Consider the following 71,006-nt stretch of genomic DNA (forward strand, 5'->3'; position numbering starts at 1 on the left):
CTTCACTTACAAAAGCACACGATAATACACTAAAGCTTCTCTTCCCAACTATTCAGTGTGCAATATCCTTCCCTCCAAATCATTACACAGTACAGCCATTACACACTCTGGGGACAGACTGACTTGCCCTTTGGTTAGCTTATGGAATTTAATAGGAAGAGCTCATAAGCATGTAAGATTCCCATTCAGGTATACACATAAGGATAAGACACTGCTTCTTTCGTGTGACCACACAATTACAGGAAGTCCCAAGCTAGCTTCAAAACTAGAACAAAAAACCAACCATTTTCTCGTCACTTGCAGAGGGTGAATTAAAAGCCATGACAGATTTTGTATTTTTCGTGTTCTCACTTTTCACAAAATCCTGGGAAAATAAGACAAGTTTCAGCCATGATTCTTTTGGAAAGAACAACTGATGTCACAAAAGTGAACACTTTAAACACTTTTGCTAATAGTAGGGAAGTATCTGCTAGTGGTAACTATTCCACTGTAAATCAAATAATAAATAAGCATTCAATTATAAAAACAGGACATTAAGATATCAGTATTAGACATCTCATGATGTCTAAAAAGCTGATTTATGTCTACAGGTTTCAAAGAAAATACACAATGGAGTTAAGAGAAATTCCCTTCTCTTAAACCATTATAACTGAGCTTGGCTATTAGTTTTGTTCATTAAAGCAGTTCATTGATTAAATTCTTCAACTACTTTACTGAGGTAGAAATAGCATTTTTTTAATGCTTAAATGAGAATGGTAAAAAGGCATCAGATATTTTGTTTTCTGTTGGGTCTAGGTCATACCTCATCCATGTCATCACTTCTTTTCTTTTTTGCCTTAGGCATTTTCACTCCTAAAGGTATCATGCTGCCGTGCTGCTTTATCTCCATCTTATCAGGTTGCAGAGGTGTCAGTGGGATTTCCAGCTCCGGTTTTGGGAACCGACTAGTTTTGCCATTTTCTGTGGACACTCCAGAAGAGTTGAGGACAGTTTCCAAATGCTCCTGATAGCACAGAAGAATTTTAAGTGCAAGTGTTAAGGTAGCCATGAGATTAAAAAGCTATAAAGCATCTGGAAAAGGATATGTAAGCATTCGATTTTCCTGCTGTAAGAACACTTGTAACAGAAGGAGTCTATTTCAGTTACAGCAGAGTTTTACCCTTCTTTCCTAGAACTTGTTACATTTAAAATTATTTCCAATCTATGATCACAAAAAAAGTTCTCCATGTTAAACTGAGCCTGATACTTTACACGTCATTTTTTCTCAAGGGCACAGACAACTACACTTTTTTTTAATAGAGAATGGTGGTAGAACTGACACGATTTTCTTCATCTCAACTCTGCTGCGTCAGAACTGGGCAGGAACAGGAGCATTTGATTCAAGTGTTCGATTAACTTCCAGCTTAATCTTAGGGAATTTGCCCTTCCTCTTCTACACTAGAGATGTTATTTACATAAGTAAGGTCCAGCTGGCAAGGTGCAAGCCCAGTACAAGTCATTAAAGAACTCCATTGCTATCTTTTCCCTGGAGAGAATACAGACATTCAAGCAATGACACCGTACTTAAGCTGAAGGCTATCATGTACCTGCTCATGGTCAAATGGCAGCAAATGCACAGCTAAGTGACAGGGAAATGTCAGTATGCATTTCCCCAGCAGCACTTACTGTCCACAATCCACCCAATCCTGTTTTTCTCAACAGGAACAACAAAGTCAGAACTGAGATCACCTGGACTCCTCCTTCTCTATGGCAGGAATTCAGCTAGCATATCAAAAATGAGTTCAGATGCTGGTTGAACACATGGAAGACAGGCTGCTGGGGACATCAGAAAATGGTAGATGGCTGCTTCTACTGCTGCTAGTAACTAGCAAACTCCAGTGTCCCAAACACAGACTAGCAGCTTTTACTACTTACACTGTTCCGACCCCCTGAGGGGAGTCTTCTTCCTCTCAAAAAGTTACCAAAGATTGTAGAAAGACAAAAAGTAGTCAGAGCCACTTTATCAGGCTCTGCTAAGAATCTGAATGGAGTATCACCACCCACTGTATTTCCAAGAATTAAGTTGGTTAATAAATACTTTGTTTTTAAAATATATGTAACTGCTATTTTATGAAAGTTAGCAATTAAAAACTTATATAGGAATGATTAACATCATCTGCTAACAAAACAATGTCCAGAAATCCTGCAGAGGAAGAAAATAAGTTCAATTTGCTGTGCCCGTTTCAGTGGCTCCATGAATTTTTTCCAAGTAACTTATCTAATCATGAGCCACTTCATAAGCATTAACATGAGGAGAGTTTTCAGCAGCACCTAACAAAAATTCATCACACAATTGTTTCAACAGCTTTTATTCCTATCAAAGGCTATAAAAACAGGTGATCTGATCACCTTGAAAGGGATAAATAAATTAAAACTTGGGAATTGTTTAGAGAACATGAGATCTTTTCCTACTCATTCCTTATCAAAAGCAATACAATCACAACATTTTCAGATCTGAAGTTTCATACTAACCTCAGATTCATTTAATGAAGTGAGGCTCCTAGTACATCGACGTGACAAATAATTGTCTTCAGCCTTGCATCTTAATGGAATACTTTCTCCAGTTTTAGTTTTGCTTTGTTGTTTCCTAGGCTGTAAATATTTAAAAGGAGTAAAGATTAGGCTATGCATTAGACCTCCAAAATATCTCGAGTTTTCTAAAGCTACAGTGTAAAACCTCAAGCTCAGACGCCACATGAACACGTAAGCTGAAACACAGCACAAGCGTGGGAAGGTAGTAACATCTATTCATTGTGTGATCTTCAGATACACCCTACTGGGTCTCACTAACAGTCTCAGGCAGTATTCTGCCTCCAAAAGAGAGAAAGCGAGACATTATTTAGGGACAAAATCTGTAACGCTGGTCGTTTTGTCATCCATTCCCCCCATACTCTGCGCGCTCACAGCTGCTATGTTAGAACACCAAAGGCTAAACCTCTGCCTAATCTTCAGCATCCACATACGAATACAAGGAAAACTGCATGGAAAAGTTCCATAATGTACACAGAGAGATGGTGTTCTAGTAAATAAAATATTTTTGAGAAGATGAGAGCTCATGCTTGAGTGGAAGACAAAAAGAACCAACAAGTACTCGTCACTGAATATGTAGTTAAAGGACTATATGCTAAGAAAAATGATTCCAGCTCCATTATCTCCTAGGAAAACAGAAGAACAAAAAGGGGTTAACAAGATGTTAAGTACTGACTTTCTATAAATATAATCATACCTTTTCATTTACAGAGTCATTCCTTCTACTTTGTCTTTCTTCAAGTAAAGGTATTTCTGGCAAACACTGAGGGCTACTGTGGTTAATGCGTTGTTTTAATTCCTTTATAAACTCATCTTTGTCAGCCAGTTCTTTTCTTAACTCTTCTATCACAGTTGCATTATCCTAATAAACAGTAAAAACTGCTGAGTTGTGGGATTGGCAAAAGGAATTAACACACACAAGCAGTATTGCAATTACTTAGTAGCATCAGTTTTAGAATTGCAGGCTAGAACACATAACTATTCAAGAACAGTAACATTTCACGGATTTGTACGGTCACTGTTACAAGTGCAGTAGTCACAGAATTGCCTGGGAAGTTGTAATACAATATATTTTGATTCTTCTATTTTACTTACGTGCTTCAGCCTTCATCTCTCTTAAGATATAATAACCCGAGCTTTTATTTGTTCCCAAATCCTCGGTACTGTGAGAAAGTCGGCAGTTGTAGGGGAAGTTTTGCTATGAGAACATCTTTCTTCTCAGAGAAAGTGAATCCAAACATTCTCAAAAGAGCACAACTCATTTAGTCTTCTGTTTAGCTTCTGAAATTCTATGCTACGGCTTAGATTGGCTATCCTGATTTAAAGCTGGATGTTGAAATAAGAAATGCAACTTCCAGAGATCATCCCCCCTCTGCTTTTTGATGCTTCCCTTAATCTCTCTCCACGTCCCCTTCTGTCTTTTCATGCCATTGTAGATACTACCTCAGAGAAAGCAAAGAAAGTAAGAAACCTGAGACAGAACTACTGTCTGAGTATTGAGCCTAGCTTGGGTTCCGGAAATGCTGTGAATTATCAGAAAAAGCTACAGATGTCCAGTCTGATTGTAGGATCATAAGCATCAAACTGACATCTGCTTATCTGAACTACTGAAAAAATTGAAATTTTAGTAATTAACAGAAATTCTGTTTCTGAAGAACAAAAATAAAAGCTGGTGCTTTTTTTGGTTAGTTGCACATGATGTCAATACGACAGTGTTCAAGAACAGAACCACACCCAGAATACAAAGATCAGGTACAGGAGTCTTACAGAATTTATGGGTAGCTAATCAGGAAGGAGGAAAGGAGAGCTGACCTTGCTTGAATTCTTTAAGGCAGATTGTCTCAGTTCTGCTATTTCTGTCTCTTTTTGTATGACATTAGAAGCCAAAGTTTTGAGCTGTTTTTCCAAAGCTTCTACTAACTGATCTCTCTCCTCACGCCACTTTTGAAGATTACGGTCCTTTTCCTCCAGCTGGGCAACAAGTCTTTCCTAAAAGAAGAACAGATGAACAGTGAACATCACCTACTACACACTGAACTGTTCTAACACTTCGGTAGTTAGCACCGTTTTACAGTCTTAGTAAATGTATGATCTATGATATATGTTGTCGGTCCTCAGCAAATTGTTTCATTTCTTTGTTGCGAAGATTCTCAGCTTCTTTTATCTGATTTAGGAGCTCTTCTTTCTCCTCCAGCCACTTTTTTCTATCAGTTTGATACTTAGTCTCACTTTCCTATTTCAAAGAAACCAAAAATGAAATAGTGAGTCATTAAGGAATAAAAGTCTTAAAAGCCAGGTCATCATTAAATAGACTTGTTTCTGCAAGATAACAGAAACATTAGCAGTTTTTACTACAGAATATTCCCAAAGGCAGGTATTGGATAATCATTAGTTCTTTTCCATTAAAAAATAATCATTTCCAGTATTTCTTATTCAGACTGCAGAGCCTCCATAAAACATCTCTTTTTCTTTATAAATGTTCACACAAGCTTTACAGAACTTACACCAAAAGTCAGTATAAGAAAAACTCTTTTAACTTAAAAACTTCTAACACTTTACGCTGCCTTGCAGCAGTTGTAGAAAAACTTGCAGCTCCATTAGGGTTGAAAGACAAAGAAAAGCAACACAGTTTACACTGTAGGAGTAGTCTCCTTTCCTATCAAACCTACTGGCAGACATTCTCATATATAGGACAGAGCACCTGAGAAACTGCTTGGAAAAAATAAAAGTCTTTTAACCAAGGAAAATTAGTAGACCCGCAGCCCAACAAAAAAGGCTTCCTGGTGATAAAGTTAGATGATGATTTCGATAGCTTATATTAGTTGCCCAAGCAACTAACAGAAAACAGTTTTGACAAATACACCGTAAGTTACAATTTGCTTTGAGTTAGTATTCCTTTCTTGCAAACAACAATTGTATAAGTATACTCTGCTTATAGGACATTGACGTGGTATAGAATGAATCAATGAATGTTTAACTTTCCCCTCTTCTTGAAAAAGGGAATTGGCTCTGCGCATTAAAAAAAAATATCATGAATAAGCTTACTCAAGGTGAAGGAGGAAAGAAGCTCAGAACCATTCCACTAACAGAGTGGATGTAACCTATTGTATACTCACTTAGAAAACTCCCACTGCCAGCCCATTACTTTTATTTAAAAAAACAAACAAACATCAACAACAAAAAATAACATCAGATGGGATAAGACAACTAACTGTTCAGAGGCCAGCAAAAGAAGCACTGCTCATGGCAGCATAATGTAGGGAAGGCTACACTTCCTATACTATGGGGGCATCAGTGATGCCATTCTTAACGTACCACAAAAAAGCTGCACCTGGTCCCTATTGCATGTTGCACTGCAGCTTTTACAGGAAGTTTCTGTAATCAATATAACAGTTTACTTTATCAAGTTACAACTTTGAAGTTAAGTTACCTCCAGCTCTTTTTGCAGCTTTATTAATTCTGTACTGTTTTCATTCAAATTTGCCTCATCACTTTCGTTGTTCTTTTGCTGCCAGTCACCATTGCTCTGGTATTCCAGTTCACTGTATTTGTGTTTCCATGCAATCAGTTCTACTCAATACACAAAATGAGGTTAGATAGCATATCATTTCAAATATATATTTGAAATACCACACCAATGACTTTTTACTAAAGCAGCTTCGGTTTTATCTGCTACAGACATAAAGAAATAACAGAAGCCTTTAACTACAAGAGATTTGTTGTTTACTATGGAACGTTAATGCCTAAGTAACAGTCACATGAAAATGGAAGTGGCTATCACAGTACGTCTAAACCCCTTTTGCATCCCTGCTCCCTATCCCTGGAAAGATTACCTGAAGCTAATTTTTGGTTCTCTTCTAACTGAGCTTGAAGCATTTCATCTTGTTCAAGCTGCATTTCCTCTTGTTCTTCTAATGCCATCTGCATAACTTCAATTGTTCTATCCCTTTCACACAGATCTGAAGGTTTGAAAATTTACAGATGAACTCCCTACTAGCTCCCATTATTCTCAAATCAAGATTCTCCCATGACCAAAAGCTCTTTTAAAAGAAATAGAGCATCTCCATTGAAATATTAACATACAAATACATGCAGACATGTTTTAAAATCGAAACACAGAAGACTCAAAGTCATTAGCAATGTGACAACATTTACACGGATATTCCACACACACACACACACACACAAATAATGGCTGACCGTCACATAATTGGTCATAGTCTTTGGAGATATCTTCCATCCTCTCAGTTTCCACCAGCTCCTATATTTCATGTTGAAAGAAAAGCATACACAGTAAAAACAAGCAGAATCTTTAAGACAGCCTAGAATTAATAAGCTTTTCATAAAGCATAAATAAGGACTCAAGCTGATAAAAAGAATTTATGGTAAGACATTTCAATTAACATATCATGATGTCACTCAACAAGATCAGGTTATATGCATGTATTACATATGTATTTACTATGCAGATTATTGTATTTAAAGCAATCTGCCAGTGCTCTGTAGTGACTAATTATTTGAATATCTTTCATGGTCTACCACTAATTTCAGTTGGCCACTTTCATTTTGCTCCAATTTTTTTTTTTTTTTGACCTTTTTCCTGTTGCTTGGAAAACCTGCATCATTCATTTAATAAAAATTAAGAGCAAGAAAAATACCTGTTTAAGTTGTTGGATAGTATAGTCTTTATAATCCAGCTCATCCTTAAACTGGTTATTAATCCTTTCAAGTTCATCCATCCTGTTCCTGAGGGATTCCTCCACAGAACGCATCGTGGACACCTGTAATGTAAGCACAGCTCACGGTTAATTAAAAGACTTCTGTAATCCAACCTGGCCAAATACTTCTTTGTTAAATAAAGAGGAATTCACAAACAAGTGCTGAGTAGGAAAACGACAGCAAGTGCAAGGTTACCAAGGAAGACATGAATTCATTTTTAAGCTTCAATTTTCCACCCCAAGCACACCCAATAAACTTTCACACTAAGTACCTGCAAAATGGGTTTTAAAATATCTACTTGTTTAATAATTAAATTTTAACTATTAGCATCACTGAAGCTGAAATTGAAGAAAAAAAATATACATGCTTATATTAAAGAGCCTCTGGAAATTAGTCTATTTCTCTTCAAGTAAATAGCATTCTTCTTCCCAGTTATCAGCGTTTTTTCACAAGACTTAGGTTTTAGGCTTTGGAGTTACCACGGATACCAATGGCAAGTCACCAGTAACGTAGAGATAATAACAAGTCCCCTCCAGAGGCAGATTAGCTATTCTCTTCACAAACCTTATTCCAGACTACCAACCAACTTTACTTTCCTCTGTTCATTATCTATGTGAAACCATGTTTTAACTTCTGGTCCCCTCTAGAGCTTCAATGGCAACTTTACCTAAGATTTGCTGCTAGCCACACTAGTGTGAAATTTCCAGCTTCATAGTTAAAGTTTGAGAAGTTTTAACAGCAGAAAGCCAAGCATAATCTTACAGAAAAAAATAGTTCAGTTGACTACAAACCTCACTTTGTACTTGCTGAATTTGTTTCTCGGCATCAGAATGTTTGTCCTTTAGATCTGCATACTCTTCTTCTTTCCTCTGCAAATCTTTTTTCAAATTCAGTACAAGGGCAGAACTCTCAGAAAGAATATTTTCTAGCCTTATGTTAAAAATAAAGACACAAAGAACATTACTGTTACACATCTCATGGAAACAGCAATTACAGCTTAATCCATGCCCTGCCTGTTGGTTTCTATTTGTAAATAGACTCTTAAATCTATCTAGAACAGTGACAAGATTTAAACAATTACTTTTGAATTTCAGCTTGCTTCTCATAATCAGATGCTGAAGCAATAAATTATTCAGATGCTATTCTGAGGGATGGACAACAAAACCACCAGAAATCCCCATATTATTCTTTATTTCCTTGCACACTCCTGTTTTCCCTTGGAACTCAAGTAGCATACCAAAGCATCCTAAAGTAGTAGTTTGGCCATTGATAAGCATGCAGATGCATTAAGTCGAAGGGATGTTCCCATTAACTATTTTTAACTCTAGTTCATTCTCAAAGGGCTCTAAGTTAACTCAGTGGTTACTTACGATTCTATACGTTGCACTTTCTCCATTTCACTCTTTTCCTTTTCCCGAAGAGAATGTTTCATCTGCTCCAAGCTGTTTTTCAGCTGCATAACTTCTTGAATCAGATTTGCTTCATTGCTACTTAACTCTTCAACCTTTTTGTCTGCATTTGCAGACTTCTCCTGCAGAGTTGCTGTAACTGTCTCTAGATTAACAATAATAGATTCTTCTTCTTTAAGTAATTCATTGAGTTTTGACACATTGTCTTCCATTGTCTTGTAAGCCTCCAGGAGATATTCAAGCTCTCTTATTTTTACCTCACAGTTGGCAACTTCCTCCTGAAATTGTGCAATCACTCTCTGATCTTCTGCAGTCTTTTCTTCAAACTCCAGAGTTTTCTTTTCTATTTGCTCATGTAACTGATTCACAAGATCATCTTCCTGACTAGTGTGAGTTGTAATCTCACATAGCTTCATTACAAGTTGATGATTATGATATTCAGCATTATTCAGTCCCGCCTTTAGGTTTTCATTGTCTTGAAGCAGTGCTTTGATGTGCTGACTTTTTTGTGAGGAAACATCAACAATACTTCTGCATACTTCCCAAATCCTTTCAAGACTATAGTTAAAGGAGAGGTCATGCACAAGATCTGAGATGGAAGAAGTCTGTGACTGAATGCATGCAGAACTAATTTGAGATGTCCCTGTCTCATCTTTTTCAGAGTCTGAGGAATCCTTTACACTGACAAAGTCAGTACCGATGGCGTGAAACTCTAAGTGACATTTGTATAATTCATCTAATTTGGTCCGCATTTCTTTTACTTGTGACACTTTATCAATTATATATTCTTTGGCAACTTCTATGTTGTTAGTTAGTTGGGCATTTTTGTTTTCAAGTGTCATATTTATAGATTTCTGTTCATCCAGTTCAGAAGCAATTTCCCGATAGTCAGCTTGACCCTGCAGAATTTGTTCATGGAGGACATCAGCTGTTTCTTCAGAAAAAGAAAGCTGAATACGCAGGCTTGTTACCTGCTTACTGAAATCTTCTTTTTTATTTTGTTCTCTTCTGCATTGTTCTTCAAGCAGAGCTAAATGACGTTCCAAGATTTCAGTTCTTTCCCTCAGTGCTAGTACTTCCTTTCGGTACGTGGAGCACTTTTGTTTCATGTGTTCAATTTTCTTTTGCTCTACAGTGTTCTTTTTCTTTCTCTCATTTACAACTACTGTAAAACAAACAAACAAAAAAAAAAAAAAAAAAGGGAAAAGGAATGTAGCTCAGATTGATTAAAATAATTATTACATAGCAGTTCACAACACCAAGTAGCAACTTCTAAGTGAAAAACTGTCGTAATATGCAAGCCATGCCCTCACATCACATAGTATTTGATACTAGTGAAGGAATTAAAGTCCTCTGAACACGTAATCAGGTGCCTCAGATTTCTATACAGAATTAACAGCAAAAGGTTTTCAGTCTGGAAGAACACTTTTACCATGGCACTACTCAAACCTTCCACTCCACACCAGTAGAAAATCTAATTAGATTTAAGAAACATGGGAACGAGATAGATAATTCACAGCTATATTCTTTCTATCTTCGCTGCTTCAGCAATCCCTATAAGGCAGCCAGGAATCACTCCATCTACATCTAAATGGTAGATAAACAGTTCTCTAAGAAATTTCATTCCAACTCACAGTCCTCTTACTTTCAAAAGAAAGATAAAACCCTGGACAAGTTGATCACTTAAGTGTTGATATCTGTCTCTCTTATTCAGTTGATCTCTAAACAAAATATGAGGATTCCTACTTCTGTCCACACTTACTCTTTTGCATATAAAGTTCACTGATAAAGTTGTACAAATTTGCAGATTCAAATTTCCATAAATATTCCATTAGCTTGGGGCTGTTTTTTTCTTTAACTGGTGAGCAATTAGCTAAAATCACATGCATTTTCTTTCTATCAAAAGCGACTTCTGCTGTATTTCATCACTGCTTTAGAATCCAGTTATGTCCATTCCATAATATGCATACTTTAAATATTAAAAAAAATAAATATAAGTCAAGACTTACTAGGGATTGGGTCACCACAACAATATATTCCATGGTGATTCTTGTACAGTGCTTTTATTACTACAACTACAGAAATGCAGAATTTTATAGCGCCCACGTGCAGCCTGCATTACATACAGATTCACATGTACTGCATGGAAACAGCCTCTTAACTCATCTAAGGAGTTTTATATACAGCCCTCAACTCATTTAAAAGTCATACTGAAGAAACAGCAGTGGCATATTCCACCCCAAACCAGGTTTTGGGTTTTGACTGCTGCTCCCAGCAACACTAGTGAGGGGAATATGATTTATAAGTAATCTAAACACTTTATGCTGAAAACAACAAGCAAGCACTAAAGCAAGATAAATAAGACTAGGGAGAAGATGTGTAATGTTCAGTCTAGAAGCTCCTTACACAGGAAGTAGGGAAAAAGCATTATTATAGAGCATAGGAAACAAGACCTAAAAGCTCAGAGAATGGTGTAAATACCCTGAACTTGAAGCTGAGATAACCTAGCATCTCCTAAAACACTTTTGCTCGTGCTACTTATATAACTAATTCTACAAAAGAACCAGCACAACATACCTGTGCTCATTGTTCTACTGTGTATATTTAACATAGCTAAAGAATATATATTAAGCAGTTTTTGAAATTGGATGCTATTAATACTCACAAATAGAAGAAAATTTTAACATGATTGAATACTCAGTACATCTTAACAGAAAACTTCATGCTGACATTGTGACTATCAGCTACCCATTTTAATTCCTATGTGGAGCATTGCTGTCATTAATTTTTAAATGAGAGCTTTGGTCATATGATTAGAACAAACCCACTACTATTTGGAGTATGGAGGAGTCCACATCCCTCCCTCAGTCTCTGGTAAGATGCATATATGTGATGCCATTCAGTGGTCACATTAGGATTCAATATTTATGCCAAATAAAGGCAGCAGGGACAAATCATCCAAGAACAGCATCTCATCTAAAGAAGGCCTTGACTTTCTCCCTTGCACATATTTTGCAAGAGGAATACAAGAAAGGAAGGGACTACAGCTAAGTTTTAGATTTTCCCTTCTACATTGTATATGCCTTCTGTAATTGTAGGAACACTGATGCTCAGCTGTGCCCAGAAGTGAAGTTAAATGCATCAGAGCTTATCCAAACCATTTTGCTCAAATATTGCCCATGAGCGAGCAATTAGCAGGTCGTCAACAATTTTGATAGTTGCTTCAGGAAAAACAAAACAAACAAACAAAAAAAAGCACTTGAGCAGCTGATGCTACTCAGAAGATCAGCAACAGCAGTTGAAACAATCCTAAAGAAACTGCTTTAAAACTATTACCAAATCTGCAAGTGCATCAACAGATGAGGAAAAAGCAGCAAAAAGGAAAAAAATAGTGCAAAAAACTTTTATTCTTAAGCATTCTAAAATGAACAGCATAGGACCTTCTGAAAAAGGGATATTTACATAACAGTTACTTCTATTTACAGTTTAACACAGTGGCTTTTCTCCTTATACCATAAGGTACGCGATTCACTGCCTTTTGCTTCCTATCCGGAATAGGAAGCAATTTATTGTTTTGGAAGACACCCTGTTCAAGGATGGAAGAAACTGTACCTTTCTTTGGAGGTGGCTCTTCCACAGTAGGCTTATCTTCATCAGTACTGCGCTTTCTTCCCACTTCCAACTCACTTTTATCTTGTTTCAGTGCTTTAACTGAAAGCACTGAAAATTGGCTGCTTTCAGTTCCTTTATTAGTGTTCTCTTCTGCCGGTTCTGCTTTAATGGTAGTTAAATGGTAGGTAGTCTTTTCCTGTATTGATATAAGATCAGTTACATTGAAGCTTAACAAAAGGAGCACTTAAGTCTCAGTAATCTTCTGTAGGCAAATATTTACACAAAACCATACAGCTAAAATATTTACCCGGTGACTCTATAGACATCAGTTACAAATCTCAATAGCAGACAGAACAAGTACACCTTCAGATAATGACAAGTGCAATACTCGGTAGAGTATACAAGGGAAAGCAAGAGCCTAGCAGGTCACAGAGTAAAAGACTTGCACACAATCAAGAGTTTACCAGTTTATCAAAGAATTTCCTGTTTCCAAGAAGTCAACAAAATTACAAACATGGTCAAAGAGCAAATGGTCAGCTCTCATACAGGTTCATCACATCACACTTCTGCTAAGCTGCTAAAATCACTTTCATTGTGACAGATATAATCCAACCTTAAAGCTTAGTCAGCTCTGTCACGCATATTTTAGATTGTGTCCTTGACCACAAGTGAAGCTTCCTTACTTACAAGATGACGATTGTTAAGCCATGCTGGCACTGCCAAGGACTGATTATTCATCTTTAGTAGCTTATGAAAAGAAAAGCTTCAGAAGTGTTCAGGCCACACAATCTCACAGATAGAGTTGGACCCTTGTTCTTGGAAGAAGTAATAGGTGAGGACATGACTACTCATCACAGTCAGCTTTAATACCATGGAAATACTAAGTTTCAGTGATGCAGACAGTCAAAGACTAAGAAGGGTCAAGTTGCTAAGCTTACAAGGTTAGAGATCTGAGTGACAGAATTAACTATAAATGTTTTCAGAGCAACTTCAGGCTACCAAACATCAAAAAATGAACAAAACCCACCAGAAGTGGTATGCACACATACTTAACCAAGCTAGTCTTCACATATTCAGTAGCTCGCAGTACATTAGTCAGGATAAAGTTTTATGGACTGCATAGAACGTGGAGATATCCTGAGCATTCATAGCATTTTAAGCTACCACAAGTTGGTATTAAAACAATTTTACACAACATCTTCTTGATAAAGTTACCTCAGTTGCTTCTTTAAGTTGCTCAACAGACTCATCCAATTTAATCACCTGCATTTCAAAGTCTGTAACACAAAGAAAAGGTTGTATTACATAAGTAGCCAATAGATAGTTTATTATAAGTAATCAATTTTTCCAGATATTCTAACGTTTAGGTAGCTTTTGAACAGATTAATTAATTTGCATGTGGTCTTCACTTATTGGGAGTGATTCAAAAGTTTTCTATATTTCTTGGAACGAAAACATTGCATCAACAAGACATAAAGAAGAGTAGAGATTACAATATAAAAGTAAAAATCAAGATATAGACATTTAACCCCATACTTACGAAAGCGTAAAGCTGCTAGTTGCAGTTTAAAGGAGAGGGGGAAAAAAAGAAAAGAAATAACCAAAAACCGTGGAATTGCTGAACCTGAATATACACAAGGAACAAACTATCACTTATCTACAGGCTATGGTTCCAAAGGTAGAACATCTCCTCTAATTCCTACTCAAACTGGTTATTTCTCTTTTAGATTAATGAACTATTTCTGTCTTCTACCTTTCACATCGCATAACTCACCTTTGTTCTTCTGCATCAGCTCTTCTTCAGTTTTAAGTAGTTTGGTGTTTTCCTCTGTTAGCTCTTCTTTGGTCTCCATCAGTTCAAAGTTAGTTTTCTCCAGCTGCTTTTCAAACCAGCCAATATCTTCCTTCGGGTCCTCCAGGGATACAATGGAACTATGTGCTGCCTCAGCTTGTTCTTTAATATCCATGACATCATAATGCACAGAATCAAGAATGCCCTCAGGATCAACACAGGTGTCAGGCACTATGCTATGTTCTCCACCCTGAAACGTAATTTATAATCAGTTAAAACTGGTGAATAGCTGACTACATAATAGCTGTTATTTCTACAGATAGTCTGGATAGCCACTATGAAGACAGCCATACAAGAAGTTTTTAATTTCAGCTTCAAAACCCACCTCACAAATTCACATACAACATGACAGTGATTCGTATGGGGGGAAGATAAGTGGCATTCTAGTAACAGCTAATATATTTTATAGTATTTGATGACCACACTCCCTTTTTTTTTTTTTTTTTTTTTTTAAATATTACCCCAGATTGATCTCCTTCAAATTTAACGTACATGTTCGGACTCCCCTTTTCTTTGTATACAGCGTAAATTTTCATTTTGTGTTGCAGAAACAAGGAAAATGCCCAAATTCCCAAAGCTTTCTGAAACTGTTCTTAAGGCTCAGCAACTATTCCTGCTAGATGAAGAGTAGATGTATCTTGCTCATCATACAGCAACACAGCATGCACTTCTTTGTAAACAGCCTTGTGTTTCTATAAGATGTGCCCATAACATTTAAATAGTAAAAAGGAAAATATTTAAGAAAAAAAAAAGGAAAATATTTAAGAAAAAAAAAAAAGAAAAATACCAGGGTGTCATGGTTTAATAATTTTGTAATTTTGCTATCAGTATTCCACATCATAACATCATAAAAAGCATGAATAATTTTACTGCTCCCGAACACTTGCAGTATATTGATGATATTGTCGTGTGGGGCCATACAGCAGCAGAGATTTTCAAGAAAAGAAAACAGATAATCCAAATTCTTTTGCAAGCTGGTTTTGCCATTAAGCGCAGCAAGGTGAAGGGGTCTGCCCAGGAAATCCAGTTCTTAGGTGTAAAATGGCAAGATGGGCATCGACACATCCCAGCAGATGTGATTGACAAAATCACTGCTATGTCTCCTCCCACCAACAAGACAGAGACCCAATCTTTTCTGGGAGTAGTGGGCTTTTGGAGAATGCATGTCCCAAACTACAGCCACATAGTGAGCCCCCTCTATCAGGTAACACGGAAGAAGAATAATTTCTCATGTGGTCCTGAGCAGCAGCAGGCTTTTGAGCAGAGAAAACAAGAGATAGCCCGTGCCGTGGCCTTGGGGCCAGTACGGACGGGACAGGATGTAAAGAACATCCTCTACACTGCTGCTGGAGAGAAAGGTCCCACTTGGAGTTTGTGGCAAAGAGCTTCAGGAGAAACCCAAGGCCAACCCCCGGGACTTTGGAGTCGAGCATATAAAGGGTCTGAGGAGTGCTACACTCCAACTGAGAAGGAGATCTTAGCCGTGTATGAGGGGGTTTGGGCTGCTTCTGAAGTAGTTGGGACAGAGGTTCAGCTCCTTCTAGCACCTCGCCTGCCTGTGGCCCCCCTGTCACGGACACAGGTAGATTTTTGTTTAAACCGTGACAACTACCCGGAATGCAGCATAAGGGAATTTTTGCCTAGAACTCTGGAGGACTATTTTTAACTCAGAAAGGTCAGAGATAGAAAGTTCACACTGATTTCTGGGTCACCAGCCTCACCGTACATCAGCATTTTTGGTTTTTAAATGATACATAAAGTTCTCAATGGCACTGCTCTAGTCGGTAGTTCTTTCCCTTTCCGTGCAGCTTGCTCTGTGCATGGCTTGTGAACCGCTATTCAGGCCAGACAGCTGCAGCCCCAAAGACCTGCCATAAATGTACAAATTCTACCAGGATAATGTCTTGGTAGTGGAGAAACAGGATGCGCAGTCATATGGCTCTCACACATACCTTGTACAACCAGCTTGGCTCTGGACTGGGCATCACCAATGTCACAGGTGTACACGTCACTGTCACTTTTCTCCAGATTTTTTATGCTCAGCTGCAGGTCTCGTCCTTTCTGTGCCCTCTTGTATTTCCTGCCAGGCCTGAGCTCAGCAATGCCTTTCCTCCATATGACGAAGGATGCGGCTTTCTCGCTCTGACATGTAAAAAGTGCACTTCCACTTTCTTCAATTTTCACATCTGAAAGTTCCTTGATAAAGTAATTAGGTTTTTCTGGAAGGAAAAAAAAAAAAGGATGAGGGTGTAGGACAAAGGGATTTGTTACCCCAACAAGTCCCAAGCATACAGAGGTGTCCTGAATCTCCTTTGCCCTCATTTCAGAATATCACATAGAGATGCAAAGAGTCTAAGAAGACCACAGAGTCCACCCATTTACATAGGTTTGATAATTCCAGTAGATATCTGGAAAGTTCAATACCATTATACATGCGCTGGTAGGATCTCATCTGATAAACTGCATATAGTTTTGATTACACATATTCAATAGAGACTAATTCAGATTGCCATCTTTTCTTGGCTCACTAACACCCAAGATCATAGAATCATAGAATGATCACAGAATCATAGAGTGGCCTGAGTAGAAAAGGACCTCAAAGATCATCTAGTTTCAAACCCCCTGCCAAGGGGTCACCAACCACCAGACCAGGCTGCCCAGATCCACATCACACTGGAGAATCATTCAGTTTCCAGATTATTTTAAGGAAAAGATTTTAATCCATCATATTTTCTGAAAACTAAGAATTGATCCTGCTCAAGGAAACAGAAGAGAAAAACATCACCCACAGGCTGCAGATATTTACCTCGACTTCTCTACATGCCATCCCCAGTGTGCTTTTCAACTCACCTTGCAGTAACCCTGGCTTTTGTTATGGAGTCCTCTGTCTCACAGGGGTACTCCCCACTGTCCTTGGCAGTAGAGTCATGGATGATCAGAATGGCCCCAGTTCCCTCCTGCTGCAAGTCGTACTTCTGGCTTTTTCTGATTGCTTTGCCATCCTTGTACCACCTGATGTTCAAATCCGGTTTTGACAGCTCACAGCTCAGGCTGATGTCCTGCCCTGCTGCTGCTGTCTTATCCTCCAGCTGTTTTGAAACCTCAGTAGGTTTTCCTGGAAGAAAACATTGCTTTTTGAGTAACATACACTTAGGGTAGGATGCCTCTCTCAAAATACACGCATCTACATGCTGGAGATAAGTTAGAGAGGCACTTGCAACAGACGCCATCCTACAGCCAGCAGTAATCTGCAAAGTACAGACAATAGAATTCCAGGCAGCATTTATTCTCTCTTAAATCTACCCAATTGAAAATGATGAACCATGTCTGAAAACTGCCTCTTTCTTCTCTCCACTCATCACACTGGGAGCCTCGGATGATGCTCTCAGATGCACATGCTCTAGATAGGAATTTGTTGTACAGCTAGATGATGTGAAGGCCATCCCTTCAGCTTATACTTAGAGGATATTTGCTCCCACAGTTCCCTCAACAGATCATTCCTGATTTACTGTTAATGGAACAAGCTGTAGTGAGATGCCCATTTCCAACACTACCCCAGTGCTTTGGGTAGTTCTCACATTTGTGTAAAATGTTTCCTCCTTTTACTTATTTTTAAGAGAAATTCTCAGTGCTTTGAGTTTCAAGTAGAAGGTTGCTATTCACTTTAACCATATTATGAGTTAGCTCTCACGACAATCTTATCATAAGACAGTTGAAGGAATCAGACCCCAGAATCTCTCCCATCTCATTACCTTTCACAGACAGAGAGGCTTTGGAGGTTAGACCACGGGCAGTAAAAAACGACTTCCCCAGCGTCAGTAGGAGTCACACTTTTGATAATGGGAGTATATTTCCGACTCACGTTAGAAGCTTTAAATCACCCACCACTTTCCACTCTGCTTCCAGTCAGTGTCCAGTTGAACTCATCAATGCTTTCATGGGAAAGAATGCATTCAAAAGTACAATCTTCTCCCTCCTGGATTTCAGTGTTTTTCAGCCGTTTGGTAATGCCACTATTCAGCTCTGGAAGGTAAGAGATAGGTTAGTATGAGGTTTATATGGAGAAAAGGCATTTGTGACTGACATGAGTAGCAGTACTGGTGTTTTAACTCAGGATTTGCAGAACATGGCTGCGTTCCTCACTGATGTATTCTCTAAGACATTCTCCACTCAGAATTACCAGAAAGCTATAAAAAAAAAGAGACATGAATCTCTTGGCTTTGCTCTGGAAGAACTACAATTAGAGCAGCTCAGTCCATGGAGCAGAATGAAGATTCAATGAGCTACAGAGGGAAAAACCTAACAGAGAGGACAACTCTAGGATGCTGCGTGAGAAAAAGGGTTTTGCCTATGACAAGAAATTAAATGTTTCTATTAGCTCATTTGTTACCATCCTACCCTACTGGTGTTCAAACCATTTCTCCATTTTAGGGATGTTTAGAAAGGAAATATTTCCAGGACATTCTTGACATGTTTGGTGATTTTCATGGCAAAATGAGATACATTTACATCAAAAGCAATGGGAATTTTCCAGACATCACTGCGCTAAATTGCAGTAATACACTTCTATTGTAGAAACTATTAAGGCTCATGGGGGAATAGGTGTAAGACATAGTGACCACACTGAATGTGCTTTCAGCACTCCTTTACTTTCCACAGTACTTACCCTGAACGCCGACATTTGACTTGGCAACATCAGTGCCAATATCACAGGTATAGAAACCTGCATCTGACTTCTCGAGGTCATGGATAAGGGGACATAGGGTCTTCCCAGACTGTACCAGCTCATACTTGTTGCCAGAAGGGAGCACATCACCGTCCTTTTTCCACACTGGTTTGACCTTCTCTTTAGAGACTTCGCATTCCAATTTAATCACACCCCGCTCCTCAACAAAAACATCATCCAAGGACTTCATGAAGACAGCAGGGTTCTCTGCAATTAAAAGGGCAAAACAGAACAATGTGATACAGAAGATCAGACATTTCCAGTTGCTTTCAGATTTTTAAAGAGGGATAAATAAATCTTTACCAGCACTGACAACACCAATATAGAACCTAAAGCGGTTTCATGTCTGTTGACTGAATGCACTTTATGGAATTCTGAACTAATCAGTAGGAGAATACAGGGAACAGGAGGGACAGCCTGCATTGCCGTGGGTGGGACTGATATCATATGAAGTAATTGGGATGCAGCTCTTCTAAAGCTGGAGAGCTGGCATTGCCCTCACATGGAGCAGAGCTCATACAGCAGGCCACAGGATTAAGAGGATAAGCTGCTGAACACTTTTGATTTTCCTGTTTTATTGACTCCTTTTATCTATCTTCTATTTCACACATCAGATGTTTATACTGGGGAAAAAACTTCCACCAAATGCAAAAGAAAGGAGAAAGGAAATCCTTCAAACTCTGAGCGCATAGAGTAAAAGAGCTTAATTGCTGGGGAGAGCAGATTAGAATCACAGTACCCTTAGAATTGGAAGAGACCCTTAAAGGCCATCTAGCCCAGCTCCCCTGCAATAAAAAGGGACATTCACAGCTAGATCAGGTTGCTCACAGCCTGGTCATTAGTCATCCCAGAGGCAAAACACACACTGAATGATCTCTCCCTGCAGTCATAAATCCTTGGAGACAACAGCATTGACACTGCATGTTACTGAAGCAGTAAAAGAAACTGCTCTTGTAACTCTCCTTGTGCTAAATAAAATGATGATAAAAAGCAATGGAATGCTTTGGCATGACACCAAAACCATCCTCCTTCGTTGATATCTGCTGCAATGGAACCTTCCACTGGAAGAAAGCCTCTGATGACTTGTCACCCCAGAGAGGTGAGCTTTAGAAGCAGGACTGCTGCACAATAGAATGAACTGGAGCTCCTTAGCATCTCTTACATCCAGGAGGGGTGTGATCAGACCCACCTATCACCTTCAGGTGCGCTTTCTGACACCTTGTCTGACTTCACTGTCACTGTGCCAGCATCCTCAGGCTTAACCTGCTTCATTGTCAGTGTGCAGCAATTGCCAGCGTTCTTGATGTCATTGTAATTGTTGGTGTAAAGGAGGTTGCCATTCAGGAACCATTCCATGTCCTCATCATTATGGGACAGCTTGCAGGAGAAGACAGCAGAGCTCTCTTCTTCAATTTCTACATCCTGCAGGTGCTTCGTTACTTCTACATTGCGGGCTGTGGGGAAACAAGGTGAACTGTTACCACTGTTACTATAAATCATACTGGGATGTGGTAGAATGGTTGGACTAGATGATCTTTGTGTAATCATCTATGTGAAGATAATACATGTATAAAGTTAGCAGGAGAGAACGGCAGAAATCAACCCCAAGAAGAGAAATCTGAGGTGAAATAGGACATGGAAGAGGCCACCCTCCCTGCTCATACCTTCAGCTGTCAGCGTGGCCTCAGTCTCTGCAATTCCTGCCTTGCACTTGTACACACCAGCATCATCGGGCTTCAGCTTCAGAATCTTGAGCTCTGCTGAATGCTTATCCCTCTTGATCTTGTACTTCTCAGAGGGCTTGATGAGTGTGTGGCCTTTGAACCATTTCACAACCTTTGGAGAAGGCCTGAAGTCACAGGACAGGATGACAGAATGATGTTCCAAAGCTGTCTTGTCCTCCAACTTCCTGGTGATTTCTATATGGTAATCTGCAAAGCAGGGGTGGAAGAGAAGAAAGGATGAGGACAATTGGAAGAAGAGGAAAGTCTCTTGCGTGTATTCCATTCCAATTAATGTCATGTTCACAATGGTTTTTTGAACCACTCTAAAGATAAAACAAACGATTGTCTATAGGTAATGCCATTGACTACATTTCTATAAAGTAATACTGTATATTATCTACCAAATGCAAGGTCCAGCTCTTGTTCTGTGCTTATTAAATTGCTCCCAAATGTTGAGGCTTTTATTCAAATAAGAGTGAGTTAAAAATATAACAAGTACTTTAGGATGTGAATGGAGACTCTTACGCTGGGGACAACAGCGGACAAAAAGCCTGGAAGTTTCTTTCAGATGAAATCAAGGACAAATGGCATCAAACTTATGTGCTACCAAACTTCAACTTGTCTAGTTCTGAAATACAATTAATTTCACCTGATTTGACCTCTTTGCTATAGCCAATGACAAAATGTCAGCTCTGTAGATCTGAATAGTAAGCACACCACAACTATTCAAACAGATCTTTTACTGAGATGCAGCTGTCTCATTTAGTGTCCAACGACTTTGAACTGGAAATGGAGCAGACCCTCCAGACACACACACAATATTTCAAAGACCCCAGTGAAGGAAGGCTGTACGTTAATTAATTCTTCATCTTCATGATGTAAACCAAGCCAGGATATGTTACCTCTGACGAGCAGAGTTGCTGTGGATTTTGATTTGCCAATTGAGAACTGAATGGTGCCTGTCATATCAATGGTGGTTTTCAGTATGGTCAGCCGGTGGATGGTGCCTTCTTGCTGCATAATAAAGGTTATGCCAGCCTGTAAGACTTCCCCACGTAGATACCACTTGGGAGGTTTCACAGAAGGAATGGATATCTCGCATTCAAATTTGGCTTCTTCAGGCTCAGTCACATCCTCATCACACAGCTCCTTTACTAGATTAATGGATTGCTCTTTAAGAAGGATGGAACAAGAGAAAGCAGAGATTTAGAAGGAATGTAAAATACCCTTACATTATCACCCTACTTACTCACATCAGCATTACTGCACATGAACACTACACCTATCAGCACAAAATGCCTTAAAACGTCATTAAAAATAATAGAAAGAAAGGAATGTTGTTAAGAAGTCAGACAATAAGACTGACAACCTGAAGAGAGCCCAGATCTTCTGATTCCCAGTCCAACATCCAAATCAAACCATGACCTTCCCATACCGCTATCAAAATCCTCGCATTACGAAATGGAATACAGGTTCAATGAAACACGGACGTTGATAATTATTTTGGATAAATACAGCAACTTAGCTCTGAACAACAAGTTTTCTCCTAGTAAAGGTCTCTGTAGGTCCAATGTAATGACTCTACTTAGGAGAAATTCATTTTCCAGGATTTTCTTGCCCTTATAATTGTAACAGTGGCAAAGGTGGGGACTGAACTCTTGAGTAGTGTGCTAACTCAAATGTCTCCCTTTTCTTTATCACACTTAACATCATATATATACCTAACATTGTATATATTAAAAAAAAAAACAAACCCTGTGCTCTTTTCAAACATACAGAGAAAATGAAGAAAAAGTCAAGCTATGTTTTTATCCCTCAACGTTCAAACACAAATCTGAAGTCTAAACGTAGAAAATCAACCTCCTAAGAAAATAAGCTGTTTTACTTAGCAAAAGTAAATTCCAAAAGAGAAGCTGGATATTTTGTGGGCAGAAAGGCAGGTAGGTAGGAGTTTTTATTTCTGTGAAAGGTCCTGGTGGTGTTTAACTTCCTTGACATTAAAGCAAAGGATGTTAGCTCGTTTATAACATAAGATAATTTAATCAAAATCGTCATCAGAAGCATAATTACCTTTAACTGTAAGATGGGCACAAGATTCACGAGATTCTGCCTTTTCTGCTACAGATTTTATTTCTGCTGCATCCTTGACTTGGACACGTGTGTAAGTCAGAGAGCAGGTCTTTCCTGAAGCAGAGAACCACAGAGTCACTAAAGCTGGAAAAGACCACTAAGGTCATCTAGTCCAACCGCCAGCTCATCCCTACCAAACTGTGCTCTTGAGAGCAAACCCACAACTACACTTTGCTTCCTTGAGCAAAGAGTTCTGAGGCACATGGCCAGGCTGAGCATCACCCATCTGGTTTCACAGCATCACTGCCTGTTCTCTCATGTCAATGAAACCACCCATTCCCCCACGTCCACATCCCCACCAAAGCGTAATCTAAACATGGCTTCTACAAGGACTGACCAAATGTGGCTGCTGTCACCTTCAAAGTACCTGATACAGAAGGATCACACTCACTGTCAGACAAAACCTCTTTGGAGAGGTGAACTGACTGCCCTGTTGACCCCCAATTTGGAAATAACTGCACTCATTTCCTACCTGCTCCCGGCAGTGTGGGATGGTGGGATAGCATCACACTTCCCACACTAAGCTTCCCACCTGTCACTTGTTCCACCCTAACCTCAGTCCCAAAACAAAAGGGGAACTCGCTTCTGAACAATCTTCATTTCAGAAGTCCTTTCTGCTTGATCTCCAACCCACCCCCCACTCAGGAGAAAGATCCCCCTCTTACACCCTACCATCTTGCTGCATTCTGATGTTGTCATCAGCCTTCAGCTTGTTGTCATCTTTGTACCACTGGCTCTGAACCTCATCGTGTGAAATCTCAGACAAAAGATGCACTCCCATATTCATTCACTTCCACATCTTCCAGTGGTTTAACAATCTTGATATCTCGAGCTGTGAAACAGTAGAGACATATTTGTCAGGGTATTTCTTTAACTGAGTGCAGCATCTTTTCTTTACACATATCTGCATAGAAAATAAGTAGGATTATGTTTTATTCTAAACCATCATCCATTCATGAGTCATTTCTCTCTTCAACACAGTCAATGCATTATTGCCCTTGAACTTAAAGACAGACTTACTAGCTACAATGGAGCTCCCTGCAAACAGTCTTCATGGAAACCAGAATCTCATTAATTCTAAAACCTTTCAAGCAAAATTAAGGGTAGAAAAACAATAGGATGGAATGAATCTTTAAGGTCATTTAGTTCCAATCCCCCTGCTATAGGCAGGGACACCTCCCTCCACACCAACTCTTCTCCTCAGGGTCAAGGCTTCTCTCAAATCATTCTCCTCTAAGCCTGTGCCTGTGCTTGGGATTGCCCTGACCTAGGTGCAGGGCCTTGTACTTGGCCACACTCAAGTTCATGAGGCTGCCAAGGGCCCACCTCTCCAGCCTGTCCAGGTCCCTCTGGGTAGCATCCCTTCCCTCTAGCACATCAACAGCACCGCTCAGCTTGGGGTCATCTGCAAACTTGCTGAGGCTGCATTTGATTCCACTGGCCATGTTGCCTACAAAAATGTTAAATAACACTGGTCCCAACACCACCCTCCACCTGGACACTCAGCTACTCACTGCAACTCTCTGAGTGTGACCATCCAGACAGTTCCCTATCCTGCAACTGGTCCATCCATCAAAACCATTTTTCTCCAGTTTGGTGACCAGGATGTCATGCAGGACAGGATCAAATGCTCTGCACAAGTCCAAGTAGATGATGTCAGTTGCTCTCCCATTATCCACTGATGCTGTTACTCCATCATGAAAGGCCACCAAGTTTGTCAGGCATGGCTTGAATTTGAGGAAGCCATATTGGTTACCACCAATCACCTCATCTTTATTTTCCAAACTATGCCAAGGAGAACTAGACAGAACTCTACAGTGTTGTGTCACTACAAACCTGTCTGAACCATTGGCTTCTCTGCATGCTCATCACTAGTCTCTCCTTAGCTTGTGTGCCCACAATGTATGGGGAATGTCAACCACAAATCTTACCTAGGGGACATCTTTGCTTCAAAATCCCTTGAACATCACACAATCCCTTTTAACTCTCCAGGTCTGCACTTATTTATGTCAGAATCAGAAATTATTTCTGTTCTACTATTTCCCTTTCCTTCTGAAGGGCCTGGATACAACTTGGATTAACCTCAGGAGCAGAGTTCCTGCATAAAACAGCCAGTACTGAAACAGCAACCCAACCTGGTTGCAGACTGAGAGAGAAAATGAGAGTTCACCGCCTGTGAATAATGATACTTCTCTTATTTCCCTGGGAAGTAATGCCCACTTTTTTACTTTGACGGAGCTCCTTCCCATCCTAGAAGGGAAAATATCAAGTCAAATCTACATTAGTCCTTCCATCTCTGCACTGGGCAAAGGCAGCCTTCAGATCTATGCTTAATTCACCCAATTCCCTAGAATTAATGGGACTGTACTTACTGGAACATATGCTGAAGCTTAAGCACAGTGCAGTGTTTTCAACATGTAGGAATGGCTATAGAACATGCATAAATTCTGGCTGACATATGACAGCTTAAAGCACTGCAGAGGACTGTTAACAAGCCCGTTTGGACATCACCTTGAATAAATGACATTATCCCCAAGTAAGGAAAGGAACAGCTGAGCACCGGGGAGGTACACAAAGGGCCAGAGCAAATTCTCACACAGTCAGGTGCAAAGAAAACTGAGATTTCACCCTAAAACCCAGTTCACAACAAGGCTACAAAATCCTGGCTGAGAATTTCTGAATGCTCACCAGTTGTTTCCAGCTCGAAGGTCATCTTCTGGCCAGCAGCCTCGCAGATGTATTCTCCAGCATCTTTCTTCTCCAGCTGCTCCACAACCAGACGCCGTGTTTTGCCCACAGATTCCATTCTGAACTTTCTGGAGGAGGCAAGCAGTCTTCCATCCTTGTACCATTTTACTCCAGTTGGATCCTGTGCTACTTCACAGCTGAGGGAGGCACTTGCTGCCAGGGCAGCACTCACCTCTTTCTGCACCTTCTCCTGGTTTATAAACACAGGTTTTGGCTCTGAGGGAAGAAAAGAAAAAGTATTGACTGATGGACTGAAATGAGACCAACTTGCAGGTTTGTATGTACAGGTTGGAACAGGTTTAGGTTACCACTTGTGCCCAAACTAATAGCCTTCACTAGAGAATATCAGCTCTTCTGTTGAAACAAAGTGTCAAATCTAGGCAAGAAAGAACCTAGGAACTGAAGGAACCAAGAGGGTCCTTGAACACCAGTCCCATGGTTGCAAGTCACTATGCAAACATATTGAACCCAAAAGAACATCTGTCCTGCAGGCAACCAAAACCTGAGTTCCTTTTACTTAAGACCCACTGTGAAACATCAAAACACATAAACATGTGATAGTCAAACCACTGGCTGCCTTTTCATGACCCAGAACAGTACTCCTGGCTTCCTGAACAGACTCCTCATGGCCTCTACCATTGCCACAACTGTGACTGTCAAAGGCACAAAGGAAATATGCTCACCAACGCAGTCCTTTGTTCTTTGTGTGTGATTTGCAGATATCTATCTTACTTTGAGCTCTGGCAATAGTCAGCTCTACCAGGTCTCTTACTGTGAGTAGCAGACTCACCTATCCAGATGCAGCCTCCAACATAAAGGCATAGTAAAAAGGCAGTGTACTACTAGGAGAAGTTCCTGCTTCTCCTGCCATGAAAGGCTGCACGTACAACATGCACTCCAGCCTCAATGCACATACTTAGCTTAGTCAAATGTTTAGGGGAACAGGAATTACAGTTTGGGATCTCAGGCACTGGAGAGATTTGAATAATATCTTGAATATTGCTTCCACTGTACATATATCAGTAATTATTATTCTACAGACAGACTGAAACAGGTCTTTGTGCCATACTAAAACCAAATACTTTCTACAAACCCAGGCAATCAAGTCTAGGGAAAAAACCTCAGCACAGACTACTGCACCTGGATCACTGTATAATAGAAACTAGATTTTACTTTACTGTTCTCTGCTGTATTTCAGACAACACCTGTCTTACCTGTGACATGAATCTTGAAGGTGAGTTTCTGGCCAGCAGCCTCGCAGCTGTACTCCCCTGCATCTTTCTTCTCCACCTGGCTCACCACCAGCCGACGCTGTTTGCCCTCTGACTCCACCTTGAACATCTTGCACCAGGTGATCAGTTTCCCCTCCTTGTACCCCTTCACCTCCGTCTTCTCCTGGGCCACCTCGCAGCTCAGCGTGGCATTTTCTGTTGGTGCAGCCTTCATCTCCTTCTGCACCTTCTCCTTGTTGATAAAAACATCTTCTGCTTCTGGAATTGAAGGCAAATGGGCACATTTAAGACATGAATCTTTTCTACACAGCATTCCCCAAATGCCCAAATTAGTCTTTGGACTGTACCGTTGAGGACAGCTTTCCCACTCACATTTCCTGACAGTGCTATGAACTGAATGCCAACATCTGAACTATATCAATTGCCAGTGAAGAACTTCCTCCCTGCCAGACCAAAACAGCTTAGATAGCCCTAAACTTGTTTTCATTTCCACCAGTATCATGTTCCAAAATCTTCAAAAATTAAAAAACACCCCTTTCCCCACTGTCCAGCAGCACACCAGCATACGCAGTCATTGAAAAGTCTGTTTCATACACGGGGACAGGCATTACATTGTCCAAACAAGCTGACAGCTGTAAGTTGCTTTGCCAGCAAAAGCCAGGTGAGGGTCAAGGTTAAATTCTGTTTGTGATTAAGTCATAGTGAGGAAATGTATTTTTCTCACCTACTTATTTCTGAAAACAGTTCTAATATCTCCTGAGTTTTCAGAGGCAGTAATAAAATGGTTTCCCATATGGAATCATAGAATGGTTTGGGTATAGAAGGAAGCTTTAAAGATCATCCAGTCCAACCTCTTGCCGTGGTCAGGGACATCATTCACTAAATGAGGCTGCCCAGGGTCCCCATCCAGCCTGGCCTTGGACACTCCCAATGATGAGTCACCCACAACCTTCACTGGACAATCTGTTCCAGTGTATCACCACCCTCATCATAAAGAACTTTTCTCATGTCCAAACTGAGTCTACCCTCTTCAGTTTGAAACCATTGCCCTTTGTTATGTTGCTACAGACCCTGGTAAAAAGCCTTTTTCCACTTTCTTATCAGACTCTCCTAATAAATAGAACGCCTGTCTTCCTCCATTTCTGGAAAGAAAAGCACCAGCTTGAAGCCTTTCTGTTTTTAAGCATTTCTTTTGTACCTGCTATAGAGAAGAAAACAAAAGAAAATACAGGAAAACCTTTTTAGTTGCAGGTTTCTTTAATTTAATAGAAACCACCAATGCTGCCTTCTAGCATTGTGACCAAATGCTGTCTCTGAGACTATTTAGGAAGAAGCATTTGCAGAGGTGTGCTTGTGCCCTGAAGATATCTTTAATATTCTTTAATTTCCCCTGTAATTACTGACTTCTCATTTTGCTATCATTGCATCTACTTGAGATCCCCAGGGAAATTCCCCAGTTATTTCCAGCCCATCTTAAGCTGAGGCTACCCAAGTCCTCTGCAGTAATAGCTTCAGAAGGCAAACAAAACAGTGCATGAATTAAACAGAATTTAAGCACGGTCTACATCACTGAATGCTGGGGCTGAATGTGTCAAACCACTTAACTTTCCCCTCATTCTTTGTTGGGGGGTTCAATACAGTCCAAACAATTTCTCTCACCTGTGACATGAATCTTGGTAAGTCTTCTCCTGGGCCACCTCGCAGCTCAGCGTGGCATTTTGAGTCAGTACAGCCTTCACCTCCTTTTGTACCTTGTCCTTGTTTGTATACACGTCTTCTTTCTCTGCAGGGACATCACAACAGTCACACCGTTTTGCTGAAGTCTGGTGCAGAGCTAACTCCAGTTCCCCATTTTCACTATACTTGCCCTTCACAGGGAGCATCGTGATGCCTCATTAAGACAGGAAAATACTTTCCCCTCTATTTTGCCTTGGGAAATGATAAGCATATCATTTCATATCATATCATATCATATCATATCATATCATATCATATCATATCATATCATATCATATCATATATCATATCATATATCATATCATATCATATCACAAAGCTAAATATTTCGCAGTCTGATAGCAGATTTGGACATGAGATTTAGAACACCTGCATGCACTGCTGAACCTCCTCCCTTATCTTTTTTTCTTCTGATGTCTCTCTACGTTTCCAGTAAATCAGAAGGGAACGGCCCTCTAGAACAGGTTGCCCAAGGAGACTGTGGATGCTCCATCCCTGCAGGCATTCAAGGCCAGGCTGGATGTGGTTCTGGGAAGCCTGGGCTGCTGCTTGGCAACCCTGCACATAGGAAGAAGGGGTTTGGAACTGGATGAGCACCGTGGGCCTTTGCAACCCAGGCCATTTATGAGTCTGATTAGTGGCATTTTCCACCTCATTGTGTCATTCAAATTTTGTAACCAGATCTCTTCATACACCTCCCCTTTTCTCACTCCTTGCATGCCTCGTGTGCTCTTGCACTGTAACCCTGCAGACACCAGCTGACTACAAGAGCTGCACAAGTTACCCTCCTTGCCTATGGTTTGTTGCAGTAATTCATTCCTGGATGGAAAAGCACATGTAGAAAAGTGTTGCTATGACACTAGATGACAAAGAAAGTCCTATAGCCAAAATGTTTTGCACCAGAGAGGCTGTCAGTTGATCCTCCCAATGCAAGACACACCAAATGAAGCGTTCCTTTATCTCTGGGATTCCAAGCATTTTCTCACCTCTGACTTTCACCTGGAATGTTGCTTTGTCATCTTTTGTTTCACAGCTGTAGCTCCCTTGGTCTTTCAGGGTCACATTTTTGACCATGAGATTGTGGTGCGTCCCCTGGGAGATGATGGTTGTCCTCTGGTCCTGCTTCACCTCTGTTTGATCTTTCTTCCATACGACAGCTCCGCTTGCAGCTGACACCTCACACACCAGCTCCAGGTCTTCAGAAGGACTGACTGATATTTCTGGAGTCGTTTTGGGCTTGTTGACAAAATTAATGGCTTCATCTGAAGAAAAAAAGAGAAAGTGGTTTACATCCTGACTCAGGCTTATTCAGCACAGCATTAAGATACAGTTAGAACTGATTGTAATGTCTATGCTCATTACATCTGGGGGATCGAGTTTCACCTCTGGAGGTACTCACATACAAACGTGTGCTTGATTCTCCTGTGTAAGGAAAGAGTAAGTTCTATGCAGACAGTTCTTATTTCTTTTAATCAATTCTGTATTCTGCACATGTTCTTCTGAAGCTAAAATGAAGGCAGCTAAGTAACGTGTTTGCAATACATGAACAAACCAATTCAACACCTTGTCTCTAAGCTAACAAGCAGCGTTTGATGAGCACATCAGTATTTCATGCCCTTCATTCCATCCAGACAGAACCTGCCTGAGGAGCAAGCTGATGGCTGTCAGCTACAGGCAGACCTAGCTTAGTACTGCATTTCTTACAGCAACAACTGTCGCTTTCAGTCACTGAATATACCAAGGACAATTACTATGCCACACACATTTATGGCATCAATGAACAAATAATGCGTTAAAAATTGTAATAGACAGGAGACATCTATTCTTTTAAAACTAGGTGACCAAAGAACAACAGTCCTTCTAGAGTCAAGCTGTTAAGAACTAATAGCACCAACCAATATCACGTAGATTGATTACTTCCCTGCCCTAAGACCATCTTGCGACCATTTGGTGCTCCTAATTAAGCCCTCTTGATGGCTTTTTTGTCTGAGCCATGTGACATTTTGTGATAGGAGTTACTGCTAGTGTTCCCTTAACCCAACACCAAAGTAGGAGGTATCCATTCTCAGGGAATCATGCAGGCTTCCTCTGTATTTGATGCTCAGAGACAGCCCCAGAACTTTTTAAATCTTAGCTTAGCTCTCATCCAATAATGTTCATCAAACAGTGCAACTTGTCCTTTGGGGATGCCTTTGTTCTGCATCAACCAGTTCCAACGGAGTCTTCTCTGCTTGTTTTAGATCAGTTTGTCAACAGATAAAGCCAGGGTCTTTGAATTACAAAGTGAAATTGCAGAATGCATGATTCTCAACCAAACAGAACGGGAGGTGGGATGCAGGGTGAATACCTGAGCCAACACCACCTGCAAGCAATTCTTCAATATCTTAGGATTCTCTAGCCACCCCAAATCCAATGTTGTGCTTGATCTATCATCTCTGCTGAGTTTTTAGCTAGCTGATGGTGAGCATCATGATGGTGATGGGTGAGCAGTCGGACTAGAGGGTCTTAATCAACCTTAAGGATCCTGTGATCAGAGGAATGTGAATGTGCTGTTAAAGGTCACAAGCGCTGCACTGCAGCATGAGCATACACAGCAAAAGGCTTTCAGTAGAGCTTCAGTTCATAAATGAGGACTGGGTTATGGAAAATAGGCTCAAGATAGAAACCAGAAAACAGATCTTAACGCCAGGTTCTGTGAATGCAGCCAGCTGAATTTCACAGATATTGAATATCAATGACAATTTCTTGTGTTATTTTACCCTCCAGCTCCACCCTGAACAGGAACATGTCAGTGACAAGCATTACTCCTCCAGGCTTGACCTGACAGTGCTTTACTTGTACTATGAGCTAATGGCTTTGCTTACAGCACCTCAGGGAGACACCTCAGAGATCACAACATCCTTTGGGTACAGCAGGAGACACTCAACTCTCCAAATGTGGAGTTTAATTTGTCAAAAGAGGAGACAGGATTCCCATGCTAATAACTTAGGACCATTTCAGTCAGAGGTTTAAAGATGATGTAAGTGCTGAGGCAATTCATGAACTAGAAGAATGAAGCCCAGATGTGAGGGCTCAAGTCATGACTCCAGCGTCAGTTGGAGCTAAGGCTGTCCTGAATTCATCACAACACAGTTACATTATTTGCTCATCCTGTGGATTTGCATAGGGACAACAGTAAGGTCAGAATTGCTTCAATAGAGCTATGCAATCTTTGTCCTAAATACTGGAAACCCACAGGGCTGGACAAATAAAATGAATTAAGTCTGAAGTGCTTTACATGGATTGTGATCCCATGTTTGCCTCACAAACTTACCTGAGACTTTCCAATCAAAAATCAGAGTGTCATCTCCAATTTTGCAGATGTTCCCTCGTCTTCTTTCGTTACAGCTGAAGCCACAAGCTTATGCAGTTTCCCTTTATCTTCCATTGTGAATTTCTTACTGGTCATGATTTCTTTGCCATTTTTGTACCACTTCACCATGACATTGGCTTCAGAGGTCTCAGAAACAAATTCAGCTTGTTTTCCAGCAACTGCCCTGATAACTCCTCCAGTTGTCTCTTTGTTTATGAAGTCTGCCAGTGCTGAAACAAAATATGGACACACAAAATATGTATGATGGTAAAGAACTGCAGGGACATTGGTGACCATGAGGCATTCATTTATCATAAGACCAAAGATACACGTTTATTCCTAGTTCTAATTGCTAGACTCTAATTCAGAAGCCGGCAAATTGGCAGCTTTTATAAACCACGTACCAGATTACCTTATCTCCACAAGTTGAAGGACATACACTGTACAGGGGACAGAGCCAAAGGAAGAAGCCCAAGTTGAGACAGCACAGTCAGAGCTGCTAAAATCAAAGTCTGGATTATGCATGCATTTGTTCTGCAGTTCCAAGAACACGCATGGATAATACAAATTCAACAACGTTCTACAGAATGCCTGTATTTAGGAGCTCGAGAGCCAGCTGATGGACACTGGAATGCCTGAGATCCTGTAAATACATTTAACTCCATCCTATCACACAGTCAAATTTCATTCATTTTTTCAGGAACTGTCTCTTATCATTGTAGTCCCCTCACCACTGCTGGATGTGAGCCCAGCCACACAAAAGCAGCTGCTGGTTTTCACTGCAGATACTGCAGTAAGGAGAAACAGCCTCCGGACTGGACCAGCTGAGCGTGGCCCTATCAGGATTTGCTCCAAAGGTCTTATTACCAGTAGTGCTTCCTGCTGAAATACATGGGGGTCCTCCTTTGATTCCAACCCCAACCCACCCCACCATGCCCCCTGATAACATCCATCAGGGCCACATCTCCACAGTTCCTCAACACCTCCAGGGATCCCACCACCTTCCTGGGCAGCCTGTGCGAGTTCCCCACCTCCCGTTATGGGATAACACCATCTCCTCTTCCCAACCTCCCTGAAAAGGAGGGATGTTGCTGAGATCTCTGTTTTTCCACCAGCATGGATCACAGGTTGAAAGGTCTGGAAGGAAGAGCAGGAAAAGAGTTTCATCCACGTGCCTTCTCCTTCCTTAGTAAAACCAGTGTGAAACTGCAGCCACGTCAGGCTGAAGGAGACGTCTCAGATGTCCTGCCTGGATGCAGGAGCTCACGTGTCAGAGGATGTCTGGCACGTCAAGTCTCATGGCAGTGCAGTGCATGACAAACTGCAACAACACTTTCCTGTGGGCTCCTTTGGGCACGAGGCCCAGCGGGTGACACACCTCTGGCTGCAGCTCTTCAGAGCCTCCCAGCAGCCACGTGATGCCCATGGGAGAGACACAGCTGACCCGCACAGCAGATGATTTACCAGCTAGCTCTGATTTACAACAAGAGAAGTTACAAGTGGCGATGCTGAATGGTGAAATACTGCGAGTGTGTGGCATAGGTATAAGATTTGTGAGCCTGAGGATGTTCAAAGTCAGGATGGACAGGGCTCAGAGCACCTGATGGAGCTGCGGTGCCCCTGTTCATTGCAAGGGAGTCCAACTAGCTGACCCTTAAGGGTCTCTTCCCTATCTATGAGATACACAAAAGCTGATTCTGCAGTAACCAAGCTACCAACAGCAGCTGTTTGTCATACAGCTTGCCAACACAGATTTTAAAATAACAGCATTGATTACTCATTTGATAGTCACATTACAGTGCAAAGCACATGGAAACGTCCATCAGCTAATTCATTTAATTCTTTGGGCAGACCTGCCAGTATGAAATATTATGCTAACATGACAGAGAGAAGAAAAGCAAAATTAAGGCTAGCTGACAAGCCGTGGCAGGAAGTTCTGCTCTCCATCAATTTAGTCCCATTATTCAATTCTGTTTGGAGATGTCTCCATGACTCTCTGGAGTTTGTTCTTTGAGAAGAAGCAATTAAGTAAGCTCTCCAATACCAAAGTGCATACACTACTCTAGGCCTTTCTTGTTTCTCCATGGATCAACAAGGGTGACAAGCCAGCAGAAGATGATGAAGAGCCTCATCATGCAAACTCATGCATTTTATCCCCCTCACAGATGCACTGACAACTTACAGCATCATCCATTGAGACGTTGTGAATTTTCAGGGTGTGTTTCTTCCCCACAATGTGCAGTTCATATTTTTCACTGGCCTTGAGCTCCTTCCCATCCTTCATCCACTCCACAGTAGCGCCTGTGTCTGAAAGCTCAGCCTGCAGTTTGGCTTCCTCACGCAGCCGAGCGCAGATCTTTTCTACATCTTTGCTCTTATTGGTAAATCTCACTGCAGCACCTGTCAGGAGCAAAGGCCTCGTTAGTTCAATTGATATCAGGCTAACGTGGTCAATGTTTGCTGCAACATCTCTGAAAAAGTATCACCTTCTGTTCCTGCACTCATCATTGTGTCACTGCTGAGCAATTCAAGATATTTCATTTGGTCTTCTTGCCGGATTTACTAAGTAAAAATCAACCAAACATCTCCTTCTACTGATTAAGAATGCTCTAAACATGCTTCTGCAGAGGTTTCCACCCAATGACAAACAGGTTCTCCCATAATGAATGTTTATTTGTTCTATTTGGTCATGCAAAGCTGATTGATACAGATATTATTGGAATGATTGCTCCCCTACTTCTAAACTATTCCAGTGCAGTCAGAAAGGCTGTCTGAACCTGGAGCTGAAAGTACTGCTCTATGGTGATGCAGTGGTAAACCTGGTGACTGAATGCACTGGCCAAGAGCTGTGAACTGCAGACATTCATCAGCTGGCATGAAGCAATCTGGTTCAGATACCAAGCAGCTGGGTAGACTGGCTTACCCTACACTCAGTGCTATCATGTTTAGGTCATTACCGGGACTCACGTCAGTCCATGGGATGCAATTTCAGGTATTTGGTACAGTCAGTGAATGCCTGCAGCCCCAGTTCTAATCATCAGATCACAGCAACTATGCCTTGACTGTAAGAGGAAAGGAGAAGGATCAAAGCAAATACCTCTCACTCTCATCTTGGTGCTGACATCAACATTTTCGGCAACAAATTTCACTTCTGCTCCACCATCATTCTTGGTGATGTTCTTTATGATTAGGCTGTGAGTAGTTTGGGTTCTCTTGATGATGCAGGTCTCGCTTTCCTGTAAGACTTTACCACTGAGGTACCAAGTGCTACAACACATTGTTGTAAGATCAGTAGTAAACATGGCATCCCCTCCAGGTACAGCTTCACCAGCTGTTAGGGGGGATTTCACAGCCAGGACTGGTTCTGAGGAAGAACAACATGGATGTCTTAATGCTCTTTAGATGCAAGTCTGGTATCTCATTTAGAGATGGAAGATTAAATCATAGGGACATTTCTACTTCTCCCTTTGCATGAGTGCTGGAAGAAGCACTTCTATGCTTCAGATCTGTTACAGAAAGTTCTGCCTCTTGCACATGTGTGATATCAAAAGATAAGGATATTCATGTCTCTGTCACAGAAACAGAACTTGTATCACTTTAGTGGTAGCTGGAGGTTGACAGGAGAACTAGTAATAAAGGAAAGCCTTTGGTGTGTTAATGCACTACTATCCTTAAAGTCAAAGGAAACATCTTTAGGGAACCAACACTGCTGCTCAGCACACACTGACCCATTTCCATTGGGGTTTTTGTGCTTACCAAGGTGCACGCTCCCTGGGAATTCCAGAGACGGGCTCTGTCCATGCGCATTGACTGCAGACACTCAGAACTGATCATCAGCCTCTTCAGACAGATTGCTCACCGTGAACTCTGGGACGGGGACATGAGACTCGTGGCACCTCACCCACGTGAAGCCAGTTAGTTTATTGCCTTCCACAATGTAGCCATCGATTGGAATGGGGCGTTGCATCTTCGGAGGGGACCATGCCAGTGTCACTGAGGTTTCTGTTTTATTTTTCACCACGGGGTCAGTTGGGGGCTGGGTGGGAGGTTTTCTGGGAGCTGAACAGAAATAAATACAGAAATATTAGCATAAGGTCATGTAGGCTGGAAAAGACCTTCAAGATCAGCAGACTCAACTTTCAGCATGACCTACTGAGTCCCACCATTAACTACTGTGGTACCTGAGGACATACATGACAAGCTTATTCCTGCAGGTATTTGCATAGTGAATATATTCACCCTCTGGTTGCTTTGGAACATTTTAGAGGTTAAAATCCCATCAGACTTTTTCACTGTGTGCAGCCACTGATACAGGCAGGAGGCTGGGAATTACCTGATGGGCTCTAGTTACAGACTACTGACACAGTAAAGGATTGATTTCATTTCATTTTGGCCATCAGAAAGTTTGGTGTCTGGTTTCAGTCACCCATCTAGACTCCAATTATAATCATATGGAGAACAGCGCATTTAGGAGAACTCATCTCATCTTAATAAACCTGAATGAAATCACAGAATCATAGGATCACGGGAGGGCTTGGGTTGGAAGAAACCTTCAAGATCATTAAGTTCTAAACACCCTGCCATGGGCTGGCTGCCCACTAACCAGCTCAGGCTGCCCATCACCCATCCAACCTCGCCTTCAACACCAAGGACAGGCATCCACAGCTTCTCTGGGCAGCCTGAAATGGAAGCAATGAGCCACATGTTGAAGATACTCAAACATTCATGACTGTAGAGAGAGCCAAATACTCCATACATATTGCCTGCCTGGTCAATGGTATTAAAATGCCAACAACAGACTCATCCAGCTCATTGAAAATGGTGTGAACATGGCGTACAGGATTCTTCCAGCAGCGAGTTAGATCTGCAAAGTGTAAAAATAGGAAATCTCAATGCAATGCAATTTTCCCTCATAACATAAATAGACACATAACTGTTTTGGGGTGCACTGTTACCAGCCTGTCAGTTGCTGTTGGTCAGTGCTGGATGCCAAAGGTCCCACTAACACAGCATGAAGCTGAAAGCTAGACGCTGGAATCAGATCACCTGACCTTACCATCAGAAACTGAGATGTCATATTTTGCTCAGAGGTGCCTGCTTGTAGGAGGGACAGCTTCCGAGCTTTTTCTGCTCCAGGAACCAGCTCCAGCTTCAGGATTTAAACAGCAGTCAGAAATTAAACTGAGCTTTGTCACCTCCATCAAACAGAAGGATTGGTTGGGTGGTACAGCTTTCCAAATCACTTAGAAACTGGCACAACAATCAGATGCCTACCTTTTCTTTTAGAACTTGTTAATACATAGAGCTTAATAGCATCAGAATGCCCCAAGCACTTCAGACAACAGGACAGCTGTAAACCCTTCTTTAAGGATTCCTTTGTTTAACCACTGAGTAACTGTAATTCAGTGGTGCTGGTGGGAGAAGGGAAGTCCTAATCTTCCCAGATGGTGAATAGAGTTGATGTTCACATGCAGACTGGTGCTGCAGCACAGCCAGAAACCACTCATTTGGGAAACACAGCACCAAGAAAATAATGGGAATAGCTTCATAAAATCAGGCAGCTTCACCCAAATTTCATGTCAGGTCCATTATTCTTCCTATTTTCAGGAAGAAAGGTTTTCCCTTTTTCTTGTAGTTTTATTTTCTTTTCCTTTCATGCAAGCAGCTTTGTAGCTTACAAATTGTTTTCTATTCACCTCCTGGTGTGGACAAATCACACAGGTTTGACTCCATGTTTTACATAGTTAGCATTTTATATTTGTTTCAATATGGAACTGTACAGCCATAGAATGGCCTGGGTTGAAAAGGATCTCAAAGATCATCCAGTTCCAACCCCCTGCGATGTGCAGGGTCGCCAACCACCAGACCAGGCTGCCCAGAGCCACAATCCAGCCTTTCCTCATAGGGGAGCTGCTCCAACCCTCTGATCATCACAGTGGCCCCTCCTCTGGACCCACCCCAACAGCACCACAACCTTATTGTCCACAGAAAGCATATAACCCTCATTCAATTGCCCTTCCACTCAGCTTAGAGCACTACTAAAACCAGCATCTTCACCTTAGCTCATCACACTGCTGCAGTTCCTTTTACAAGGATTTCACTGGCAAAAATTAAATCAAAGCCATCACAAGGGATTTAGCACAGTGTTACTGGCTACGAGAGCTGTCAGCACAGTCACCTGTCAGGCTTTGCTGCTGTTCTCTTTATGTAGAGGCACAACAAGGTTCAGACACCTCACAGTGCAATTCTCACTTGGACTGTAAAGAAAAAGGAGGCTTGAAAAACAGCGTGTGGAAAACAAAGAAACAAGAATTAGAACAACAGTGGGGCCATGACACTTGTAGGAATTGTTCTGCCTTTAACAGCAGAGCTTTTCAAGAAGTATGAGGGCATTGCAAACCAGACCAGTTTGGACAGATTAACAACTGCAAGTAGTGGGTTCCAAAATTCCAGACATGAAATCAAAGATAGAAAAACTCTTCACATTTTCATCTCCCAATTTTTCGTACATTGTGCATTACAGTGCAAACAAGTCTTCACATACAACTTGGAAGCTAAAGACAAGTCTGACAAAACAGACTGCACAAAAATGATGGATAATTAACAGAGCAAATTGCTCTTTCAAAAACAGAGTTTATGTCTTCTGGTCATAACACTTCAGAAGCCTCAGAGGCTTCTTCTCCTTTGTATATTTTCATTAATCTTAGATTTTGTTTTCATTCAATGTGACCTCACTAAACAAATATTGTCTAAGACCATGAGTATCACATAAATGTGCAGATCTCAAGCTGCTCACTTATCTAGTACCCTTGGCATGATGCTTTATTTTCCTCAGCTGATCATCTAGATTGTGCCTGTTGATTTCTGATCGCCGAAGTCGCCTGACTCGGAGCCGTCCCGGACCGATCAGCAGCGGCTGACCGCGTGGTCAAGGGGGATCTCGGGCGGTTCCTTCAAGCAGGGAACCCCCGGGTAGAGGAGAAGCCCGGCAGCTCTCAGGGAGCAGCTGACGCAGCCGCTGACGCAGCGTGTGGGCGTTCCCTGCCTACGGAGGGAGATTTAAACGGGCACAAGGAAACGGTCAGGAAGAGGCGGGGCTCGTGCACCTCTTGACTTCCTGTCTCAGCTCTGGTAAGTATTCTGCTCCGACATGGGTGCTCCCCGGCGAAAGGCTGCTGCCAGAAACACTGAGGAGGCCAAGACAAGGGTCCCGATCTCACAGAAACGGGAGGCAGCAACCAAGAAGACTGCAGAGACCCAGACTGACGTCCTGCACATGCCTTATAGGAAGGCTGCTGCCAAAATGTCTGAGGAAACTCAGACTGAGCCCCCAACCCAAGATGCTGGTGTGCAGGTCTCTGGCTGTACTGAGTGCCAGAGCCTGGCCCTTGCAGTGCTGGGTGAGGGAGGCAGTGATTGTGTTCACTGCGACCAGGTGAACTACTTGCTCAGCCTCGTAGTTGACCTGAAGGAGGAAGTGGAGAGGCTGAGGACTATAAAAGAGTGTGAGAGGGAGATTGACTGGTGGTGTCAGTCCCTCTCAGCCTCAAGTTCTCAGCACACAGTCGAGGCTCCTACTGGAGCATGTCAGCCCCTGCCACCTCACAAACAGGTGGTAAAGGGTAACCAGCCAGCTGGCAACACTGCAGCCGGCCCCCTGTCCTCTCTTCCCCCCAGCAGTAACTTGAGAAGGGAGGAGGAGTGGAAGCGGGTACCTGCTCGACGGAAGGGGCATCCTACATCACGACCATCCCCGGCTCCCCAGGTGCCTCTGCGAAACCGGTTTGAGGCCCTGGAACTTGAGGGGGGGACTAGTGAGAGTATGGAAACAGGTGCACCCATGAGGTTGCCACAGGTGAAGCAGTCACCCCGAAGCCTCAAGACTGCTTCTACACGTAAGGACAGAAGGGTGATTGTTGTAGGTGACTCCCTTCTGCAAGGAACAGAAGGCCCTATATGCCGGCCTGACCCTACCCGCAGAGAAGTGTGCTGCGTTCCTAGGGCACGGGTCAGGGACATTTCAAAGAAAATTTCTAGATTGATTCATCCTTCAGACTACTACCCACTTTTAATAATTCAGGCTGGCACTGAGGAAGTTGGCAAGCAAAGCCTGAGGTCCATCAAGAAAGACTTCAGGGGAATGGGGCGAATACTTGAAGGAGCTGGGGTGCAGGTGATCTTTTCTTCTATGCCCGTGGTGTCAGGAAAAGATACAGGGAGGATCCAAAAAACCCATCTCTTAAACAGATGGCTTAAGAGCTGGTGCAAACACAAGAATTTCGGCTATTTTGACCATGGGGCAATCTACACTGCACCTGGAATGATGGCTGCTGATGCAAGCAGCCTGTCCCTGAGGGGTAAGAGGGTATTAGCTGAAGAATTAGCGGGACTCATTGATAGGTCTTTAAACTAGGAACGAAGGGGGAAGGGGGCAAAATAAGGGCTACTGGGGTTGAACGGTGCATTCGAGGGATTGTACCAAACTCTGTGGGCAAAGCTTGCAGAGTGCAAAAGGAGGGAGTAGGGCAGGGGGATGCTGGGGATGCCGCTGTTCTAGCGGATCCTGGATCGCTTATGAAGGTGGTGAGATGGACAGCCCGGCTGAAGTGCCTCTATACTAATGCACGGAGCCTGAGTAACAAGCAGGAGGAACTGGAAACTGTAATGCACTCTGAAAATTATGACATTGTTGCTATCACAGAAACATGGTGGGATGACTCCCACAATTGGGATACTACCATCGATGGCTATAGGCTCTTTAGGAGAGATAGGCGAGGTAGGAAGGGTGGGGGAGTCGCCCTTTATGTCAGAGATTGGATAAACTGTGAGGAGCTCCCCATGAGAAACAGTCAAGAACAGGTTGAGAGCCTGTGGGTTAGGATTAGAGATGGGACTAATAAAGGTCAGCTGGTATTAGGGGTATACTACAGGCCACCTGATCAAGGGGAGGCTGCTGATGAGGCTTTCTTGCTCCAGATGCGTGAGGCGTCTGGCTCACGGGCTCTTGTCCTGGTGGGGGACTTCAACCATCCTGACATCTGTTGGGAAAACCACACGGCGAACTGCAAGAGCTCCAGAAGGCTCTTGGAATCCATTGATGATAGCTTTCTGGTTCAGGTATTGGACAGACCGACCAGAGGTCAAGCGTTGCTGGACCTGCTGCTCACCAACGCTGAGGAGATCATCAAAGGCGTCAAGGTTGGAGGCTGCCTGGGCTCCAGCGATCATGCCCTGGTTGAGTTTGTGATCTCAAGCGATGTGGGCCTGGCAAAGAGCAGGACCAGGATGCTCAACTTTAGAAGAGCAGACTTCAAGCTACTCAATGGAATGCTGGCCAAGATCCCCTGGCGCGCTGCCCTCAAAGATAAGGACGTTGAGGAGAGCTGGCTACTGTTCAAGGATGCCCTCCTGGCAGCACAAGAGGTCTCCATTCCCCTGATTAAGAAAGTGGGCAGGAGAGGTAGAAAACCGGCATGGCTCAGCAAGGACCTGCTAAGAGAACTGAGGGTGAAGAAAGGGGTGTACAAGCTCTGGAAACAAGGCTGTGTCACCCGGGAAGAATACAGGGATGCCGTCCGAACTTGCAGATGTGGGATCAGGAAAGCCAAGGCGCAGGCAGAACTGAACTTGGCGAGGGATGTGAAAAACAATAAGAAAACCTTCTACAGGTACATTGGCCAGAAGAGACAGGCCAAAATGGGCGTGCCTACTCTGGTAAATTTAAAAGGAGAAATGGCTTCAACAGATGAAGAGAAAGCTGAGGTGCTGTATGAGTTCTTCACCTCGGTCTTCACTGGTGGCCAGGATTCTAGTCTTTTTCATGTCCCTAAGTCTTGCACCTCCATACCTCCATGTGGGGACCAAGGAGGTAAATCCCTCCCCACAGGTGGGGTAGAGCAAGTCCGAGAGTGCCTCCTTAGACTGAATGAGTATAAGTCTATGGGGCCAGATGGCGTGCATCCCAGGGTCCTGAAGGAGCTGGCTGAGGTGGTTGCTGAGCCGCTCTCCATCATATTTGAGAAGTCGTGGCTGTCAGGTGAGGTCCCGGATGATTGGAGGAAGGGTCACGTCACTCCCATTTACAAGAAGGGGAGCAGGGACGACCCGGGTAACTACAGGCCGGTGAGTCTCACCTCTGTGCCTGGGAAGATTATGGAACAGATCCTCCTGGACAACATGCTTGATCGCATAAAGAACAAGCATGTGATCCGAGACAGCCAGCATGGCTTCACCAGGGGAAGGTCATGCTTAACTAATCTTGTGGCCTTCTATGATGGAGTGACGGCGTTGGTGGATGAAGGGAAGGCGACCGATGTCATTTACCTGGACCTGAGCAAGGCCTTTGACATGGTCCCCCATCACATCCTCATCTCCAAATTGGAGGGAGGTGGATTTGATGGGTGGACAACTAGATGGATAAGCAATTGGTTGAAAGGCCGCAGACAGAGGGTGGTGGTCAATGGCTCTATGTCCAGGTGGAGGCCGGTAACGAGCGGCGTCCCTCAAGGGTCTGTCTTGGGACCGGTGCTCTTTAACATCTTTATTAATGACATCGACGAGGGAATGGAGTGCACCCTCAGCAAGTTTGCTGATGACACCAAGCTGAGTGGTGCAGTCGATACGGTGGAGGGAACAGATGCCATGCAGAGGGACCTTGACAGGCTGGAAAGCTGGGCTCAGGTGAACCTAATGAGGTTCAACACGGCAAAGTGCAAGGTTTTGCACTTGGGCCGGAAGAACCCCAGGCACCTGTACAGGCTGGGAGGAGTTGTCCTTGAGAGCAGCTCGGCTGAAAAAGACCTAGGGGTCCTGATAGATGAGAAACTTAACATGAGCCAGCAGTGCGCTCTGGCAGCCCGGAAAGCAAATGGGATCCTGGGCTCCATCAGGAGAGGGGTGGTCAGCAGGGATAGGGAGGTGATCGTCCCTCTCTACTCTGCTCATGTGAGGCCCCATCTGGAGTACTGTGTCCAGGTGTGGAGTCCTCAGTACAAAAAAGATATGGAGATTTTGGAAAGGGTCCAGAGGAGGGCCACAAAGATGATCAGGGGGCTGGAGCACCTCCCCTATGAGGACAGGCTGAGGGAGTTGGGTTTGTTCAGCCTGGAGAAGAGAAGGTTGCGAGGTGACCTCATTGCAGCCTTTCAATACCTGAAGGGAACTTACTCCCAGGAGGGGAGTAAACTCTTCGAAAGGGCTGATAATAGCAGGACTAGGGGAAATGGTTTTAAGTTGAAGGAGGGAAGATTTAGGTTGGATGTTAGGGGAAAGTTCTTTACTAGAAGAGTGGTTAGGTCCTGGAACAGGCTGCCCAGTGAGGTTGTGGATGCCCCGTCCTTGGAGGTGTTCAAGACCAGGTTGGACAGGGCCCTGGGCAACCTGATCTAGTAAATGTGTATGTTTGGTGGCCCTGCTAGGCAGGGGGGTTGGAACTACATGATCCTTGAGGTCCCTTCCAACCCGGGTAATTCTGTGATTCTGTGATTCTGTGATTCTGTGTGTGATTGTGCAACAACAGCCTGTTGGTCTCGATTACCTGTGAGAGGCTCTAACTTTGGCCAGGAAAAATCATTTGAGGACAAGTATCTTGGAATCAGTAAGGCAGTCTTCCCATTCTTTCTTACCAGCACCCATCTTACATGTTAATAAAGGCTTCTGGAAATCAGTTTGAAGAACAAGAAACAATTCAGTTCAAGCATATGCAATCACAGGATTTGTACGTCACCTGCAAAAGTCATTTTATTCTATCCACAATCTCATCCTACATGCAGTTCCTTAGAGGGTTCCTTAGGCACACCAACCCCATGCTCCTATTACAGACCCTTGCATAAGACAGGTGATATACCTACAAGATTATCTACAGCTTAGACTATGAAAACAGGGAATCTAGCTAGAGAAAATTATCTACCTGTGCTTCTGAGCAATCTGTTAACCACTCTCATACAGTACAGGCCAATCCAAACAAGATGCAATGACATGTCAGCCACAGAAATAGCTTGATTTTAAGGAGTTTGTTTGGACAAGCCCCTGTTGCATACGGTGGTCAAACATGCATTACTTGGGGGCACATTGTATTTGATTTAACAGATACTCTTACCTTTGGCTTTGCACAGAGTCCAAAGTCTATCAGCTTCAAATTGTCAATCAGCAGATTTTCCCGGTGGATGAGAAAGCAGTCAGGAATGATTTCCACCCAAATGCCCAAGGAAACATCTTTTCTCTTCTCTTATTTCCTGCTGTGGACAGTGGTTCCCAGTCTACTCAAAGCTCGCTCGCTCTCGCTGTCTCAGAGATCTTCACTGACTGCTGGCAAGTTCCCATCTTCCAATATCCCAGGTGGGAAATACTAGCTTGTATCTGTTGGAAAGGACCTGGGGACTAGGAGGACAAGTGGTGAGAGACCACAGGCTGAATGCAAGCCAGCAGTGTGCTCTGACAGAAAAGAAGTACAACAAGATCATCAGCTGCATTAAAAAGCAGCACAACCAGACCAGGACAAGTCATTCCTGCTTCAACACTCACTGGACCACATCTACAATACTGTATCTGGTTTTTGGCCAGGAAGGATAACAACCTGAAACAAACTCTGAAGCAAGTTCTATGGATGACCTCCAGCCTGTGCAGGGGGCTGAAGCTCCCACTCAGAGAAGAGAAGCTGGAGAGAATGATCTTTGTGACAGAAAATCCATTGGATGGGGCCAGAGGAATGCATCTCACCCCATACCCTCTGTATAGCCACCATTTGTTTAAAGGATCACTCTTCCTTGAGGCACAAAACTAGAGCAGGTTACACAACAGACTGACACCACAAGGGCTTCTCTCGAGATACAAACTGCAGCAAAGAGCATCACAAAAATGTGAAACCAACACTCAGATCAGATCTGTGTCTCTGCTCCGCTCATTAGGAGCATCATGTTTTACTCCCCTTTCAGAGGAAGATACTTCTTCAAGGATAACAAAATCCAGCTCAGCTACAGAACACAGTACCACATAGCAATAAATATCTAACATTTCCTGTAGGGAAAGAATCCTAAGCACAAGTTATTGTCTGAGTTTCAGCTGGGACTGAATTATCTTCTTCAGTGTCTGATATAATACTACGTTTTCATTCTAGAGAAACAATGGAGATAGCGCAGTGATGCTTACAGTTGCTGCCAGGCAGCGTTGTACAGAGCCACAGTCAATCTCAGCTGAGAGCCCAAGGAAGTGAGAAGGAACAGAACTAGGACAGCTGACTTAAACTGGCCAAAGGATATTCCATACTATATGACATATTGTGGAAGGAGTTTTGAAGAGGGTAGAACTTCATGTCAATCTCTTCCACTACTAGGAGGCTAACTGGACACTGATTGGTAGGTGGTGAGCAATTGCTTTTGCATTCATCATAACTATTATCCTTTTCTCTATCTCAGTACATAATTCTATCTCAACCCATGAGTTCTACTTTGTGTTACTTCTCCCCCCTTCAGTTCTCTCCTGCAGTCCACTGGAATGGAGTGGAGTACTGTAACTCTCTCTGCCAACAGAAAAATAAAAACACATTCATTATTATTTATGGAAGACTGACTGCAGTTCAGGCTCACTGGTTTGAGGTCTCTGGGCATAACCCTGACTGTGAACAGAAGCAATTGCTGAAACAGTCTGTCAAAAAAAGACTGGAGCTTCCTCTTCCAAAAGGCGGTCCTTAGAAACAATGCAATCAAACAGCTTCCCTGTAAGATAAGGTTATCTGAAAATGCATTTAGAGAGTATCAGAGAAAGATAAGTAAGAAAGACAGCACAGAAAGCAGAAACTATTTCTTACCTCTATGACTATAAATATTTCTTTGATGTCTCTCTTACGTGATCCAATGGGCAAACATGTTGATGACTTCAGTTCTTCATGGCATCAATTTCTGTTTTAGCATGAGGCAAGTCATCCTTAAGAGACCATAAAAGCAAGCGATGAAATCGCTAACTACTGTGACATACCAGGTACCACATCTGACTGCTGTGGAACAGAACAAGCACATATGGGACAGTACACAATTCAACATCAACTCAGCAATGACTGACATCACTCCCATAGAAATTCTGAAACAGAGCTGTGAAAAATGAAAAGTAAAACATTCAGCATTTTCATTGGCATTTTGGTAAAGTTGCTGTAATAATGTAACAATAATGTAATGTAATGTAATGATGTAATAACTTCCTCCATTTTAAAGCCAGAGAATTCTGCCCTCTGAACAACCAGCAACAAGATTTGTGGTGCTCTGTTAAACTTTTTCCAGCTCTACAGCATCTTTCAAAAGGCAATGGGACCAGTAGGCTGCATTCGTATGTACCATCCCACCTGCCCCCATGTTCTTGAGAACTCCACAACTCCAACAGAAGATATTATCATATTTAAATGCCTTTTGGCTTACCCCTACAGTAACTTTCTCCATGATTTTTAGTGCAACTTTTTCACCAGACAGAAGATGCCGCCCGAGTTTTACCTTGGCAAAACCACCTACAAATCAAAACACAGATGCTTAAAGTTGAGTGTGAATTCTTCTCTAATATAACATTACAATTTCCAACTGGTTTAAAAAACGAATTTCAAATTTATACAAATGAAACCTGACTTAGAGAACTGACAAGAGCTGTTAATCTATTCTCAGATTAATTCTAGAGTGGTGAGACAGACTGTTAGGTGTGCTGTTTCTGTACAAAGATGACACTTACCCGTTCCAACTGTTTCATGGAATTCCTAGTACTTGAGAATTTCCTCGTAGTCACTGACAGACATCCTGAATGTGCAAGAACTGAAGATCCTCCAAGCACGTGCAATGAGGAAGTGCCAGCAGTGTTCACATCCTACTTAGGACATATTCTTAGAGGCAGAAGGGACACTCGTGGCAGATCCAGCAATGCTCATCTTCTCACCAACGTGCATCCCCCTCTCACCCAGCAACAACAAAACACAGTGCATGAAGCTGGCTTCACTTAGGTTAACAATATGGAACATCCCTCAGGGCTTTGTGCCACAGAGCAGTAGCAGGGCTGGACTACAGCTTGAGGAAGCAGTGGAAGCCTTTCCCTGTATGGTTACAGTGTCCCTGCACGCACCCCACAGCCAGAGCGTTGCAAGCTGAGCTGTCTTGCTGTTTCTTGTACTCATCCCAATCTCTGCGAATGAAAACTCAGAATTCAGTCAAGGCGTTGATTGAGCACGAGCGTGCCTTTATTCAATAGGAAAAAGGAGGGGGTGTGAGGTCTGGAGGAAAGATGGGACTCATTCTCTGTTGTCTGACGAGAGTGTCTCAGAAGTCGTGCTGTTGCCCGGAGCCTGGGACTCTTGGCCTGATTCTACCTCCCCCTCCAAGATGTTTGGCTTCTCTTCTGTAATGCTGACCTGAGCCTGCATGGTTGTGCTGCTGTCGGGGCACTCGTGCTGTGCTTGGGCTGGGCTGTCCTCGAAAGGCACTCGGTTCAGGCTGGTGCCTGAGGAGTCTGGCAGGCTCAGGTCAGCAGCTTCAACAGGTATGGGATGAACGAGAGCTTCAACGATGATGGCATTCTTCTCTTTATAACTGATGTTATACGGAAGGCTTTCATCTGAACTGCAGCATCCTGTGCTTAGTAACAGTTCTTCATTGATGGAATCACAGGATGCTGCATCGTAACATGCCTGGCGTCTTGGAGATATACAAGGGCTCGGGTCACCTAGGAAGGAGTAGACGCACAGCAGTTACTGTCAAAGTTTCACAAGATGAATCATGAAACAGGTTCTTGACATTTGGCTATGCAGTGATGGTGGGCAGAAGCAAATAGGCTTCTAGCAACAGTGTCACTGTCTTGAAAGTGATCCTCGTGCAGGTCCAGCTCTTGTGTTGACAAGAGACTCATTTGGGAAAGACAGGGGTCAACTGAAGATGTCAGGCACAGGCTTGAATGCCAGAAGGATGTACAAGCCCACTGAAAGCATGAATTCTACCTCTGTTGATGACAAGCAGTGTTTTGAAAGCTGGATTTGCATGCTTACCTGCCAGGACCAAGACTTCAGCTTCAGAGGGCTCCCTGGCACTGCTCTGCAGTTGGCGTTTGGCCACAGGGGATGGTTTGCCCAGGCAGAAGCAGGAACGCCAACTGCAAGCTGCTGACTCTGCCCTCTTACTGGGAGAACTCAGTCTGCAGAGAAAACAGAGCATGCTGTCAGTCGTGGTGCAGGGTGAGGGAAGAGCTGCACCGAACCCTTGCCAATAGTTGCCTGTTCCGGGCAATGCCTGGTTTCTGCTGAAACACAGCTTAGAAAAGCGCTCTGTTTCAAACAGCAGAGGATGCTTCCATTCCTACAGCTCAGCCCTCAAGTCCTGTTGGCTAAATACCTCTCAACGATGTCAAGCAGGGACATGGATCCCGAGAATGTTGGAGGCTCAGGCTGCTTCGCTCTCCTGGGGCAGGCCTTCAAAAGGGAACGAAGGCAGGAGATGAACTTGCCCCGTTTCATTGGCTCTGTGCAACAAAAGAAAAAAACAAGTTCATTTCAGCCCTGGCTCGGTTGGACGAGGCCGAGTGCAACACATTCAACAGAACACGTAACAACAGAAAGCATGTTCCCAACAAAGACACGCAAGAACGGATTTTCCCCATCCCTGGAGGTGCCCAAGGAGCTTAATGCAGTTCTCTTTCTAAGCTTGCTCAACTCGGGCATTAATGAACCCCCTGAAAGCCACGTTCAGACCCCATTTTACTAACCCGCATTGTCAAATGGAAAATACGCACCTGGCTTTGGCAATGAATGTAGGATGGACTCGGGCAGTTTTCCCCTGATGAGTTCCACGCACTCACCAGGGAAAAAACCAACCTGTAATAAGAACAAAAAGACAGGTGGGCATTAGCCCAAGCCCAGAGCCAAAGGGAAGGTCCTCTGACACCGACACAGGGCAACTGTTCGCATCCAGAAGCCATCCTGTGCAGGCAGAGCAGCTCCAACCGGAGATTCTAGACACTACTGAAGCTGTGCTCTCTAGTCAAAAATGTGTGCCTACCTCAAAGCCACGCTTGCCTCTCCACCAGGGGCTCATCTCCTTTGGTGGCATATCAACAATGCACACGATGTCTCCAACCTGCAAAAGATTGAAACATCAATCCCAGCTTCAGCACAGCTAAAACAAAAGCCTTCTTCTACGACACAAAATATGAGAGTATTCCCGAGGCGTTCACACTCTATACTAATTCTGTGCACAACAACAAGGAACGCCTGGAACTGCTTACCTCCAGAGAGAGCTCATCCGGCCCCTGGGCGACGTGGCTCCTAATAACATGGGCTGCCGCAATCGCTGGTACGTTTAAAGATGACATAGCACGCACCAGCTGCGGCTTCTGCATGTTATCAGCCTGCAAAACAGAGCACAGGCCATGGTCAGGAGATGAGGACAAACCAGGAGGATTTCAAGGTGAGGAGCACATCTGCAAAGAAAGCTGCAGCAAATGCACTCCGTCCTTATCAGGAGCACTTCAGAAGGAGCTGCACGTCTCATCACAGTTATTTCCCTTTCTGGCGTGCATTGCCAGGCCATGCAAAGATGCATCTCTCTCTACCCAGACTCATCAGCAATGGCACTGGCACAGACAGGTGGCCAGGCCCTTTTTGGCCCATTCTTTCCTGCAGGAGAGTACACCTGCAGCTCCTTCTAATGGCTCAACACAGGGAAAAAAGACCGGCCAGAGCTTCATACTGTACCTCCGTCGCCGCCACCTCAGGCTCACGGCTGATCCCACTGCACGCAGCACCCATCACAGCAAGTGTGAACAGCTGGAACAGAGCAGAAACACACTTCTGTTTTCTCTATTCACACAGCACAGTATGGACAGACTTCTTCAGAGCTACCCGCGCATACCCTGCGGCAAAACCATGCGGGGGGACAAAACATGGCACGTACCTGGCAGTGAGATCACCTCAAGCTATCTGCAGCAGTTCCTTGTCGCTTTGCTCGGATGAAATGAGAGCAAAAGCTGCACCGAGGCAGTGGGCGGAGGGTGAGGAGAGGAGAGAGAAAGAGCAGGTCAGTGAGCAGGGCTAAGACAGTCATGGAATAACACACACAGCACAACTGTCCCACCCACTTGCTGCAAGACATGCTGAGTCTCAGGCTACGTGATGCCTGTCCGCCCAGCAACTTTACAATGCTTCCACTACTGAGCAAAGACAATGGAAGAAGCACGGGACAGGTGCCAACTTTACGGATACCCCCTTTGGAACGTGTGTACCAGGGGAAAATTATGTCTGATGGTCAAGAGTAAGCAATACGGTGCTGTGAGCTCCGACAGCCAGCAGTTCTCAACACCTCACTGCCCACCCATCCATCCCACGCCAGCTCAGCTTACCTACAAGCTGCTGCACACGACGGTGAGAAGAAAAAGGCAATAAAGGCACTAACTAAAGGAACTAACTAAAGGCACTAACTAAAAATACTAACTAAAAGCACTAACTAAAGGCACTAACTAACGGCACTAACTAAAGGCACTAACTAACAACACTAACAACACTAACTAACAACACTAACTAACAACACTAACTAACAACACTAACTAACAACACTAACTAACAACACTAACTAACAACACTAATTAACAACACTAACTAACGGCACTAACGACACTAAACGCACAAGAACAACAAATCAAGCAACCACTCCGACCACTAGCTCACCCACAAAGGAACACAGAACGCACCGCTCCTCCCCTCATTCCAGCCGCTTATGACATCACCAACGGCCAACAGCCTGGTCCACCATGACCCCCCACAAGGCGGGGAGCCAAGACCACGTGGTCACATCTGATTCCAACACGGCACCACAACATTCCAGGACTCAGTGTGGGCTTGGAATTCTATCCTGGTGTGGCAGCGCAATGGGAGGTGTTAGGGCACAGCTGAAGAGCTGACAGACAACGGACGTTTCCAAAGGAGGGTGCCAGATTAACTCTCAGCATTCTCTTGCGGGGCTCTTAGGAATGCTTCAAACCCATTTTCACTGCCTAGCTCATTTCTAGAAAGTCCAGTTGAGAAATGCTCACTTTGTCTGGGGAACGCCTCTATGCATCATGAATGAAAAAAAAAATAAAATGGGCACGCGACCCTATGAAACTTACCTCTCTGCTCTTGCTGTCAGCCAGACACCTCAGATGAGCATGACATGTCCCTGCTCCTGAATGAAGATCCACCCAAGTCTGTGTTCCTCTCTGCTCCATCTCTGGGTCTAAAAGAAACACAGACAGAGATGATTACAAGATCCTTTGTGCAGATGAAAGCACAGAGTGCACACAATTTCTGTTTAGCAAGAACTACTACTTGAGAATGCATAGAATCCACACATAAATTTACTTTCTCTTTAACCCTTTTTCCTTTGTACATGATTCCACTATTTATACCCTCAATTAATGATTCATACTGCACATGATGTTATGATGTAGAATATTGACAGCAACAGCACAAAACTATGACAGAATCCACAGACAGTTTTTTGAGAGGTAGTATGAAAGATGAACAGAAAGGAAATAGATTCATTAAAATAACCTTGTTAATCCTCTCCCCGTCAAAAAAGGAAGACTTCTGGGCACTGTTACCAGCAGCTTCTAGAACACCTTGCACCACAAACTGCGGCACATACATTTTCTTCCCACAGGTCCCTCACCTCCCTCATTAGTGTCAGATTCACTCAGGTTAAAATACATGGATCAGAACAGCCATTCAGTTCTGCTTAGGCAGGATCCCACCGCCGGGATGTCTCCCAGTCCCATTCCCTGCTTTTCCCAGCATGGGTTGGGAAATCAACAGCAACTGACATCACCTACCCAGACTTCTGCAGGGCCTTCCATTTGGTCTCACATCACAGCGAGAAGCAGGAGAGCTCTCGTGGTACAAGAGAGTGGTGGGCTGGAGAAATAAAGGCTGCCTCTAAGATGGTGCTTCAAACAACATGTGGAACTGGACATGAGACATGAAAGACAGGGCTACATGCCCCAAAAGGGGGGAAGTTCCAGTTGCTGCAAGCCATCGAGGTAACCAATAGAGGGGCCCTGACTACAGCCTGGGCGGGGAAAGGGACAATAGAGTATACTGGGCTGTGTGGATTAGGTGGCCTGGCACATCTCAACCACAGAAATATAAAGCCTTGGTGGACACTGGCGCACAATGCACCCTAATGCCCTCAAGTCACCAAGGGACACAACCAATATAGATCCATGGAGTGACTGGGGGTTCCCAAGAATTGACTATGTTGGAGGCCGAAATAAGCCTCAATGGTAAAAACTGGCAAAAACACCCTACTGTGACTGGTCCAGAGGCTCCATGTATTTTGGGTATTGATGACCTTAGGATGAGATATTTTAAGGATCCCAAGGGCTATCGATGGGCCTTTGGGATAGCTGCTGTTAACACAAACTGTGTTAAGCAGCTGTCAGCTTTACCTGGTCTGTCAGATGATCCTTCTGCTGTGGGGTTGCTCCAGGTAAAAGACCAAGTGGTACCAATTGCCACCAAAGTGGTACAAGACAGCAGTTCCGCACCAATAGGGACTCATTGCTCCTCATTCACAAGCTAATTCGCCAATTAGAGAATCAGGGATTGATTAGCAAAACTCACTCGCCTTTTAACAGCCCCATATGGCCAGTGCGTAAAGCCAATGGAGAATGGAGGCTGACGCTGGATTACCGTGGCCTGAATGAATTCACACCTCCATTGAGTGCTGCTGTACCAGACATGATAGAACTCCAGTATGAACTGGAGTCAAAAGAAGCACGGTGGTTTGCCATCATTGACATTGCTAATGCCTACTTTTCCATCCCATTGGCTGCAAAATGTAGGTCACAGTTTGCTTTTACCTGGAGAGCTGTTCAGTATACCTGGAACTGTTTACCTCAAGGGTGGAAGCACAGCCCAACCATTTCCATTGGTTGATCCAAGCTGTCTTGGAACAGGGTAATGCTCCCGAACACTTGCAGTATATTGATGATATTGTCGTGTGGGGCCATACAGCAGCAGAGGTTTTCAAGAAAGGAAAACAGATAATCCAAATTCTTTTGAAAGCTGGTTTTGCCATTAAGCGCAGCAAGGTGAAGGGGCCTGCCCAGGAAATCCAGTTTTTAGGTGTAAAACGGCAAGATGGGCATCGACACATCCCAGCAGATGTGACTGACAAAATCACTGCTATGTCTCCGCCCATCAACAAGACAGAGACCCAATCTTTTCTGGGAGTAGTGGGCTTTTGGAGAATGCATGTCCCAAACTACAGCCACATAGTGAGCCCCCTCTATCAGGTAACGTGGAAGAAGAATAATTTCTCATGGGGTCCTAAGCAGCAGCAGGCTTTTGAGCAGATAAAACAAGAGATAGCCCGTGCCGTGGCCTTGGGGCCAGTACGGACGGGACAGGATGTGAAAAACATAATCTACACTGCTGCTGGAGAAAAAGGTCCCACTTGGAGTTTGTGGCAAAGAGCTTCAGGAGAGACCCAAGGCCGACCCCTGGGATTTTGGAGTCGAGCATATAAAGGGTCTGAGGAGCGCTATGCTTAAACTGAGAAGGAGATCTTAGCCGTGTATGAGGGGGTTCGGGCTGCTTCTGAAGTAGCTGGGACTGAGGTTCAGCTCCTTCTAGCACCTCGCCTGCCTGTGGCCCCCCTGTCACGAACACAGGTAAATTTTTGTTTAAACCGTGACAACTACCCAGAATGCTGCATCAGGGAATTTTTGCCTAGAACTTTAGAGAACTATTTTTAACTCAGAAAGGTCAGAGATAGAAAGTTCACACTGATTTCTGGGTCACCAGCCTCACCGTACATCAGCATTTTTGGTTTTTAAATGATACATAAAGTTCTCAATGGCACTGCTCTAGTTGGTAGTTCTTTCCCTTTCCATGCAGCTCGCTCTGTGCATGGCTTGTGAACCGCTATTCAGGCCAGACAGCTGCAGCCCCAAAGACCTGCCATAAATGTACAAATTCTACCAGGATAATGTCTTGGGAGTGGAGAAACAGGATGCGCAGTCATATGGCTCTCACACATACCTTGTACAACCAGCTTGGCTCTGGACTGGGCATCACCAATGTCACAGGTGTACACGTCACTGTCACTTTTCTCCAGATTTCTTATGCTCAGCTGCAGGTCTCGTCCTTTCTGTGCCCTCTTGTATTTCCTGCCAGGCCTGAGCTCAGCAATGCCTTTCCTCCATATGACAGTGTATGAGCATTTCTCGCACTGAAATGAAAAAATTATAGTTCCACTTTCTTCAGTTTTCAGACCTGAAAGTTCCTTGATAAAGTAATTAGGTTTTTCTGGAAGGAAAAGAGGGGGATGAGGGTGTGGGACAAAGGGATTTGTTACCCCAACAAGTCCCAAGCATACAGAGGTGTCCTGAATCTCCTTTGCCCTCACTTCTAGAACATCACATAGAGATGCAAAGAGTCTAAGAAGTCCACAGAGTCCACCCATTTACATAGGCTTGATCATTCCAGAAGATATCTGGAAAGTTTAATACCATTATACATGCGCTGGTAGGATCTCATCTGATCAACTGCATATAGTTTAGATTACACATATTCAATATAGACTAATTCAGATTGCCATATTTTCTTGGCTCACTAACACCCAAGATCATAGAATCATAGAATGATCACAGAATCATAGAATGGCCTGGGTTGAAAAGGACCTCAAAGATCATCTAGTTTTAAAGCCCCTGCCAAGGGGTCACCAACCACCAGACCAGGCTGCCCAGATCCACATCACACTGGAGAATCTTTCAGTTTCCAGATTATTTTAAGGAAAAGACTTTAATCCATCATATTTTCTGAAAACTAAGAACTGATCCCGCTCAAGGAAACAGAAGAGAAACATCACCCACAGGCTGCAGATATTTACCTCGACTTCTCTACATGCCATCCCCAGTGTGCTTTTCAACTCACCTTGCAGTAACCCTGGCTTTTGTTTCAGAGTCCTCTGTCTCACAGGTGTACTCCCTGCTGTCCTTGGCAGTAGAATCATGGATGATCAGAATGGCCCCAGTTCCCTCCTGCTGCAAGTCGTACTTATGGCTTTTTCTGATTGCTTTGCCATCCTTGTACCAACTGATGTTCACATCTGTTTCGACAGCTCACAGCTTAGGCTGATGTCCTGCCCTGCTGCTGCTGTCTTATCCTCCAGCTGTTTTGTTACCTCAGTAGCTTTTTCTGGAAGAAAACATGCTTTTTAAGTAACACACACACGGTAGGATGCCTCTCTCAAAATACACGCATCTACATGCTGGAGATAAGTTAGAGAGGCACTTGCAACAGACGCCATCCTACAGCCAGCAGTAATCTGCAAAGTACAGACAATAGAATTCAAGGCACCATTTATTCTCTCTTAAATCTACCCAATTGAGGATGATGAACCATGACTGAAAACTGCCTCTTTCTTCTCTCCACTCATCACACTGGGAGCCTCAGATGCTGCTCTCAGATGCACATGTTCTAGATAGGAATTTGTTGTACAGCTAGATGATGTGAAGGCCATCCCTTCAGCTTATACTTAGAGGATATTTGCTCCCACAGTTCCCTCAACAGATCATTCCTGATTTACTGTTAATGGAACAAGCTGTAGTGAGATGCCCATTTCCAACACTACCCCAGTGCTTTGGGTAGTTCTCACATTTGTGTCAAATGGTTCCTCCTTTTACTTATTTTTAAGAGAAATTCTCAGTGCTTCAAGGTTCAAGTAGAAGGTTGCTATTCACTTTAACCATATTATGAGTTAGCTCTCACGACAATCTTATCAGAAGACAGTTGAAGGAATCAGACCCCAGAATCTCTCCCATCTCATTACCTTTCACAGACTGAGAGGCTTTGGAGGTTAGACCACGGGCAGTAAAAATGACTTCCCCAGCGTCAGTAGGAGTCACACTTTTGATAAGGAGAGTCTCTTACCAACCCACGTTAGAAGCTTTAAATCGCCCACCACTTTCCACTCTGCTTCCATTCAGTGTCCACTTGAACTCATCAATGCTTTCATGGGACAGAATGCATTCAAAAGTGCCATCTTCTACCTCCTGGATTTCATTGTTTTTCAGCCGCTTGCTAATGCCAATATTCAGCTCTGGAAGATAAGAGATAGGTTAGTATGAGGTTTAGATGGAGAAAAGGCATTTGTGACTGACATGAGTAGCAGTACTGGTGTTTTAACTCAGGATTTGCAGAACATGGCTGCGTTCCTCACTGATGTATTCTCTAAGACATTCTCCACTCAGAATTACCAGAAAGCTATTAAAAAAAAGAGACGTGAATCTCTTGGCTTTGCTCTGGAAGAACTACAAGGAGAGCAGCTCAGTCCATGGAGCACAATGAAGATTCAATGAGCTACAGAGGGAACAACCTAACAGAGAGGACAACTCTAGGATGCTGCGTGAGAAAAAGGGTTTTGCCTATGACAAGAAATTAACTGTTTCTATTAGCTCTTTTGTTACCATCCTACCCCTACTGGTGTTCAAACCATTTCTCCATTTTAGGGATGTTTAGAAAGGAAACATTTCCAGGACATTCTTGACATGTTTGGTGATTTTCATGGCAAAATGAGACACATTTACATCAAAAGCAATGGGAATTTTCCAGACATCACTGCGCTACATTGCAGTAATACACTTCTATTGTAGAAACTATTAAGGCTCGTGGGGGAATAGGTGTAAGACATAGTGACCACACTGAATGTGCTTTCAGCACTCCTTTACTTTCCACAGTACTTACCCTGAACGCTGACCTTTGATTTGGCAACATCAGTGCCAATATCACAGGTATATAAACCTGCATCTGACTTCTCGAGGTCATGGAGAAGGAGCCATAGGGTCTTCCCAGACTGTACCAGCTCATACTTGTTGCCAGAAGTGAGCACATCACCGTCCTTTTTCCTCACTGGTTTGACCTTCTCTTTAGAGACTTCACATTCCAATTTAATCACACCCCGCTCCTCACCAAAAACATCATCCAAGGACTTCATGAAGACAGCAGGCTTCTCTGCAATTAAACAGGCAAAACAGAACAACATGATACAGAAGTTGAGACATTTCCAGTTGCTTTCAGCTTTTTAAGGAGAGATCAATAAATCTTTACCAGTACTGACAACACCAATATAGAACCTAAAGCGGTTTCATGTCTCTTGACAGAATGCGCTTTAAGGAATTCTGAACTAATCAGTAGGAGAATACAGGGAACAGGAGGGACAGCCTGCATTGCTGTGGGTGGGACTGATATCATATGAAGTTATTGGGATGCAGCTCTTCTAAAGCTGGAGAGCTGGCATTGCCCTCACATGGAGCAGAGCTCATACAGTAGGCCACAGGATTAAGAGGATAAGCTGCTGAACACTTTTGATTTTCCTCTTTTATTGACTCCTTTTATCTATCTTCTATTTCACACATCAGATGTTTATACTGGGGAAAAAACATCCACCAAATGCAAAGGAAAGGAGAAAGAGGAAATCCTTCAAACTCTGAGCGCATAGAATAAAAGAGCTTAATTGCTGGGGAGAGCAGATTAGAATCACAGTATCCTTAGAATTGGAAGAGACCCTTAAAGGCCATCTAGCCCAGCTCCCCTGCAATAAACAGGGACATTCACAGCTAGATCAGGTTGTTCACAGCCTGGTCATTAGTCATTCCAGAGGCAAAACACACACTGAATGATCTCTCCCAGCAGTCATAAATCCTTGGGGCAACAGCATTGACACTGCATGTTACTGAAGCAGTAAAAGAAATTGCTCTTGTAACTCTCCTTGTGTTAAGTAAAACGATGATAAAAAGCAATGGAATGCTTTGGCAGGACACCAAAACCATCCTCCTTCGTTGATATCTGCTGCAATGGAACCTTCCACTGGAAGAAAGCCCCTGATGACTTGTCACCCCAGAGAGGTGAGTTTTAGAAGCAGGACTGATGCACAACAGAATGAACTGGAGCTCCTTAGCATCTCTTACATCCAGTAGGGCTGTGATCAGACCCACCTATCACCTTCAGGCGCGCGCTTTCTGACACCTTGTCTGACTTCACTGTCACTGTGCCAGCATCCTCAGGCTTAACCTGCTTCATTGTCAGAGTGCAGCAATTGCCAGCGTTCTTGATTTCATTGTAATTGTTGGTGTAAAGAAGGTTGCCATTCAGGAACCATTCCACGTCCTCGTCATCATGGGACAGCTCGCAGGAGAAGACAGCAGAGCTCTCTTCTTCAATTTCCACATCCTGCAGGTGCTTCGTTACTTCTACATTGCGGGCTGTGAGGAAACAAGGTGAACTGTTACCACTGTTACTATAAAGCATACTGGGATGTGGTAGAATGGTTAGACTAGATGATCTTTGTGTAATCTTCTCAGTGAAGATTATACATTTATAAAGTTAGCAGGAGAGAATGGCAGAAATCAACCAAGAGAAGAGAAATCTGAGGTGAAATAGGACATGGAAGAGGCCACCCTCCCTGCTCATACCTTCAGCTGTCAGCGTGGCCTCAGTCTCTGCAATTCCCGCCTTGCACTTGTACACACCAGCATCATCGGGCTTCAGCATCAGAATCTTGAGCTCTGCTGAATGCTTATCCCTCTTGATCTTGTATTTCTCAGAGGGCTGGATGGGTGTGTGGCCCTTGAAATATTTCACAACCTTTGGAGAAGGCCTGAAGTCACAGGACAGGATGACAGAATGATGTTCCAAAGCTGTCTGGTCCTCCAACTTCCTGGTGATTTCTATATGGTAATCTGCAAAACAGGGGTGGAAGAGAAGAAAGGATGAGGACAATTGGAAGAAGAGGAAAGTCTCTTGTGTGTATTCCATCCCAATTAATTTCATCTTCACAATGGTTGTTTGAACCACTCTAAAGATAAAACAAACGATTGCCTATAGGGAATGCCATTGACTACATTTCTATAAAGTAATACTGTATATTATCTACCAAATGCAAGGTCCAGCTCTTGTTCTGTGCTTATTAAACTGCTCCCAGTTAAGGCTTTTATTCAAATAAGAGTGAGTTGAAAATATAACAAGTACTTTAGGATGTGAATGGAGACTCTTACGCTGCAACGGGAAAACAGCTGATAAAAAGCCTGGAAGTTTCTTTCAGATGAAATCAATGACAAACTGCATCAAATTTAGGTGCTACCAAACTTAAACTTGTCTACTTCAGAAATACAATTAATTTCACCTGATTTGACTTCTTTGGAATAGCCAAGGACAAAACCACAGCTCTTTAGATCTGAATAGTAAGCACATCACAACTATTCAAACACATATTTTACTGAGATGCAGCTGTCTCATTTAGTGTCCAACGACTTTGAACTGGAAATGGAGCAGACCCTCCAGACACACACACAATATTTCAACGACCCCAGTGAAGGAAGACTGTATGTTAATTAATTCTTCATCTTCATGATGTAAACCAAGCCAGGATATGTTACCTCTGACGAGCAGATTGGCTGTGGATTTTGATTTGCCAATTGAGAACTGAATGGTGCCTGTCATATCAGTGGTGGTTTTCAGTATGGTCAGCCGGTGGATGGTGCCTTCTTGCTGCATAATCAAGTTTCTGCCAGCCTGTAAGACTTCCCCACGTAGATACCACTTGGGAAGTTTCACAGAAGGAATGGATATCTCGCATTCAAATTTGGCTTCTTCAGGCTCAGTCACATCCTCATCACACAGCTCCTTTACTAGATTAATGGATTGCTCTTTAAGAAGGATGGAACAAGAGAAAGCAGAGATTTAGAAGGAATGTAAAATACCCTTACATTATCACCCTACTTACTCACGTCAGCATTACTGCACATGAACACTACACCTATCAGCTCAGAATGCCTTAAAACATCATTAAAAAATAATAGAAAGAAAAGAATGTTGTTAAGAAGTCAGACAATAAGACTGACAACCTGAAGAGAGCCCAGATCTTCTGATTCCCAGTCCAACATCCAAATCAAACCATGACCTTCCCATCCCGATATCAAACTCCTCGCATTACGAAGTGGAATAGAGGTTCAATGAAACACGGACATTGATAATTACTTTGGTTAAATACAGCAACTTAGCTCTGAACAACAAGTTTTCTCCTAGTAAAGGTCCCTGTAGCTCAAATGTAATGGCTCTACTTAGGATAAATTCATTTTCCAGGATGTTCTTGCCCTTATAATTGTAACAAGAAAAATATCGGTGGACTTTGGGAAAACAAAAAACCCTCTGAATTTAAATATTCATTTAATTTGCATTTTGTTTTCAAAGTAAGCGAGAATGGCTTTTGTATAAATCTATCTGCATTCCACTGCCTTTATTTTATTTTATTATTATTACTATTTTTACCTTCAACAAAGAAATGAGCACTGCTTTTATCATCAAAAACATCACAAGTGTATGTATCCTCATCTTCATAATTCGCATCGTTGATGATGAGTTTCTGATACACGCCATCGCTCAAAATTTCATATTTGTCACTGGGATGAATTTCAAGATCCTTTTTGTACCACTTCACTTTAGCATTGGCACGAGACACCTGGCACTCCAGGAATCCCCGATGCTTTTCAAGTGCAATCTTATCTTGCAGAGGCTTCACAGTTCTCTCAGGCAGCTCTAAAAAGAGGAAAACAAACAAACAAATATATGTGTGTATGTATGTATGTATGTATGTATATACACACATTATATATATACATACGTATATATACACATTATATATATACATATGTATATATATACATATGTATATTATTTATATATATATTGATCAATATATTTTTTATATATATGTGTGTGTTATATATATATAATGATCAGCACAGTTTCTGTGAGAGAGGCTAACTCAGTAGTGATAGTTCTTCTATGAATGATTACTTAGATGGTGACGCTTTGTTAAGCACTTGATCTAACGCACAGCAAATAAAGAGCTAATTAAAAGAAGACCTGTTATCCCTATTTTACCACTTGGATGGCTAAATTTCAGAGGTAAGGAGTAATTTTCTCAGCACTGTACAGCAGTGAAGTGGCAAAGCTGGGGACTGAACTCTTGAGTAGTGTGCTAACTCAAATGTCTCCCTTTTCTTCATCACACTTAACATCATATATATACCCTAACATTGTATATATTAAAAAAAGCAACCCTGTGCTCTTTTCCTGTGCCTAATACAACTCCTCCAATCTCTGTGCTCTGCCAGGAGGGACATGTCTAAATAGGGTGGCAGATACACGCAGGAGATAAATATTTCCACTTCCCTCAGCCAACACTGCTCTGAATTTCTATGGGACACGTCGTTGGATGAAAAGGTATTTGACAAAGAAGGAAAAGAAAAAGTTTAGTCTGCTGTGTCATTCTCTTGGTAGCCAGAATAACTAACTCTCGCCAGTGTTAGTTCAAAGAATAGGCAGATTTTATCTCCTGACATGAGCAGTAATTCAAAGAAGCTGGTATATGATCCTGTATCCTGCATATTCACTGCAGGCAGGCAAAGACATTATGAGATAAGGGAGATCTACACATCACTCGTTATGAACACCTCATAAAGATAAAACCACACACAAGGGGAGAGTTTATGAAGAGGACCACTCTTGGACTGCTTTCCAAGAGGCATCAATTAGTAACTCCCTTCGCTCATTTTTCACACTACTCTACAGTGTCCTCCTGAGCCCCCTTACTCCTGTTGCCAACTGCTGATGCAGGGAATCCTGAGGAACCAAGGATTCATAGTTGTTCCATCAGTAGTCCTTGGTCAGCTCTCCCTCCCTGCCCCTTCTGTTTTGATCCCACTAACCAAATTTTAGTTAGTCTGAAAAGAGGATGGAAACCTCCGCAGCAATTAGTTTCTAAATATCTTGCAATGGGCAGCTTGTAGGAGCCCCATCTCAATGCCCACAGCACAGGAGGCAGGACTGCTTAGCCCATGCACTAGTGCATTTACCAGCACAGATGTAAGCCCAGATCTATGCACACCAAATCCAGGCTCTCAGTTTGCACAAGGAGGCATCCATGGAGCTGAAGTATTAGGCAGATATTGTGGTGGGGCAGCAGTTATTGAGACGCCAGACAGAAAGGACACAGATAACGTGGCAACTCAGCTTTACCATTATGACTGCTGATGGAACATCTAATTTCACTGCTCAAAAGAGAACTTCCATATAACTGGAAAGGATGAAATTCACAGGGGAAACCACACACAGACACACACAAAAGCAATACAAAGGAGATGAAGGATGGTTCACATACTGGTGATTCACTCTGAGACGCAAGCAAATGAAAGAGTATCCCCAACCATTTGCCTCCCCAAATGCTAAATACATAAACACTCCTTGCAGTGATAGCTCTGCCAGACGTGAGTCATACACTGTAAAACATTACAGGGTCTATCAGTTTAACTTCAGAAATTCATTACACCACCAAAAACAGACCATCGTGTCCAGGCTGGTCCATTTCAGCTCTTCAAACCTGTCGGTAAAACTGCCCGAGAGCTGAAATGCTTACCAGCAAAAGCTAAAAACTGTAAATCAAATGTAATAAGCTGGCTTTGTCTACTGTATAGAAATGATGTCTGAAAAAAGAAAAGAAAAAAAAAAAAAAAAAGAACCTAAACCAGAACAAATGGAATGGCTGCATAAAACAGCCAGTACTGAAACTGCAACGCAACCTGGTTGCAGACTGAGAGAGAAAATGAGAGTTCACCAAAGTCATGGGACAGGACACATGTTCATGTTCATGCTAACACTGAACCCAAGTGGCCACATGAGGACAGCATCTAGTAGGAAATCAGAAAAAAGCATCCTTTCAGAAGTCCCTTTGGCAGGTGACATTTACCAGGGCACAGCAGACCCGTGTGTTCAGTAACCAGTCTGATGCTTCAGAGCCTGGTGATGAGCTACAAACTGGGGTTTAACCAGTGCAACACAAGGAGGGAAAATCTGTCTTGAGCATAAAGAAGAAAGAGAAAGGTATCCAAAAGGACTAACGAAGAAATGCTCAAACTGCCCAGGAAGCATTTTTTCCTGTGGTGCAAAACACAGTTTATTTGCTCATTCAGGTAAACATACCACGAACCTTTAGGGTAGCTGATGTCTTGTCTTCAGCTGCTTGGCACGTGCATGTTCCCTGATCTTCATATTCACACTTGTGAAAAATGAGACTTCTCTTATTTCCCTGGGAAGTAATGCCCACTTTTTTACTTTGATGGAGCTCCTTCCCATCCTACAAGGGAAAATATCAAGTCAGATCTCCATGAGTCCTTCCATCTCTGCACTGAGCAAAGGGAGCCTTCAGATCTATGCTTAATTCACCCACTCCCCTAGAATTAATGGAACTGTGCTTACTGGAACATATGTTGAAGCTTAAGCACAGTGCAGTGTTTTCAACATGTAGGAATGGCTATAGAACATGCAGAAATTCTGGCTGACCTATGACAGCTTAAAGCACTGCGGAGGACTGTTAACAAGCTCGTTTGGACATCACCTTGAATAAATGACATTATCCCCAAGTAAGGGAAGGAACAGCTGAGCACCGGGGAGGTACAGAAAGTGCCAGAGCAAATTCTCACACTGTCAGGTGCAAAGAAAACTGAAATTTCACCCTAAAACCAAGTTCACAACAAGGCTACAAAATCCTGGCTGAGAATTTCTGTGTTAGAGTTGAAGCTCAAGACTGTGCTCCAACCAACAATATTTTGTGCAGCAAGACCTCAGGAGTTCACATGAAACCCAAAACAAACTTCCATTTCAACTTGATAAATGAACTCAGGACATAATATCAAAGAGGGCTGATCTGGGCAAGTAAAAGAGCATAAAGAAAAGAGAGCAGTGCAAAAGCTATCAAGCAAAAGCTCAGACTTGCATCCCTTGGAAGTGAAATTAAAGGCTCTCATTCATTTCCAGAGAAGTCAGAAAGGAAAATACCATTACATGCCATACCTTGAACCACTTGACGTCCACCTTGGGCCTGGACAGCTCACACTCAAATGTGACCTTGTCCTTCTGAGTGACGCTAATGTCTGCCAATGGTTTGCTGATTTTCACAGGCAGTTCTGAGAAGGAGAAAGAAGGATGTGGATTTAGTTGGGAATTAGGTCTCTAGGAGCATCTGGCATAAGGAATAATGAAAGGCAGTGCCTACTCTCCATGCTTACTAGAACATGTCATTAACAACAAAAAAACCTATTGTTTTGAGCACATTATCATTACTTGTGCTAGGGACAATCATGTTACAACAATCCTCTTGATATCTGAGGGATACTCTGGTGGCAATGGCCCAGTGCAAAACATTCTTTGCAGCTGGAAGGAAAGCTGGTTCTGCTGTTCAAGTCATCTGGGACAGGAGCAGATAATCACACCTTGCACCAACCAATACCTGTCACAGTGAGCCTCCCCGATGAATTAATGCCTTCTGCTTTAAAGGAAATGAGTCCTGCATCTTCAAGGGTCACAGAAGAAAGTGTCAAGGAATGTTTCTTCCCCTGGACACCCATCGTGATATTTGGTGCAGGCTTCAGCCGCACGCCGTCCTTCTGCCAAGTCCCTTCCACATCCTCATGGGACACCTCCACCGAAAAGGTGACAGTTCCCTTCTCAGGGAATTCCAGGGGCTGCAGACCTTTCACCAGCTTCATCTGCCGCACTGAAAGACAATGGGGAGAGGTTGGAGATTTCACACCAGCATCTGAGAAATAGAATCATCAAAGGAATCAGAGAAAGGTTTAGGTTGGAAGGGACCTTTGAGATCATCCAGTTCCAAACCCCCTGCTGTAGGCAGGGATGCTTCCCTCTACACCAGATTGCACAAAGCCCCATCCAGCCTGGCCTTGAATGCTTGAATAGCATCAGGACTTCCAAAACAAGTTACTTCCCTCTTCCTCTCCCAGGTACACTATCTGCCAATTAAGCAACAGCCTTTGCAAAGAAGAAATCTTGTTCATAACCAGGTCCATGGGTGCTCTTAAATCGATCCTTCCAGATGGAAAAAAGATTTCAGGTGGTCTCCTAGATTTTACCCCTTTTTGTGTTGCACACAAGACTGAAAAAAAAATTACTTTTGCAAAGTTCTTCTTGTCATAAGGAAACAAACATTTGGGGAATGGCAGAACGAGGTAAAATTTACCTTCACGTCATTTGAAATTTCACTCTCATGTTCTTGGTGTGGTTTCTCCTATAATTATTTGGACTAATTAAGCTTTTCCCTGATGAAAGCCTAGAAGTATATCACAAGAAGGACCAACTTACCCATGACCTTTTATTTGTCTTACTCAAGCATCTCCTCCTGACCAGAACTGACAATAAAATATTCAGCCAGACTACAGGTTTGAGCATCTGAGTTGTTTCTAGGATCTCCTGCAAACTTAAGCTTGGAACACACACTTGTCTTTTGAATAAGTGTCTTTTATAGTGCAATAAAACAACAGGTTTTCACATGGCTATTCCTCATTTACCTTGCTCTGAAATCATTCTCAAACCATGAGGGATCAGTCCAGGAAGAAGGAGAGGAGAGGGGAAGTGAAAGGGGAAGTCCACGGTTCTCTAATATCAGGCTTCTTAGCCTAAAGCTCAACAGCAAATAGCAGTCCACTTCCCCACATTGCTAGACTCCGAGCATTTAAAGAACATCAGCTTACCTCATTATGAGCTCTAACACAGCCAAAGAAATTAATATATTCAAATATTCTCTTGAGTGATGAGAAATATGGAGCATAACTTCAGACTTCTGCTGTTAAACTCTCACTTCTATCATAAACCAGGGCAAGAGTTCAATGCTGTTTTAGATGGAGGACACATATTTTAAATAACTCGTCTCATTAAGGCTTGGATTCCCTACTACAATTAGCTAAATTCCAGTTTGGATCATGCTTCACCTTGGATCACTTAGGGCTTCAGCCACTTAATGGAACTAACTCAGTTAAAGGTCAGGGGTAAAATAAAAACTCTCTTGGACTAGCAGAGAGATTTGCAATGGAGTAACTGAAGTAAGGATGGGAGACTGAAGGTGTTGGGGAAGACATCCAGGCTTTAGCTACAGGGCATGCATGCAGAATCACAAAACAAAGGCCAGTCAGAGAAATCAGAGCTTCGTGAGAATTAAGGTGAGGTTGTTTCTACATGCCCACCCTATCTGCCAGTGTAAAACCTGCCAGTGAAAAAAAGGAAAGCTACATATAGGTGGGGAGAATTGTTGGTGAAATTATTTGTGATATTTTTGCTAATAATATGCTCAAAATCCTGGAGCAAGACTTCAAGTTAAGCAACTCAGTCTGTGTAAGTAGACTTACAGAAGGGAACCATAAAGCTTATGGAAGGGAACTGTCAAGCTAATCCACAGCTAAAACAGAGAAGAGACGAATTGCAGGAGCTTGTTTACTTTGCAGAAGTGTGAGCTTTAACCACTGCTGAGCTCCTAGTACAAAAGTCTGAACCAATGCAACAAACCAACCCGTCCATGTTGTACAAAAGAATGTACTGACACCACCAGAACACAAAATTCTACGGCTGAAAATACCCGCAAAAATCATCCAGCCCTTCTCCATTGCTCCAGGACATGCTCAGCTCTTTGTGCCCCAGATATTTCACTAACCTTTCCTGAAACCCACAGTGAAGGCTTCAAAGCCCCTCCAAATGACTTATCCAGTCATCCAACCATTAAAAAGCTTTTTTGTTGTAGAACTTGCATCTTTGTTATTGCAATTGAAGTCCATTATTTCTGCACAGAGAACAGATTGTTTGCTTCCACTTTCTAAGAGCCTTTTATGTACTCAAAGCCTGCTATCAAGCCTTTCAGTACCTGTTGATGACCTACACAGCAGCAATTGGTGGCAGGGGCTTTGTAGACAAAAATCAGATAGACCTTCAATTCTGTCCTTGTCCATTCCGTAGCAAACATGACAAAAGGATGCAGGAAATAGGACAGAAGTACAGGGCTACAGCTGAGACACCGTTAGCTTACTTGAAAGGAAAGCATCCATAGATAGATGCACTGTTGTGTTTTTATTTTTATTTTTTCATTTAACTCTGACTGCTTATAAAGAGATGCTTTGAAAGACATGCTTTGTAGAGAAGAACAGATGGATAAGCAGGGAATAGGTTGCTAATAGCCTTACAGATGAAGAAAAACAGACTGCACCAGAGTGAGAAATTCCAGAGGAGAATCAGCTAAGAGCTTATGTCAATGACATGGCTGAGGGCTGCTGGGAAGACCGCCCTCTCTTTCACCTTATTTCAAGCATTACAATGGTGTCCAAGCCCAGGGCTGTGTCTCCCTGCCCCCATGGCATGTAGGGCTGGCAGTAGCCACTGTGATAATAGAGAAGACCTGAATCCAAGTTCAAATCACATCCAGTGTCTTTACAGACCTTGCAATCATTCCACTTACTTTCCACATTGATCTTGGCTTGCCTCTTGTCGTCAGGACTCTTGCAGCAGTAAAAGCCCCTGTCTGCAAAGGAGATGTCCTTAACTATCAAGATATGCTTTGTTCCCTCAGCTTTGATCTCTGTTTTTTCACTGGCCTTCAATACAATGCTGTTCCTCATCCACTTGACTTCTGCAGGCTTGCTCAGCTCTACCTCCAGGGTCACTGTGTCTCTCTCTCTTCAACAGTTTTAGGCTCCAGTTTCTTCTTGAATGAGACTGAGGCCTCTGATCAATGTGAAGAAATAACAGTAAGAACACAGAGAATCCACAAAACAGTTTTTTTATAAAGAATTTAAATGGTGGTTCCAGTGCCAGTGCATTCAGGGGAACCCTACTTAAGGAAGCAAAATTCCATATCGTCACCATAACCAGAGGAAAGGCAATATGAAACCCACAAACCACAGCACCAGTGACAGCCTATCAATGGGGCATTACAGCCCCTTACCTCGGACTCTGAGATTGGCTGTGCTTTCTACGCCCTCAGCACTGGCAGAGATTTCAGCTGCATCTTCCAGTGTCAGATCGGTGATGGTGAGGCTGTGGTTGGTGTCCTTCTGTGAGATCACGAGTTTCTTACTGGCTTCAATCTTGACACCATTCCTGAACCAGGTGACCACAGCATCACTGGGAGAAACAGTGCACTTGAACACAGCCTCTTTGCCTTCTTCAGAAGCCACGTGGTTGAGGCTCGTAACAAATTTCACCACCCTGGGAGCTGATGGAGAAAAAGAAACCACTTAGGAGCACATAAAAGATGTGTCCCTAAGTGTATGAGCTCGTTTATGTTTGAGCACCTTCAAAGAGCCAACAGAGTCAATGATTTTATTGGAAGCATCAGATTTTATGACTCGCAGGAAGTGATCACCATAACTCACACTCACATCCCCTGTCTGTAGAGGAGATCCTCCTTGCATCTACAAAGATGCAAGAAGAAAAGAGGCAAAGAAGGGGTAAAAAAAATCCCATCTTACATTTGGGATGCTTAATTCCAGCCTTGAATGCTGATTTGCCCACTTAACTGCTGTGCTCTTCAGAAGCAGTTGTTCCACAGTTATTTTGAGAGAAAGAAATTTTGTACTTGGCTCTTAACACAGAACAGCATAAACACACAAATGAACTCAGCTTTGCAGTGTTGTAATGGCTGATGAGGGAAGCCAAGGATCCTTCCACACTGTCAGCCTTCATTTCCAGAGACATACCTTTGGGGGTGATGCTAATGCTGCTCTTGTCATCTCTGGACTCACAGAAGTACTCTCCCTCGTCCTCAGCCTGGATCCCTCTTATTGCCAGAGTTCTTCTGACCCCTTCCTCATCAATCTGGAAACGTTTGCTGGGTTTGATCTCAACTGCATTCCTGCACCACACCACCTTCCCTTTGGCATGGCTCACTTCCTCTTCCTCTAAGCCACATAAACAGCTGCTTAGTGCTCCCAAAGCGAATGCTCACCAGTTGATTCCAACTTGAAGGTCATCTTCTGGCCAGCAGCCTCGCAGATGTATTCTCCAGCATCTTTCTTCTCCAGCTGCTCCACAACCAGACGCCGTGTTTTGCCCACAGATTCCATTCTGAACTTTCTGGAGGAGGCAAGCAGTCTTCCATCCTTGTACCATTTTACTTCGCTTGGATCCTGTGCTACTTCACAGCTGAAGGAGGCACTTGCTGTCAGGGCAGCACTCACCTCTTTCTGCACCTTCTCCTGGTTTATAAACACAGGTTTTGGCTCTGAGGGAAGAAAAGAAAAAGTATTGACTGAGGGACTGACATGTGAGCATCTTGCAGGTCTTTATATACCAGTTGGAACAGGTTTAGGTTACCACTTGTGCCCAAACTAATAGCCTTCACTAGAGAATATCAGCTCTTCTGTTGAAACTAAGTGTCAAATCTAGGCAAGAAAGAACCTAGGAACTGAAGGAACCAAGAGGGTCCTTGAACACCAGTCCCATGGTTGCAAGTCACTATGCAAACATATTGAACCCAAAAGAACATCTGTCCTGCAGGCAACCAAAACCTGAGTTCCTTTTACTTAAGACCCACTGTGAAACATCAAAACACATAAACGTGTGATAGTCAAACCACTGGCTGCCTTTTCATGACCCAGAACAGTACTCCTGGCTTCCTGAACAGACTCCTCATGGCCTCTACCATTGCCACAACTGTGACTGTCAAAGGCACAAAGGAAATATGCTCACCAACGCAGTCCTTTGTTCTTTGTGTGTGATTTGCAGATATCTATTTTGCTTTGAGCTCTGGGAATAGTCAGCTCTACCAGGTCTCTTACTGTGAGGAGCAGACTCACCTATCCAGATGCAGCCTCCAACATAAAGGCATAGTAAAAAGGCAGTGTACTACTAGGAGAAGTTCCTGCTTCTCCTGCCATGAAAGGCTGCACGCACAACATGCACTCCAGCCTCACTGCACATACTTAGCTTAGTCAAATGTTTTGGTGAACAGGAATTACAGTTTGGGATCTCAGGCACAGGAGAGATTTGAATAATATCTTGAATATTGCTTCCATTGTACATATATCAGTAATTATTATTCTACAGACAGACTGAAACAGCACTTTGTGCGAGACTAAAACCAAATACTTTCTACAAACCCAGGCAATCAAGTATAGGGAAAAATCCTCAGCACAGACTACTGCAACTGGATCACTGTATAATAGAAACTACATTTTACTTGACTGTTCTCTGCTGTATTTCAGACAACACCTGTCTTACCTGTTACATGAATCTTGAAGGTGAGTTTCTGGCCAGCAGCCTTGCAGCTGTACTCCCCTGCATCTTTCTTCTCCACCTGGCTCAGCACCAGCCGACGCTGTTTGCCCTCTGACTCCACCTTGAACATCTTGCACCAGGTGATCAGTTTCCCCTCCTTGTACCACTTCACCTCCGTCTTATCCTGGGCCACCTCGCAGCTCAGCGTGGCATTTTCAGTTGGTGCAGCCTTCACCTCCTTCTGCACCTTCTGCTTGTTGATAAAGGCATCCTCTGCTTCTGGAACTGGAAAACATTGGGTAAAATAGACATTAGATATGAACAGCTTGTGACTGGAAGATATTTAAAGCTGCTTCTGTGTCGTATTGGGCCATTTCCCGGAGCAACGCTGCTTTACAGTGTTTATCACACATTCTAATGCATCCTCATTACAGTCCATATGGTCATCCCATCCCTCTGGGTAGTCTTTACTATCAGCTGGGACTCCTAATTTTCAGATTTCTTCGAATGAAGACAATGACAGATCTATATATATAGATATATATATACCACACCTACACCCCCAAATCTGCTACAACTCCATATTCTCCCCATATTTGCCCCCGACAGCCCCCAGTAGCCCCATATCACCCTAAGGCCCCCACAACCCTCTATCTCTCCATACACCACCCCTTCAAGCCCCAGACCTGCCCATATCCTCCAATAGCTTCCCACAACCCCTACACACCCTCAGAGTCCCCTAGAGCCCCTAGTCCTCCTATGGCCCACCACAGCCCCATATCCCCCCTACAGTCCCCCTCAGCTCCTTTTACAGCCCCTGCACAGCTCTATAGAACAGTCTGATAGAACTACCTCTAGTAGAAGCAATCTCCACACTGAGATCCTTTCCCAGTGGCACTCAGCCCTTCAGTGGGGTCTAAGAGAGCTGCAGCCAGACTCAAACACAACTGCTCACACAGCTCAGCTGCCTTCACCTGTGCTCCTGACGCTGACACATTGCAGCCCCACATCCCCCTCTGCCCCCCCCACAACGGCCACTCCCGCGCACTGCGGCTCAGCCAATCGGAGCCGGCGGAGCTGCCGCTGCCCAATGGGA

At 43.1% G+C, this 71,006-nt stretch overlaps 3 protein-coding genes, 1 long non-coding RNA gene and 2 pseudogenes across 8 annotated transcripts; all 6 read right to left on the reverse strand.

The window, feature by feature from the left end:
- Window positions 1-283: 283 nt before the first annotated feature.
- On the reverse strand, window positions 284-17,407 carry LOC146752387 (kinesin-like protein KIF20B). 3 transcript variants are annotated; one of them, XM_085531918.1, is made up of 14 exons: window positions 17,011-17,244; window positions 16,113-16,379; window positions 14,083-14,350; window positions 13,524-13,585; window positions 12,309-12,504; window positions 8,658-9,861; window positions 8,079-8,217; window positions 7,227-7,349; window positions 6,769-6,829; window positions 6,402-6,527; window positions 5,999-6,138; window positions 4,381-4,801; window positions 2,512-2,631; window positions 284-364 (listed from the first exon to the last, which is right to left on the reverse strand). In XM_085531918.1, exons 2-12 carry the CDS (start codon window positions 16,143-16,145, stop codon window positions 4,661-4,663), a joined length of 2,493 nt encoding a protein of 830 aa, XP_085388044.1. In that variant the 5' UTR covers window positions 16,146-16,379; window positions 17,011-17,244; the 3' UTR covers window positions 284-364; window positions 2,512-2,631; window positions 4,381-4,660. The 3 variants fall into 3 exon arrangements, with proteins under 3 accessions (XP_085388044.1, XP_085388045.1, XP_085388046.1); XM_085531919.1 differs by lacking the exon at window positions 6,402-6,527 and having other exon boundaries at window positions 17,011-17,254; XM_085531920.1 differs by lacking the exons at window positions 284-364; window positions 2,512-2,631; window positions 4,381-4,801; ... (1 more) ...; window positions 6,402-6,527; window positions 6,769-6,829 and having other exon boundaries at window positions 7,233-7,349; window positions 8,084-8,217; window positions 17,011-17,407.
- Window positions 17,408-20,484: 3,077 nt separating this feature from the next.
- LOC146752388 (myosin-binding protein H-like) lies at window positions 20,485-21,777 on the reverse strand. Its single transcript, XM_085531952.1, has 3 exons — window positions 21,513-21,777; window positions 20,551-20,817; window positions 20,485-20,504 (listed from the first exon to the last, which is right to left on the reverse strand). The coding sequence occupies exons 1-3, from the start codon at window positions 21,628-21,630 to the stop codon at window positions 20,485-20,487; spliced, it is 405 nt and encodes a 134-aa protein (XP_085388078.1). The 5' UTR covers window positions 21,631-21,777.
- A 7,534-nt stretch (window positions 21,778-29,311) lies between these two features.
- On the reverse strand, window positions 29,312-35,872 carry LOC146752389 (obscurin-like; annotated as a pseudogene). Its single transcript, XR_014940652.1, has 6 exons — window positions 35,566-35,872; window positions 34,907-35,173; window positions 33,992-34,209; window positions 32,841-32,946; window positions 31,771-32,039; window positions 29,312-29,719 (listed from the first exon to the last, which is right to left on the reverse strand). The product of XR_014940652.1 is annotated as an obscurin-like (transcript).
- An 11,178-nt stretch (window positions 35,873-47,050) lies between these two features.
- Window positions 47,051-48,625, reverse strand: LOC146752390 (rho GTPase-activating protein 32-like). The gene is made up of 4 exons (XM_085531991.1): window positions 48,556-48,625; window positions 48,159-48,285; window positions 47,816-47,961; window positions 47,051-47,496 (listed from the first exon to the last, which is right to left on the reverse strand). The coding sequence occupies exons 2-4, from the start codon at window positions 48,278-48,280 to the stop codon at window positions 47,066-47,068; spliced, it is 699 nt and encodes a 232-aa protein (XP_085388117.1). The 5' UTR covers window positions 48,281-48,285; window positions 48,556-48,625; the 3' UTR covers window positions 47,051-47,065.
- A 2,176-nt stretch (window positions 48,626-50,801) lies between these two features.
- Window positions 50,802-55,887, reverse strand: LOC146752391 (uncharacterized). 2 transcript variants are annotated; one of them, XR_014940660.1, is made up of 5 exons: window positions 55,632-55,887; window positions 54,734-54,997; window positions 53,840-54,029; window positions 51,628-51,709; window positions 50,802-51,032 (listed from the first exon to the last, which is right to left on the reverse strand). It is a non-coding gene; the product is annotated as an uncharacterized LOC146752391 (long non-coding RNA). The 2 variants fall into 2 exon arrangements; XR_014940661.1 differs by lacking the exon at window positions 51,628-51,709.
- Window positions 55,888-58,850: 2,963 nt separating this feature from the next.
- LOC146752392 (obscurin-like) lies at window positions 58,851-68,965 on the reverse strand (annotated as a pseudogene).
- Window positions 68,966-71,006: the final 2,041 nt, after the last annotated feature.

Source organism: Coturnix japonica, unplaced genomic scaffold (genome assembly GCF_054131305.1).
Source record: "Coturnix japonica strain WE unplaced genomic scaffold, WE-NBRP24 Scf046, whole genome shotgun sequence".
Taxonomy (NCBI): domain Eukaryota; kingdom Metazoa; phylum Chordata; class Aves; order Galliformes; family Phasianidae; genus Coturnix; species Coturnix japonica.

Bases quoted from the DNA above. Each gene is read 5' to 3' on its own strand.
- LOC146752390 (XM_085531991.1), bottom strand. From the start codon at position 48,280: ATGAAACGGGGCAAGTTCATCTCCTGCCTTCGTTCCCTTTTGAAGGCC. The intron at 47,962-48,158 runs GTATTTAGCCAA...TTTTCTCTGCAG, and splicing joins CTGCTTGACATCGTTGAGAG to ACTGAGTTCTCCCAGTAAGA. The intron at 47,497-47,815 runs GTAAGCATGCAA...ACTCCTTCCTAG, and splicing joins TGAAGTCTTGGTCCTGGCAG to GTGACCCGAGCCCTTGTATA.
- LOC146752388 (XM_085531952.1), bottom strand. From the start codon at position 21,630: ATGCAGCAAGAAGGCACCATCCACCGGCTGACCATACTGAAAACCACC. The intron at 20,818-21,512 runs GTAACATATCCT...CCTGCTTTGCAG, and splicing joins AGCAACTCTGCTCGTCAGAG to ATTACCATATAGAAATCACC. The intron at 20,505-20,550 runs GTATGAGCAGGG...ATTTCACCTCAG, and splicing joins GGCCACGCTGACAGCTGAAG to ATTTCTCTTCTTGGGGTTGA.
- LOC146752387 (XM_085531918.1), bottom strand. From the start codon at position 16,145: ATGCCCAGTCCAGAGCCAAGCTGGTTGTACAAG. The intron at 14,351-16,112 runs GTATGTGTGAGA...ATTACGTTTCAG, and splicing joins AGCCAAGCTGGTTGTACAAG to GGTGGAGAACATAGCATAGT. The intron at 4,802-5,998 runs GTAACTTAACTT...TCTTTGAAATAG, and splicing joins AGCTGCAAAAAGAGCTGGAG to GAAAGTGAGACTAAGTATCA.